General features: G+C 48.3%; 1 protein-coding gene across 3 annotated transcripts; it reads left to right on the forward strand.

The window, feature by feature from the left end:
• The first annotated feature begins 13,433 nt into the window (after positions 1-13,433).
• LOC122173018 (trichohyalin-like) lies at positions 13,434-52,840 on the forward strand. Of its 3 annotated transcripts, XM_065579402.1 has the most exons (5): positions 13,434-13,538; positions 31,012-31,330; positions 38,028-38,425; positions 47,034-49,556; positions 52,546-52,840. In XM_065579402.1, exons 2-4 carry the CDS (start codon positions 31,171-31,173, stop codon positions 49,491-49,493), a joined length of 3,018 nt encoding a protein of 1,005 aa, XP_065435474.1. In that variant the 5' UTR covers positions 13,434-13,538; positions 31,012-31,170; the 3' UTR covers positions 49,494-49,556; positions 52,546-52,840. The 3 variants fall into 3 exon arrangements, with proteins under 3 accessions (XP_065435474.1, XP_065435476.1, XP_065435475.1); XM_065579404.1 differs by lacking the exon at positions 38,028-38,425; XM_065579403.1 differs by lacking the exon at positions 31,012-31,330 and having other exon boundaries at positions 13,438-13,538.
• The last annotated feature ends 18,595 nt before the right edge of the window (positions 52,841-71,435 follow it).

The raw sequence follows: 71,435 nt of genomic DNA on the forward strand, positions 1-71,435 counted from the left end.
CCCACAAATCACGGGCTCGATCCCTCCCCTCCAACGAGGAGGAAGAGGAGGCCCCCCGAAAGATGCTGTGGGGGGCTGATGCCGCTACATCTTGCACCGCACCCCCAGAAGGAGCCCAGCAAGAGGCGCTGACCATGGAAGCCGTGGCAGCAGAGAGGGGCTGTACCGCCCCCTCATAGAGCCCCCCCAAGGAGGCCTCTGCAGGAGTTCCCCTGGCCCCTTTGCCACCTGTGCCTTCCGCCGCTGCTGATGCCAGGACAATTGTTGCCCCGGTTACTGATGGGGAGGACTCTGGGCCACGGGACTGATTTTCCCTCCATTTTTGAGGAGATTGAGGCCCCGGGTCTGACCCTGGTCACCCGGGGGAGGACAACCCCCCACCAGTGAGCCTCTATCTGGGCGGTGGCTTAGTTCCACCAGCCCCTCCTCCTCCCTGCCGCTCACCCCAAGCTGTCGCCCCCGCTGTAGTCCTTGGGGTGCCCCTGGCCCTCCCTATCTGCCTGGTCATGGATGGCACCCTGTCCCAGGCCACCGAGCCCCTCAGGGCAATGGCTAATGCCGAGCAGCTGGGCCCCGAGCCCGTGGGCACATTCTCCACCACTCGAACAGAGCTGATAGACTCCCCTCTCGTAGGGGGGCCACTGAAGACTCCACCATGCCTGACACCATGGCTGCAGTTATCACAACTCTCGTGCCCAGCGTCAGCGAAGGCCCCCCCTCCTGCCCCATCCCCTTGAACCCCAATCCCAGTTGTGAAGAGCCACACCCTGACAGCTCATCTGCTGGGGACCATGAACCCATCTCTGTCCCCGCTCCGGCCCCATCCCTGCCCCAATCCTGTTCCTGTCCACTCTCCTGCCCCAGCCTCAGTCCCCGCTCCCACTCCCACGTCAATCCCTGGCTCTGATCCTGCTCCTGCCCCTGATCCCACACCTGACCCCAAAGCACCACCTGCCCCTCTCCCCTCCACCTCCCATGCTATTGTCACCCCCAAGGTTGTCTCATTTCCGCTGCCTGTGAATGTTTTTTTGTCTCCCCTTCCCAATACTGTGGGAACTGCACTATTCCCTCCGCTGCCCCCCTCCCATGCCAGGGATGGGGATGGGCTGCCCGGCGCAGCCACGACAGGGCTCGGCACCTTGTTTGACTGTCTCCGTAGGCCACGAGGTTCTCTCAGGGTCCCCACTGGAGGAGGGCAGCGGGTTTGCTGTTGCATCCCCCTCTGTGCTGAGGGATGAGCTGTGCCACTTCCTAACAGACACCCGTGGCTCGAAGGGCAAGGTGCAGCTCGCCCTCCAGCGCTGGGGGGATTTCCATTGCATCCTCTGGGCCGTGAACAGGGTCAGCTCTAGGCACGAGCAAAACAAGCTGGTGCTTGGGGCGGCACATTTCTAGGGGTGTCATTCTGGCGGCGGCCATGCCGCCCTTAAAAATGTGCCCCGGTCGCCCTAGCTCACCTCCGCTGCTGCTGCTCGTGCGCCACCATGCGCGAAACAGCTGATTTGCGCACCGCTGCTCGCCCTCTCTCCCAGGTTCTCAAACGTTTGAGAGCCTGGGAGTGAGGGGGAGATCCCGAGCGGCTGCGGCACACGAAACAGCTGATTCACGCGCCGCTGCTCCCCCTCCCTCCCAGGTTTGAGAGCCTGGGAGGGAGGGGGAGACCCCGAGCGGCCGCGGCGCACTCGCTGCTTCTCCCCTTCCTCCCTCCCTCCTAGGCTTGAGAGCCTGGGGGGAGGAGGCAGGGCTGGATATTTGGGGAAGGGGCGGAGTTGAGGCGGGGTGGGGTAAGAAAAAAATGGGGGGGTGGCCAAAATTGTTTTTGCTTGGGGCAGCAAAAATCCTAGAGCCCGCCCTTGCCGTAAAGGCCCTTTTTGGGGAGGGAAGAGGGACCAGGAGACAGGACATAACAGCCTACCAGCGGGCCTGCAAGTTCCAAGACTCCCTATTGACCTTTGGGGTCGAAAATAGGTTGTTGCGGGTCCCACTGGAGGCTGCTGATCACCCTGCCCGTGAGGATCCACCCCAGCCCTCCCTATGAAAGTTACCATCTTTGCTACATTAAACACCCGCGGCTGTAGGGTGGGTCTCTGCAGGAGCCAGGTGCTCTCCTTCCTTCAGAAGCGGGGGTACTCTGTGATCTTCCTGCAGGAGACCCACATGGCCACAGCCATTGAGGTTAGCTGGCGGCTGGAGTGGGGGGACAGAGTTTGTTTCAGCCACCTCAGCACCCATTCGGCTGGAGTGGCCACCCTGTTCTCCCCCGAGCTATGGCCCGAGGTGCAGGGGGTCACAAAGGTCATACCCGGCCACCTGCTGCACGTCCGGGCCCGCGGAGAGGGGCTGGCATTGAACTTGGTCAATGTCTATTTCCCAAACGCAGGCCCAGACTGGGTGCGTTTCTTTCAGCAGGCGGCCTTCCTCGGCACCCTGGATCCTCACTAGTGCCTCACTAGGGTCTTCAACACCACCCTCGAGGACTGGGACTGCACAGGAGTTGAGAGTTCCACAGCTGCTGTGGGCGTCCTCAGGGAGATCGTGGACCATCACTCCCTGATGGACGTCTGGCGCAACCACCACCTGGATGACAATACCACCTTCACTTATATCCGTATGGAGGTCAATCGGTCGCATCTCTCTCAGTTGGACCGTATTTATTTATCACGCTTCCATCTGGCACAGGCCCACATCGGCATCCGGCCGGCCCCATTCTCGGATCACCACTTGGTGACCGTGACGGCCTCTCTGAGCTGAGAGAGGCTGGGGCCAGCCTATTGGCATTTCAGTAACAGCTTGCTGGAGGATGTGGGCTTCGTGGCATCCTTCCGGGAGTTCTGGCTGGCCAGGCGGGGGGCAGCGGCATGCCTTTCCCTCGGCAATGTGATGGTGGGATGTGGGGAAGGTATGCGCTTGGCTCTTCTGCCGAGACTACACCTGGGGTGCCAGCCGGCAGAGGGATGCGGTGATAGGGCAGTTGGAGCCAGAGGTCTTAGAGCTAGAGAGGCATCTGGCCTCTTCCCCCAAGGATCCACCCCTCTGCACAGCATACTGGGAGAAGCGGGAGGAGCTCTGGGCTCTGGAGGGAAAAAAAGCACGTCACCTGCCTCCTGGTGGAGTATGGCACCCCCTTCATGGATCCAGAGGAGATGCGTGGAAGGGCCAGGGTCTTCTATGCCAGCCTTTTCTCCCCAGATCTGACTGATGCTGAAGCCTGCAGGGTACTGTGAACCGAACTCCCGACAGTCAGTGTGGGTGACTGAGATTGGCTGGAGCTGCCTCTCTCTCAGGCCAAGTTCTTGGAAGCCCTCCATCTCATGCCCATCAACAAATCCCCAGGCATGAATGGGCTGACCATGGAGTTCTACCACGTGTTCTGGGATGTCCTCATCACTGTCACTGTCTGGGCTGAGTCCTTGAAAAGTGGGGTCCTCCCTCTCTCATGAAGGCGAGCCATGCTCGCCTTATTGCCAAAGAAGGGGGACCTCCGCCACCTATAGAACTTGCATCCTGTCTCGCTCCTCAGCACGGACTACAAGGTTGTAGCAAAGGCCATCTCGCTGCAGCTCGGATCCATGCTGGCGGACGTGGTCCATCCCAACCAGATTTACACTGTCCCAGGCCAGACCATCTTTGATAACCTGGACTTGGTCCAGGACTTCTTGGAGCTCGGGCATAGGGATGGTCTATCGTTCACCTTCCTGTCCCTATACAAGGAGAAGGCATTCAACAGGATGGACCACTGGTATCTCCTGGGCACTCTGCGGGTATTCGGCTTCAGGCCCCAGTTTGTGGGCGTTCTCCAGGTCCTGTATGCTGATGTGGAGTGTTTGGTCAGGCTCAACTGCACCCTGACCGAGCCGGTCAGCTTCGGGCGGGGAATACGGCAGGGGTGCCCCTTCTTGGGCCAGGTGTATGCTCTGGCAATCGAACCCTTCCTCTGTCTCCTCCACCGGAGTTTGATGCAGTTGGTGTGCTGAGAGCCGGAGCTGTGGCTGGTCCTGTCAGTGTACGCCGACGACGTACTCCTCATGGTTCAGGACCCAGGCGACCTGGTGCGGGTGGAGGCCTGCCAGGCTGTTTACTCGGCAGCCTCCTCCACCAAGGTCAACTGAGTCAAGAGCTCTGGCCTGGTAGTCTGGGATGGATGGCAGGCGAGCTCCCTCCCACCCATGCTTCAAGCCATCCGGTGGAGTGCTGATCTGCTGCCCTATTTTGGTATCTATCTATCCACCACGCATCCTTCTCTGCTGGAGAACTGGCAGAATTTGGAGGCCAGGGTGATCGAGCGGCTGTGGAAATGGACAGGACGGCTCCGGTGTCTCTCCCTGCGAGGGAGGGTGCTGGTGCTGAACCAGCTAGTTCTGTCCATGCTCTGTCACTGGCTCAACACCTTGAGCCCGGCCCCAGAGATCCTGGCCAGGCTCCAGAGGACAGCCCTGGAGTTTTTCTGGCCAGGACTGCACTGGGTCTCTGCAGGGGTCCTTAGTCTTCCCCTGGAGGAGGGAGGACAGGGGCCTGGTCTGCCTTCATAGCCAGGTCCATGTCTTCCACCTCCAGGCCCTGCAGAGAATCCTTTATGGTGCAGGTAGTCCAGCGTGGAGTGTACTGGTGCACGCCTTCCTCTGCCACCTCTGAGGGATACAATTCAATTGGCAGCTCTTTTTTCTTCACCCGAGGGGTCTTCTGCGAGACCTCTCAAAGCTGCCGGTCTTCTACAAGGACCTCCTCTGGATCTGAAAGCTCTTTTTGGTGATCAGGTCCACTGTGGCCACCGAGGGGGCGGACCTCCTTGCAGAGCCCCTGCTACACAATCCCTATTTACGTGTGCAGGTGGCGGAGTCTCCCTCGGTGCGCCGGAGGTTGGTCCTGGCAGAAATCACTAGGGTCAGAGACCTCCTGGACTACGACAGGAGGGACTGGGTGGATCCCCTTGTGCTCAGTTGGCGCATGGGACTCTCCACCCTTCTGACCTCCTTGCACGTAGTCCAGGAGGTGGGGGGCTGCTTTGTCGCCCTTTTCTCTCATCTCCCTGTGAGAGGGTGTTCCCCGCCCACCCCTCACCCCAGGCCCTCGGACCTTTTTATCAGGCCCCTGTTCTGTGAGCCTCCCCTCTCCAGCCTCCCCGTTCCCATGCTTAGAGCTGGCTGTGCACCCTGCAGCCGGTTCTGTTCCGAACCATGCCCAGGGACCAACTGTACATGCTCATGCTCCTCACGTTGCATTTCCTCACCCTTGTGTCCCACCCCGACAGCAAATGGCAGGACTGCTTACAACCTGTAGAGGGTGAGGAGCCCTGGTAGGCCAGCCTCTATTCCATCTTGGTCCCACGGCCTGCCAGGGACATTGGTTGGTGGCTCCTTCATGGAGCCATGAGCACAGACATGTATCTGGCACGGTTTACCCCCATACCCGAGGCCTGCCCCTTCTGCGGCGTGACGGAGAACCTGGAGCATGCCTATCTTGAATGTGCCAGGTTGCAGCCCCTATTCTTGTTGAGGTTCTGGCTGCACTTTTCCCTGCAACTGTTCATTTTCACACACCCTATCCATGGCCCCATGAAATCGCGAGACCTCCTCGTCAACCTCGTCCTGGGTCTGGCCAAAGTCACCAGGAGGAGGATGCTGGACAAAGGGGTGCTCTGCGACTGTGGGGCCTATTTCTGGTCCTCCCTCTGGGCAGAGTTCCACTGGGCAGCATCCACTGGCTTTCTAGACACCTTTGTCTTCTGCTCAGTGTCCGCATCCGGTACCCTTGTTTTGAACCTCTGAGCCCCACTCCCAACCCTGTTTTCTCATTAGTTGTCCCAAGCAATCAGTTGGATCCAGGGTCCAGTGGTCCCTCCTGCTAGGCTGGGTGAGGGGCCTTTAGAAGTGGGTGGGCTTGAACCTGCCCACATCCCAGGATTTCCAATAAGGTCTCACTACACGACATATTTTCAAAATATTTTTTGTTACTGAACCACAGTCAAACCCACAGACTGTCAGTCGATCCTGCCCTCCAAAGGTACTCAGGTGCTTTGGAAAATCCCACCCTTAAATGACAGTGTTTTTTTATTTCAACTGGCAAGAGGAGGAGGGGTCCGTGGCTCAGAATTTGGGCCTTCTAACCAGCCAGTCTTTCCCTCTCTTGTGAATTTATGAAGGTCTTTTGAAGCAGTGTCCCCACCTGGAAATTTTAGGAGGTTTGCAGGGGTGAGAGCCCCATGGTCTGCTATCCACCCACCAACCTCCCTGAGATCCAGATTCCCCTCTGCAGCAGTATAATTTGTGACAAGCACTGGAAGGGAACCTCAGTCCTATTGATTAACAGGAGTATATCTCCCTTCCTTGAGACCTTAGGATGGAATATCGAAGTCATCTGTTCAGAAGGCAAAATTCTACTTTTAATTATGGGCAGTAATATCACTTTGGGACTATATGGTTCCCTCAATAGACAGCAAATCCCCAAGTAAAATCAATGGAAGGTCTGTGCTAAAGACCAAGGGTAGAATGTGACATTTAATCTATGGAAGAATGAGAATGAATATTGTAGCGAGGATTGCATTGCAGTTTCTGTTAAAACACAGTTTTTTCCAAAATGCCCTAAAATGCCCATGGATAAGTAAGTAGCCTTGAAAATTGTTGTGACGTATCAGAGGCAGGAGTAGAGTTAGTGGTGCAAATGTAGGGTTATTTTGTCAAGCGATTCCCAAGATACTGGCTCCTCCACCACAAATGTCCTAATTTTAAACTGCTTGTTCTTATAATGGTTTTTAGCCCACAATGAGGAAAGAAAACTAAGGGCAGTTTTCACATAAAATGTATACCGCTTATATCACTGGTCTGCCATGAGCTTATCCAGCATCCAGTACACAGGTCCAATGTCAAATCCAAATAATTCAAACATTATTAGCCCTTCTGTCAGATTCTGAGTACTACCCATGACTGATGCAAGATACAAACTAGCTCACATACCAGCGCTCTGGTAACGGGGTTCCCCACCACCACCAGTGCACCTCCATGTGTCTAAGTCTGGGAAAAACAACAAAGAGTCTGGTGGCACCTTAAAGACTAACAGATTTATTTGGGCATAAGCTTTCATGAGTAAAAACCTCACTTCGGAAGTAGCTCTCACTGCATCAGGTACCTCCTTCCGCCTTTGTTCACTCTGCCGTCTTTCTTCTACTAACTTGGCCCTCTGGCCAAGTCGCTATTTAGTCCATCCCTCCTGGGGTTACTCAGTCCAACAGGACCACTGTCCAGATGCCTTCTCTGGATGTCATTCAGCCCCAGTGGCTGGCAGGGGAACCTGGCCCTGCCCACTACACCAGGTTCCAGCCCAAGAACCCTATAACCAACAATCCAGGCCCTCAGATCCCCTCCCTGTCACTGTTTCCCTGGGATTCTTGCTACCCAGCCTCTCTATCTTCTCTTGCCTGGGGCTGAGTTTACCATTGGAACTTCCTGTTCTACCCATGGCTACTTCACCCCCTCCTAGCCGCTTCTTGAACTCCTTACTCCAGAGCAGGATCTCAGGGCTTACTTCCCCCCAGACTCCCTCCTTGTCCCTGCACCTTCCCTCATCCCAGGGAGTGGCTGAAGCCTTCTTCCCCTGCAGCCCCCTTCTGCTTTCAGCCTCCTGGCTTTGTAGCCCTGTCCCTCCCAGCCCTTCTCCAGCTGGGCTTCACTCTTAACTAACCTGCCCCGCCCTCTTGTAGGCCCTCATTAACCCTATCAGGGCTGGTGTGGGGTGCTCTCCTTTAAAGGCAGGGGGAGGCTGATGCAAAATTTCCATGTGAAAAAAAAATTCAGAGTTTTCTAAAAATCACAAAAAGTGTGAGGTTGGCTTGAAAATGGCTATGCCACATTATTACTGGGGTAGAATTTATAGTACAAATTTGGGGTCATTGGTCAAGGGATTTCTGAGGTACATTTCCCCCAAACTGAGCTGCGTTTAAATTTTTCCGACTTTTATAACATTTTTACACACAAAGATATGAAAACACTTGGGTACTCCTAATAAAGCATATCTGGACACCTGCAATCAGCTAGTCAATGGAACCAAGGCCTAGTTTTGAACTCCGCTATTCCAAAAAAAATTGGATTTTCATTCTGGTTCTACAGTGTGATGTGCCTGGCTCTGGTTTGCAGCATTTGTTACTACACCAGCTGCCTTAGAGAGAAACAAAGGTTTCAGTGCCATGGCTTACAGAGTTCACACCTCTGTGAGGTATTGTTTCCTCAGGAGACGCACGCTGAGAACTGGGCTGTGCCTCCGATTCAAACACAAAATCCCTTCATTTATGTTTTGCTTCAGTAACTGAGGCAACTGCCAGGTTGGCTGGGCAGACCCGGAGTTTGCTTGCCTCAGCTGTTGTACACAGGAGGTTTCTCCAGTGTGGACTTAGGTTAGAACTGAAATGCAGTTCTTGTCATAATGTCCCAGCACCTTCTTACTCGTGGACTATCTTGCCATCTCTGCTACTGACTGTTGTCTGGCCAGAAGTCACCTACCACAGCATTTCATACCACACCAGCCTTGCCAGGCCCCAAAGCTGAAAAATCATGAGCCAAACCCCAAAGAATCAAGAAATTGGGCCCAAAATCATGAGATTTGTTTTTTTAAGGATTATACGGTGTTGTGGGATTTCTTTTCTAATGTGAACTCCCTGCCCACTCCTGTGCATGTGACAATGCCAGGCTGCCTCCTCCCCCACATTTGTAGGGAGTCAGATGCCCCTGGACACTGCTTCAGGAACTCTCACTGCAGGACCCAACTGAGCTCAAATTACACATATCTGTGTAAAGGGCTGCAGTCAGTGCTTAATTTGTGCTGGGGCTTGCCAGGGCTGAGACCGGCACCTCTAGGCTTGCTGCATCAGTTATGAAAGTAAAAAAATCTTTCATCCACATAAGAGATTGAAGCAGCAGCAGCACAACACTCCACCTCCACTCACATGTCACTTAGCTGCTAAAGGAACATCCCTGGTCCGTTGCGATGCTGCTTGTATGATGCCTGAGCCCAGGCACCTCTTTCATTACAAATTAGGCATTGGCTACAGATGGGTGGAGATTCCAGCTTCTCCCACCCCCACATTCCCATAGATTAGTGCTGTACCCTCCAGCCCCACCTCTGCTCAGTCCCAGCACAGCAACATATAGGACAGGGCAGGGGGAGCAGGAGCACGGACTGACCCATTGCTCACAGGAATGGTGGGGAGGATGTGGGAGAATTTGAAGAACTAGCTAATGACACAAAAACTAACAATTTTTTTAAGTACATCAAACACTGGAAGCCCTCCAAGCAGTCAGTGGTTTCACTGGATAATTGAGCTGCTAAAGGGGCACTCCAGGAAGACACGGCCATTGAAGTAAAGCTGAATGAATTTTTTGCATCAATCTTTACTGCAGAAGATATGAGGAAGTTTTGTACACCTGAGCCATTCTGTTTAGATTACAAATCTGGGGAACTGTCCCAGGTTGAGGTGTCAAAAGTGGAGGTTTTGGAACAATATGATAAATTAAACAGTAATACTCACCAGGACCAGATGGTATTCACCCAAGAGTTCTGAAGGAACTCAACTATGAAATTCTAGAACTATTAACAGCGGTATGTAACTATCACTTAAATCAGCTTCTGTACCAGATGACTGGAGGATAGCTAATGTGATACCATTAAAAAAAAAAAAAAAAGGATCCAGAGATGATCCTGGCAATTACAGGCCAGTAAGTCTACTTCAGTACCAATCAAATTGGTTGAAACTATAGTAAAGAACAGAATTATCAGACGCATAGATGAACACAATTTGTTTGGAAAGAGTCAACATGTTTTTTGTAAAGGGAAATCATGCCTCACCAATCTATTAGAAAGGCCAAGGCACAAGACAAGATCAAACTAGACAGAGACATAAAGGGTAACAAGAAAATATTCTACAAATACATTAGAAGCAAGAGGAAGACCAAGGACAGGGTAGGCCCATTACTCAATGGGGGGAGGGGGACAATAACAGAAAATGTGGAAATGGCAGAGGTGCTTAATGACTTCTTTGTTTTGGTTTTCAACAAGAAATTTGGTGGTGATTGGACCTCCAACATATTGAATGCCAGTGAAAATGATATGGGATCAGAGGCTAAAATAGGGAAAGAACAAGTTAAAACTTATATAAATTAGATGTCTTCAAGTCACCAGGACCTGATGAAATGCATCCTAGAATACCCAAGGAGCTGACTGAGGAGATATCTGAGCTATTAGCGATTATCTTTGAAAAGTCATGGAAGACAGGAGAGATTCTAGAAGACTGGAAAAGGGCAAATATAATGCCATTCTATAAAAAGGGAAATAAGGACAACCCAGGGAATTACAAACCAGTCATCTTAACTTCTGTACCTGCAAAGATAATAGAGCAAATAATTAAGCAATCAATTTGCAAACATATAGAAGATAATAAGGTGATAAGTAACAGTCAGCATGGATTTGTCCAGAACAAATCATGTCAAACCACCCTGGTTGCTTTTTTTGACAGGGTAACAAACCTTGTGGATGGGGAAAAGCAGTAGACGTGGTATATCTTGACTTTAGTAAAGCTTTTGATACTGTCTCACATGACCTTATCATAAACAAATTAGGGAAATACAGCCTAGATGGAGTTACTATACGGTGGTGCATAACTGGTTGGAAATCCATTCCCAGAGAGTAATCAGTGGTTCACAGTCAAGTTGGAAGGGCATATCAAGTGCAGTCTAAGAGGGTTCAGTTCTGGGTCTGGTTCTGTTCAATATCTTCATCAATGATTTAGATAATGGCATAGAGAGTAGACTTGTAAAGTTTGCAGATGATACCAAGCTGGGAGGGGTGGCAAGTGCAAGTGCTTTGGAGGATAGCACTAAAATTCAAAATGATCTGGACAAACTGAAGTAAATAGGATGAAATTCAATAAGGACAAATGCAAAGTACTCCGTTTAGGAAGGAACAATCAGTTGCACACATTCAAAATGGGAAATGACTGTCGGAAGGAGTATTATGGAAAGGGATCTAGTGGTCATAGTGGACACAAGCTAAATATGTGTCAACAGTGTAACACTGTAGCAAAAAAAGGAAACATAAAAAGTGTTGTAAGCAAGACATGAGAAATAATTCTTCCGCTCTACTCTGCACTGATTGGGCCTCAACTGGAGTATTGTGTCCAGTTCTGGGCGCCACATTTCGGGAAATATGTGAACAAATAGGAGAGAGTCCAGAGAAGAACAACAAAAATGATTAAAGGTCTAGCAAACATGATCTATGGGGGAAGACTGAAAAAATTGGGTTTGTTTAGTCTGGAAAATAAAAGACTGAGATGGGACATGAACAGTTTTCAAGTACATAAAATGTTGTTACAAAGAGGAGGGAGAATAATTGTTCTTCTTAACCTCTGAGGATATGACAAGAACAATGGGCTTAAATTGCAAGAAGGGTGGTTTAGGTTGGACATTAGGAAAAACTTCCTAACTGTCAGGGTGGTTAAGCACTGGAATAAATTGCCTAGGGAACAGTGCAATCTCCATCACTGGTGATTTTTAAGAGCAGGTTAGATAAACACCTGTCAGGGATGGTCTAGATAATATTTAGTCCTGCCATAAGTGCAGGGGACTGGACTAGATAACCTAACAAGGTCCCTTCCAGTCCTATGATTCTATGATTCCATGAGAATTCTTTGAGGGATTCAACAAACATGGGAACAAGGGTGATCCAGTGGATATAGTATACTTGGACTTTCAGAAAGACTTTGACAAGGTCCCTTACCAAAGGCTCTTAAGCAAAGTAAGCAGTCATTGGATAAGAGGGAAGGTTCAGCTCAGTAACTGGTTAAAAATAGCTCAGTAACTGGTTAAAAGATAGTAAACAAAGGGTAGGAATAAATGGTCAGTTTTCAGAATGGAGAAGTAAATAGTGGTGTCTGCCAGGGATCTGTACTAGGACATGTACTGTTCAACATATTCATAAATGATCTGGAAAAAGGAGTAAACAGTGAGATGACAAAGTTTGCAGATGATACAAAATTACTCAAGATTATTAAGTCTAAAGCAGACAGCAAAGTATTACAACGGTATCTTATAAAACTGGGTGATGGCAACAAAATGGCAGATGAACTTCAGTATTGATTAATGCAAATGATGCACATTATAAAACATAATCCCAATTATACATACAAAACAATGGTGTCTAAATTAGCTGTTGCCACTCAAGAAAGTGATCTTGGAGTCATTGTGGAAAGTTCTCTGAAAATATCTGCTAGATGTGCAGCAGCAGTCAAAAAAGCCAACAGAATATTAGGAACCACTAGGAAAGGGATATGTGCAGTTCTGGTTTCCCCATCTCAGAAAAGATATATTAGAATTCGAAAAGATACAGAGAAGGGCAACAAAAATGACTGGGGGTTGGAACAACTTCCATATGAGGGGAGACTAAAAAGCCTGGAACTGTTAATCTTGGAAAAGACACAACTAAGGGTGGATATGATAGAGGTCTATCAATTGTGACTGATTTGGAGAAAGTGAATAAGGAGGTGTTATTTCCCCTTCACATAGCACAAGAACCACAGTTAACCGAATGAAATTAGTAGGCAGCAGGTTTAAATCAAACATAAGGCAGTATTTCTTCACACAACACACAGTAAACCTGTGGAACTTGTTGTCAGGGGATGTTTTGAATCCCAAAAGTATAACTGGATTCAAAGAAGATTTAGATGAGTTTATGGAGGATAGGTCCATCAATGACTATTAGCCATAGTGGTCATTGGTGAAACCCCATGCTTTGGGTGTCCCTAAGCCTCTGACTGCCAGATGCTGGGACTGAACAATAAGATGGATCACTGGCTGACCCATTCCTGACAGATGTTTTGATGCAGACTGAACATCTAGATCAAATACATGTACTGCAGAGAGAATCTGTCACAGGTGACCTATCTATGGGCATTTCTACACTGAAGCTGGAGGTGTAATTTCCAGCTTGGGTAGATTTGTTCACACACTAGCTCAATCTAAAGTAGCATGCAAATAACTACTTGATCTGGAAATTACACCTTCAGCTCCAGTGTAGATGGGCCCTGAAAGCCAACAAGACCCAAGGCCTTTGGAGATGCTGGCTGTGCTCAGGGAGTGGCTTTGGGGTGGCTGGGTTGGTTGCTGGGTGTCAGAATAAATGACATTTTCAAGGGCCAATGGGAGTTTGAGCTGCCAGCTAGAGCAATTGCAGGGCAGTGGATGTGCTTCCTGCTGTCCAGTCATCAACCTTCCTTTACAAATTACCATCTCCGGCTCATGTCTCAGGGGAAAGATTTGCTCTGATGCAGTTGCTGAATCCTTGTCAGTCAATTCTTCTCCTACTGGTTGCATTCCTCTCAGAGATTAGCATATTTTTGATGCCTCATGAGTAATTCAGCCCTGAGCGTTAAGAATCCTTTGTGGTCTCTTGTTCCCAGGCAGAGCAGGTACTGGAGCAGTTCATGGACAGTAAGAAGGCAGAAGCTGCCACCATTGTCACGGCTCACAAAATGCTGACAGATTTACAAAAGCGCCTGGCAGGTAAGTTTCTGTGAAAGGATTTTAAGCGGATTCCTTTCCGTATTTCAATAATTTCAAGAAAAAAACATGTATTCATATGATAGAGTTAAGGATGAGAATCCATGGCCACCCAGGGCTTCATAGCTGTCCCTATGGTGAACACCACGACCACTTGGAACTCTCCCATTACAGGGTATGGGTTTTGGGGACTATGGGGTATTCTCAGTCACTCCTGCTGAAACTTCCACTTTGTATAAATTGTCACGTTGTCTGTCTGGAGTGGCTCACCACTGTGAGTGCCAATCTCAGGTCAGACTGTCAGAAAACAGGGCAGAGACCCCACAATGATGATGTGTTCTAGAATTAGATTGCACCAAGCCAGTAACAAATGTGCACTCCTGGATCACTATACCAGTCTTACCATGGAGTCATAGACAGTCCCCTTAGACTCTCCAGTCTATCGTGCCACCTAGACAACTGCATTTAGTGATAATGGCCACATAAACCAAAAATCACACCAAATCTTGTTTCGCCCAGTCCCAAAAACCAGTCACTTACCCCAGATCAATTGGTACTCCAGACCTTGCACCACAGACAATGCTGGCAGCCAATTCCATAGTAAATTAACTAAAGATTTATTAGCTAAGAAAAGGATATGAGAGTTATTGAGAGCTTAAAGTAGGTCAAATATATTCACATGTGAGTCACAGTTTGTAATTCCAAGTAGTAACAGTGATATAATGAACTGCCATTTTCCCAAAAGTCAGGGAACCCAGATGTCTCTGGGGATCTCCGCTTTGCAGCTGGTACTCCTCCCTGTCACAGTTCAAATAGTCCAGAGATGAAGGATCTTTCTTTGAATCCATATTTGTAGTCTGTTCACACTGTTGAGCAGGGGATTGGTCTAGAAGACCTACTGAGGTCTCTTCCAACCCTAATATTCTATGATTCTGTGATTCTAAAGCTAGCTGACAGCACCTCTACCCATGTGGGCCTTCCTTTGTTGCCTATGAATGAGGAATGCAATTTGAGTCTGTGATCTCCAATCATCAACATACTGGCCACCTGCTTTGAAACGAGCTCTTTTCCATTAAAGTCCTTAAGTCCTTCGTTAGTATTTCACAAGATTTCTTTGATGGGTAATTTAGTTACATTTACATACACAAATATAAATGTTTGTCATTGCTTTATAACAGGACAAAGATAAGTGAAAACAATGTAAGTAATGACCCATTGGCTTTCATGAAGTTTAAACACCAAACACTCTTATACAATTATTTTGATTTCTATTAATATGCAATTGAATTGGCCTGCGGGCCTAACTTGACCTGGTACTTGGGTTGTCAGTGTCACATAAATAATTACATGTTTATAGGAACAGTGACATGCACCTGACTCTGCCACATCCCATGTGAGTGCCTCAGCCACCAGGCTATAGATTTCAACTCTCTCTGTTATTTGCTCTCTCAGCCCAAATGAATGTTTAATTATGTGATACAAAGTGGAACAGCGTTCACAGGACAGCTTGAGAGCATTGCATCCTAGGATGTCCCCTGGCCAAGGCAACCCACTGGGATGCAGGAGACCTGAGTTGGAGTCCCAGCTCCCCAGCAGGCAGAGCAGGGTTTGGAGCCCAGGTCTCCCATATGCCCAATGAGTGTCTAGATGAGGTTGGGGGGTCTCTGTCTTGCTCTGGTTTCTCCAGAGAAAGGGTTGACCGGGCCAAGGCACTCCAGGGGAGGGTTAATGGCTCAGAATCCTGAGCAGAGGGAGGTGCCATAGAATTATAGAATCATAGAAGATGAGGGTTGGAAGAGACCTCGGAGGTATCTAGTCCAACCCCCTGCTCAAAGCAGGACCAAAACCAACTAAATCATCCCAGCTAGGGATTTGTCAACCCAGGCCTTAAAAACCTCTAAGGATGGAGATTCCATCACCTCCCTAGGTAACCCATTCCAGTGCTTCATAACCCTCCTAGTGAAATAGTGTTTCCTAATATCCAACCTAGACCTCCCCCACTGCAATTTGAGACCATTGCTTCTTATTCTGTCATCTGCCACCACTGAGAACAGCCGAGCTCCATCCTCTCTGGAACTCCCCTTCAGGTAGTTGAAGGCTACTATCAAATCCCCATTCACTCTTCTCTTCTGCAGACTAAACAATCCCAGTTCCCTCAGACTCTCCTCGTAAATCATGTGCTCCAGCCTCCTAATCATTTTCATTGCCCTCCGCTGGTCTCTTTCCAATTTGTCCACATTCCTTCTGTAGTGGGGGGACCAAAACTGGATGCAGTACTCCAGGTGTGGCTCACCAGTGCCGAATAGAGGGGAATAATCACTTCCCTCGATCTGCTGGCAATGCTTCTACCAATACAGCCAAATATGCCATTGGCCTTCTTGGCAACAAGAGCATGCTGCTGACTCATATCCAGCTTCTCATCCACTGTAATCCCCAGGTCCTTTTCTGCAGAACTGCTGCTTAGCCAGTCGGTCCCCAGCCTGTAGAGGTGCATGGGATTCTTCCTTCCTCCTGCCCATCAGCTCAGTGTGTGAGGCCAAGGTCAATGGGAGTTAGGTGCCTAACCACCTATGTGGATCTGGCTCTAAGTCCCCCCTGCCCCGTGTTCTGCATTTTCTTTTGGCTAGTTTAGGCAGCCCCTGCTGGCTTCTGTGAATTCCCTGCTTAGGCACCTGTTTTTCCCCATGATTTGGATAGGGAGCCTGGACACCTAACTCAGGGGTGAAGATTCCACTCGCTGGCAGGTCACCTAGGAGTTAAGTGTGTGCAATGCCTAAGACCCTGTAATGGGGCATCCTCTGCTTCTGCTCACTGGTACCACAGTTATCTGCTCAGACTCTGCCAGTTAGGCAGCCACATTTTGGGGATAATTTATGCTCCCTCCACCTACCCTCTCATGCAGCAGTGCTGTTAGCAGCATCCCTTGTGCCTTCAGCCCTTCCCCTGGGCCGGAGAGAAGAGGCACTCTCCCTTTTCTGAGAGTCTGGGCTAAGCTAACCCTGATCATCCCCCACATATACTACCTGTGTCCTTTTTATCAGTCATCAGCTGATGGTGTAATTGGTTCTTTAGCTCACACAGCTTCCCAGCCTGATTAGATAATTAGATTCCATTCCCCCAATCAGTCCTCTGGGGAACTCATCAGTGCCAGAGTGATCAGAGTGCCCACTCCCAGAACTCAATAGGTGATCTATCTCCTAGCACTCTGTCACATTGTGGCCCGTTGTGAGTCTAGCCCTGTGACACAGCTGAACTCCTCTGATTACATCCAATACAGGCCAGCTGGCCCCATCAGACTCAGTGAATTTATAGATAGATTTGGAAGGGTTGGATTTCTATTGGTGAATGTCATTAACCATTGATTTAACTGTACGCACACAGACCAACATAAATATACTTCCATTGATAAACATTGAAATTTACAGATAGGCAGAGTAAGAAAAATGCTGTTTGAGAACTTATTAGAATTAAATTCCAGAGATGCAGACTAGCGAACGAATAGTAAAAACAGGTCTGATTTCTTGATTGATGGATATTTACTTTGTATATTTTGACATGTGATGTTGACAATTTGTGTGTTAGTGGTTTATAAAGCTTCAGCTTTTTGAATCTCAGCATCTACTGTCATTAAATAATTGTTTGAACCCCCCATAATTTCACTCAAATATAAAAATTTTAATTGCTAAAAATCTTTAGAAGGCCTAAAAATAAAGGTCACTATTATCTGTTGAAATTATATTTAAAAAGTTCTGCTAAGTCTATTTACAGCAAAGATTTACGGTTTTTATGCACAACTCCATGGGTTGCTGCCACTTTCTGGAGTGCAATACAGAACAGTGAGGGATTGTTTCACTGCCTTCCCTGCAACCTTGGACACCCCACAGTGCTTTGCTGTTGTAGCTCCCAACCTGGGTTGCTTGCAAGCAGCCTACCAGCATGCAGGTCAGACCCTGAGTGTCTGTGTGCTGGACAGGCCTGGAGCAGCAGTTCTGATCCCAGCAGCCTGTCTACAGCCCCACTCTAGCTTCCACCAGCCTTTGTTACACTCAGCAGGGTGACCTCAACACACTCCCAGTCCCAAATTTCCCCCCAGACTGTGTGTTCTGCAATTTCCAGTCCTCTTCTGGGCAGTTCAGAGAAATAATATGGTTCATTTGCTCTTTTAAGGAGACAGAACACACCAGTTTACCGCATTAACTGGAATTGACATCCCCTTGAATTCAAACACAGCTCTGTTGGTTTAGATCCTAGTAAAAGAAATTTATTAACAAAAGAAGATAGGGTTTTAAGTGAGTTCAGATATAAGAGACAAAGTTAGAAATGGTGCCCAGCAACTAAAAATGAAAACATGCATCTAAAGATCTAAAACTTAATCTAGAAAATTTTGGTTCAAGGCTTTTTTCAGGATGGCCTTTCTCACCCGCAGTGTGCCAGCAAGATAGTGACTGACCCTCTCTTTGGTCAGGGTCTCTTCTAGAGATCCAAAGGTGCTGGTGTCTTTATCGTCTTAGGTGTGTAACCCTTCTGCCAGGTGGAGTCAGCAGCAACAAGGGCCGGGTTCAATATCTAGCAGTTCCTTTTCAACAATACAGCACAGAACTAGCTCGAGCCCCCATCCAGTAGCCTGGGAAGATTACACACCACTCCCTGAGTTCATCTCAGAGGCAATACTTACCCTTTCGCAAGCACAGAGTGTAGAAAATAAACTTTTAATAAAAGGAGTAATATGGGAAAATGCCTCAAGCAAGTTTCATAAACATAAAACTATGAACCAAACACCCAGCCAGAGTACATTGGGCAGTGTTCTCTGCCTCAAGTTCTTGAGTCCAGCAACCAAAAGTTCCTTTAATGTGCTCCTCTCTTCTCCCTCCACTGCACCCCACTCACAGTTGTTGTCCAGTGAAGACCTAGGGTTCAGAGGTGCATCTGCGTGAGTTCATCTCCCACCCTGGTGAGGTGGGGCAGAGGAAAGGCACCTTGCTTGCTCTGCCATCTGGTCACTTGTTCTGGTGCTGCATGGCTCCACCAGCCATCCTGCTTGCCACCTGCTCCTTCACCAGCCACCCTGCTGGCCACTCCGCTCTGATGACTGCCCTCCCCAGCTGCTCGCTGCTCTGCTGGCTGCCTGCCTGCTGATGCACACTGTCACATTCTGCTGTGATCTCTGTGGATCAGTCTCTTGAGGTTCTACCCAGCTTTCAGGGATTTCCAGGTCTTAGTGGGGGATCCTCACTGCTGCAGTAGGCTGGGCAGAAACACTGTCCTACAGCAAATGATTTCAGTTGTAGTGATCACTTAACAAAACAAAACAACTTCTACTAGAGCCTTAATTATCCCTGGTTTTGGAAGGTAAGAAGAGGCACATTAAGCCATACCCACAAAGCTTGAGCTGAGCAGAGCCCCATCTCCAGGTAGGAACACCTTTCTCCATCCCCTCCTACTTTCACAAGGGTCTGGCAGCCTGCTTAGCTAGTTCAGTTTAGTTGAGGGTGACCCCCACAATCAGACCAGGCTAAGTACAGTTTTGCTACCCTTTAGTCATACTATAAGGATAACAACTTTTCATTATCCCTACATTCAGTATTAAGTGATTTGTAACCCATATTAGACAAAATCAATCACTTGAGCAACACAGCTCTGTCTGCTGGATACCTAGGCAGAGTGGATGTGTTCATGTAAATACAGTCTGGTCCTGAAGCCTTTTCCCCTCCCCAGCTCATCACTAGCTGTCAGGGGGAAGCTCCTTCAGACCCTGTTTACAGGTGCTAGAGATAACTTGGGTTTCTCTGCCCTTCCTTACATCATCCAGTGAACCTTTGAAATCAATTCTTTTGAAGGTTACCCCTCAAAGTAAAGTTTATTCAAGCAGTGAGGAGGGCGATATGAAGTATTTTGGTGAAGGAGGCTCCATGTTCTTTCTTTCCCCACTTGTGTTTGCTGAAATGTAAATTGTTCTGTTTCCTGTCATCTCCTCCCTCTGCTGCCTTGATGATCCTGTATACTACTTATGTGTAAACTGAGATAAACAAATGTTCCTCCGTTGAGGACAGGCCTGTTTAATAACTTCTGCTTAGGCAGGGCTGTCTGGTTTTGAACATGTGCTAATAACATCATACAGGGGGAATTCATAACTTTACATATATTGTTGCTACCCCAATTTCCCCATGATATTATTGCCCAGTGAGTTACTAGTTTTCAAATGATACCTCACAAGGTCTATTTTGTAAAAATTATTAAAATAGTGTGTAGGCGGTGAATACAGGGATGCTTTTGGTCACAGCAGCAGTACTCTTAGGAGTTAGGAACTGTAATGCCTAAGTCCCCTTTGTGAATCTAGGCCTAGGACACACAGCTGAATGGTTCTGGTTCATTCCAGTAAAGATCAGCAGATTGACCCCTTCACAATCAGTTAATTTGTAGTACAGGTTCAGGGGTTTATGCACAGTCCTGCCTTAGGGCCATACATGGGGTGGGGCAAACAGGTCAGCCACCTAGGGTGCAAAGCTGCAAGAGTGGAAAAATGGGGTGGAAAAATTATTGAAAAAATGGCTGAGAGCACAAATATGCTTGCTTGCTGCAGGCACTAAAATGCTTAGTTTTAGCTCTGCCCATCTGGGTGAAAATTTCCAGTGACACAAAAATTTGGTGGAATGGTAAATAAGGGTAGAGACAGATCAGGTCCCTACATAAAAGCCTTGGACCCCTTGGTGAGAAAGGCTCATTTGAAAATTATACATTTTAATACAGGGAAATGCAAGTTCTACAGTTAGGACCAGAGAATGTAAATCACACTTATAGGGTGGGGGCTGTTTCCTGTAAAGCAGTGACTCTGAAAAGGACTTTGCAGTCATGGGGAAAACCAACTGAACATGAGCTCCCAGTGCTAAGAGGGCTAAATGTAGTCCTTGAATGTTTCAACAGGGGCATATACAGTAGGAGGAGGGTGGTGGTGTTACTTCTGTACAGGGCTTTGTTAATACGGTGGATATACACAGGGTACCAAGCCTTGTGGATGAGGGGTAAGTGATAGATGTGGTATATCTTGATGTTAGCAAGGCTTTTGATACTATCTTGCCTGACCTTCTCATAAACAAATTAGGGAAATACAGCCTAGATGGAGTTACTATAAGGTGGTGTATAACTGGTTGGAAATCCATTCCCAGAGAGTAATCAGTGGTTCACAGTCAAGTTGGAAGGGCATATCAAGTGCAGTCTGAGAGGGAACAGTTCTGAGTCTGGTTCTGTTCAATATCTTCATCGATGATTTAGATAATGGCATAGAGACCAGACTTGTAAAGTTTGCAGATGATACCAAGCTGGGAGGGGTTGCAAGTGCTTTGGAGGATAGGATTAAAATTCAAAATGATCTGGACAAACTGCAGACATGGTCTGAAGTAAATAGGATGAAATTCAATAAGGACAAATGCAAAGTACTCCACTTAGGAAGAAACAATCAGATGCACACATACAAAATGGGAAATAGAACAGGAGTACTTGTGGCACCTTAGAGACTAACAAATTTATTAGAGCATAAGCTTTCGTGGACTACAGCCCACTTCTTCGGACCTTGAGCGGATCACTGCAGACTACGTGGCTCTGAGAAGAAGGATAAAGGAATTTGAGGCAATAGTGGTGTTTTTGTCCATCCTCCCTGTGCAAGGAAAAGGCCTGGGTAGAGACCATCGAATCGTGGAAGTCAATGAATGGCTACGCAGGTGGTGTCGGAGAGAAGGCTTTGGATTCTTCGACCATGGGATGGTGTTCCAAGAACGAGGAGTGCTAGGCAGAGACGGGATCCACCTAACGAAGAGAGGGAAGAGCATCTTCACAAGCAGGCTGGCTAAAGTAGTGAGGAAGGCTTTAAACTAGGTTCACCGGGGAAGGAGACCAAAGACCTGAGGTAACTGGGGAAATGGGATCCTGGGAGGAAGCACGAGCAGGAGAGCGCAAGAATGGAGGATTCCTGTCTCATACTGAGAAAAAGGGACAATCGACGAGTTATCTTAAGTGCCTATACACAAATGCAAGAAGCCTGGGAAACAAGCAGGGAGAACTGGAAGTCCTGGCACAGTCAAGGAACTATGATGTCATTGGAATAACAGAGAATTGGTGGGATAACTCACATGACTGGAGTACTGTCATGGATGGATATAAACTGTTCAGGAAGGACAGGCAGGGCGGAAAAGGTGGGGGAGTTGCATTGTATGTAAGAGAGGAGTATGACTGCTCAGATCTCAAGCATGAAATTGCAGAAAAACTGGAGAGTCTCTGGATTAAGTTTAGAAGTGTGAGCAACAAGGGTGATGTCATGGTGGGAGTCTGCTATAAACCACCAGACCAGGGGGATGAAGTGGACAAGGCTTTCTTCTGGCAACTAACAGAAGTTACTAGATTGCAGGTTCTCATGGGAGACTTTAATCACCCTGATATCTGCTGGGAGAGCAATACAGCGGTGCACAGACAATCCAGGAAGTTTTTGGAAAGTGTAGGGGACAAGTGCTGGTGCAAGTGCTGGAGGAACCAACTAGGGGTAGAGCTTTTCTTGACCTGCTGCTCACAAACCGGGAAGAATTAGTAGGGGAAGCAAAAGTGGATGGGAACCTGGGAGGCAGTGACCATGAGATGGTCGAGTTCAGGATCCTGACACAAGGAAGAAAGGAGAGCAGCAGAATACGGAACCTGGACTTCAGAAAAGCACACTTTGACTCCCCCAGGGAACAGATGGGCAGGATCCCCTGGGAGAATAACATGAGGTGCAAAGGAGTCCAGGAGAGCTGGCTGTATTTTAAAGAATCCTTATTGCAGTTGCAGGAATAAACCGTCCCGATGTGTAGAAAGAATAGTAAATATGGCAGGTGAACAGCTTGGCTTAACAGTGAAATCCTTGCTGATCTTAAACACAAAAAAGAAGCTTACAAGAAGTGGAAGATTGGACAAATGACCAGGGAGGAGTATAAAAATATTGCTCAGGCATGCAGGAGTGAAATCAGGAAGGCCAAATCGCACTTCGAGTTGCAGCTAGCAAGAGATGTTAAGAGTAACAAGAAGGGTTTCTTCAAGTATGTTAGCAACAAGAAGAAAGTCAAGGAAAGTGTGGGCCCCTTACTGAATGAGGGAGGCAACCTAGTGACAGAGGATGTGGAAAAAGCTAATGTACTCAATGTTTTTTTTGCCTCTGTCTTCACGAACAAGGTCAGCTCCCAGACTGCTCCACTGGGCAGCACAGTATGGAGAGGAGGTGACCAGCCCTCTGTGGAGAAAGAAGTGGTTTGGGACTATTTAGAAAAGCTGGATGAGCACAAATCCATGGGGCCAGATGCACTGCATCTGAGGGTGTTAAAGGAGTTGGCTGATGTGATTGCTGAGCTATTGGCCATTATCTTTGAAAAGTCATGGCGATCGGGGGAGGTCCCGGATGACTGGAAAAAGGCTAATGTAGTGCCCATCTTTAAAAAAGGGAAGAAGGAGGATCCGGGGAACTACAGGCCAGTCCGCCTCACCTCAGTCCCTGGGAAAATCATGGAGCAGGTCCTCAAGGAATCAATTCTGAAGCACTTAGAGGAGAGGAAAGTGATCAGGAACAGTCAGCATGGATTCACCAAGGGCAAATCGTGCCTGACTAACCTAATTGCCTTCTATGAGGAGATAACTGGGTCTGTGGATGAGGGGAAAGCAGTGGACATGTTATTCCTTGACTTCGGCAAAGCTTTTGATACAGTCTCCCACAGTATTCTTGCCGCCAAGTTAAAGAAGTATGGGCTGGATGAATGGACTATAAGGTGGATAGAAAGCTGGCAAGATCATTGGGCTCAACGGGTAGTGATCAATGGCTCCATGTCTGGTTGGCAGCCGGTTTCAAGCAGAGTGCCCCAAGGGTCGGTCCTGGGGCCGGTTTTGTTCAATAACTTCATCAATGATCTGGAGGATGGCATGGACTGCACTCTCAGCAAGTTTGAAGATGACACTAAACTGGGAGGAGTGGTAGATATGCTGGAGGGTAGGGATCAGATACAGAGGGACCTAGACAAATTAAAGGATTGGGCCAAAAGAAACCTGATGAGGTTCAACAAGGACAAGTGCAGAGTCCTGCACTTAGGACGGAAGAATCCCATGCACTGTTACAGACTAGGGACTGAGTGGCTAGGCAGCAGTTCTGCAGAAAAGGACCTAGGGGTTACAGTGGACGAGAAGCTGGATATGAGTCAACAGTGTGCTCTTGTTGCCAAGAAGGCTAACGGCATTTTGGGCTGTATAAGTAGTGGCATTGCCAGCAGATCGAGGGACATTATCGTTCCCCTCTATTCGACATTGGTGAGGCCTCATCTGGAGTACTGTCTCCAATTTTGGACCCCACACTACAAGAAGGATGTGGAAAAATTGGAAAGAGTCCAGCGGAGGGCAACAAAAAATGATTAGGGGTCTGGAGCACATGACTTATGAGGAGAGGCTGAGGGAACTGGGATTGTTTAGTCTACAGAAGAGAAGAATGAGGGGGGATTTGATAGCTGCTTTCAACTACCTGAAAGGGGGTTCCAAAGATGATGGATCTAGACTGTTCTCAGTCGTAGCAGATGACAGAACAAGGAGTAATGGTCTCAAGTTGCAGTGTGGGAGGTCTAGGTTGGATATTAGGAAACACTATTTCACTAGGAGCTTGGTGAAGCACTGGAATTGGTTACCTAGGGAGGTGGTGAAATCTCCTTCCTTGGAGGTTTTTAAGGTCAGGCTTGACGAAGCCCTGGCTGGGATGATTTAGTTAGGGATTGGTCCTGTTTTGAGCAGGGGGCTGGACTAGATGACCTCCTGAGGTCCCTTCCAACCCTGAGATTCTATGATTCTATGATTCTATGATTCTGAGTTATGACTCCCACACACTGGTTTTAGACAAAGCAAAAACAAGTTTATTAACTACAAAGTGATTATAAGGGATAGCAAAAAGATCAAAGCAGATTACCTAGAAAATAAACAAAACACGCAAACTAAACTTAATATATTACATAGAGTGGATATGAATATCAGATTCTCACTCTAAGTGAGGATACAAGTAGGCTGCAGATTCCTAAGGGGCAAGCTGCACTTGCTTACAGCTTGGAATCCCCACGTGTTCCATTCACAGGCTAAAAATCCCTTTAACATGGGTTCAGCACTTCCCCCAGTTGAATCGTTTTTCCTTAGGGTACATCTACACTACAGCGGGGAGTCGATTTAAGATACGCAAATTCAGCTACGTGAATAGCGTAGCTAAATTCGACGTATTGCAGCCGACTTACCCCGTTGTGAGGACGGCGGCAAAATCGACTTCTGCCGCTTTTTGTCGGCGGCGCTTACTACCACCTCCACTGGTGGAGTTAGAGCGCCGATTCGGGGATCGATTGTCGCGTCCCGAGGGGACGCGATAAATCGATCCCCGAGAGGTCGATTTCTACCCACCGATTCAGGCGGGTAGTATAGACCAGACCTTAGATGTTTGCAGGAGTCTCTCTAGGTGGGGTGTCATTGAAGAACCACAATGATATCACTCCCCTGCCTTAAATAGCTTTTACATATGGCAAGAATCCTTTGTTTCAAAGCTTGGTTCTCATGCCAGTCAGTGGAAAAACATTGATATCCCAAGATGGAGACCAGCACCAGGTGACCTGGTCACATGTCCCTGTAGTGTCACAGCAGCCATGAGTTGGAGGCGCTCTACAATATCCTTAGGAAGGCCCCCAGGTGGGAGATGAAATTCTTCTAAAGCCTATTTTTTTCTCTTAATGGCTCACTAACCTGAATGGGCCCTTCCCAGTCATCCATCTATACTAAGAGTCTTTTGCCTAGTGGGTGTTTCCCAGGTGTAAACACATTTATAATACAGATACATTGTCAATATTCCTAATTTCAGATAAAAAAATGATAGATGCATACAAATAGGATATTCATATTCAGTAAATAACATTCCCATGACACCTCACATGACTTATCTTGCATTCAATATGTTATAATTATGTCATAATCATATTCTGATATCATTGTGAAGAATATGGGGTACAGTGTCACAACATGTACACACTAGCATGGGGCAGGATACAGCAAGAAGAAACTTCTTACATGTGAATGGCTTCTACAGTGCCAGTTAATAGCTTGCTGGGATGTGAGGAGGAACTGGAAATGTTGGCAGGGGGATTACCTGACTTCCTCAGGGAACTGATGGGCAGGATCCCCTGGGAGGCTAATATGAGGGAGAAAGGAGTCCAGGAGAGCTGGCTGTATTTTAAAGAAATCTTATAAAGGGCATGGGGACAAACCATCCCGATGTGCAGAAAGAATAGCAAATATGACAAATGACCAGCTTGGCTTAACAGAGAAAGCTTTGGTGAGCATAAACACAAAAAGAAAGCTCACAAGAAGTGGAAACTTGGAAAGATGACTAGGGAGGAGTATAAAAATATTGCTTGAGCATGCCTGGATGTAATCAGGAAGGCCAAAACACAATTGGAGTTGCAGTTAGCAAGGGATGTGAATGACAACAAGAAGGGTTTGTACAGGTATGTTAGCAACAAGAAGAAAGCCAGGGAAAATGTGGGACCCTTACTGAATAGAGGAGGCAACCTAGTGATAGATGATGTAGAAAAAGCTGAACTACTCAATGCTTTTTTTGCCTCGGTCTTCACAGACAAGGTCAGCTCCCAGACTGCTGCACTGGGCAGCACAGTATGGGGAGGAGGTGAGCAACCCTCAGTGGTGAAAGAACAAGTTAAGAACTATTTAGAAAAGCTGGGCACGCACAAGTCGATGGAAACAGATGCAATGCATCCAAGGGTGCTGAGGGACTTGGCTAATGTGATTGCAGAGCCATTGGCCATTATCTTTGAAAACTCGTGGCTCTCGGGGCAGGTCCCAGATGATTGGAAAAAGGCAAATATAGTGCCCATCTTTAAAAAAGGGAAGAAGGAGAATCTGGGGAACTACAGACCGGTCAGCCTCATCTCAGTCCCTGGAAAAATCATGGAGCAGGTCCTCAAGGAATCTGTTTTGAAGCACTTGGAGGAGAGGAAGATGATCAGGAACAGTCAGCATGGATTCACCAGGAAAGTGATGCCTGACCAGCCTGATTGCCTTCTATGATGAGATAACTGGCTCTGTGGATATGGGGAAAGCAGTGGACATGATATACCTTGACTTTCACAAAGCTTTTGATACGGTCTCCCAGAGTATTCTTGCCAGCAAGTTAGAATAATAGAATCATAGACTTTAAAGTCAGAAGGGGCCATTATGATCATCTAGTTTGACCTCCTGCACAACGCAGTCCACAGAATCTTACCCACCCACCCCTGTATCAAACCCCTAACCTATGTCTGAGCCATTGAAGTCCTCAAATTGTGGTTTAAAGACTTCAAGGCACAGAGAATCCTCCAGCAAGTGACCCGTGCCCCACACTGCAGTGGAAGGTGAAAACCCCCCAGGGCCTCTGCCAATCTGCCCTGGAGGAAAATTCCTTCCTGATCCCAAATATGGCGATCAGCTAAACCCTGAGCATGTGGGCAAGACTCATCAGCCAGACACCCAGGAAAAAATTCTCTGTAGTAACTCAGATCTCCCCGCTCCCTCCCCCGCATCTAACATCCCATTACACGCCATTGGGTATATTTACCGCTAATAGTCAAAGATCAATTAATTGCCAAAATTAGGCTAGCCCATCATATGATCCCCTCCATAAACTTATCAAGCTTAGTCTTGAAGCCAGATATGTCTTTTGCCCCCATCTCTCCCTTTGGAAGTCTGTTCCAGAACTTCACTCCTCTGATGGTTAGAAACCTTTGTCTAATTTCAAGTCTAAACTTCCTGATGGACAGTTTATATCCATTAAAGTTAAGACGTATGGATTGGATGAATGAACTATAAGGTGGCTAGAAAGCTGGCTAGATCATCAGGCTCAACAGGTAGTGATCAATGGCTCAATGTCTAGTTGACAGCCGGTATCAAGTGCAGTGCCCCAGGGGTCGGTCCTGGAGCCAGTTTTGTTTATCATCTTCATTAATGATCTGGATGATGGTATGGATTGCACCCTCAGCAAGTTCGCGGAGAGGTAGATACGCTGGAGGGTAGGGATCGTATACAGAGGGACCTAGATAAATTGGAGGATTGGGCCAAAAGAAATCTGATGAGGTTCAACAAGGACAAGTGCAGAGTCCTACACATGGAAGAATCCCATGCACTGCTACAGACTGGGGACCAACTGGCTGAGTGGCAGTTCTGCAGAAAAGGATCTGGAGATTACAGTGGACGAGAAGCTGGATATGAGTCAATAGTGTGCCCTTGTTGCCAAGAAGGCTAACAATATATTGGGCTGCATTATTAGGAGTATTGCCAGCAGATTGGGGGAAGTTATTATTCCCCTCTGTTCAGCATTTATGAGGCCACATCTGCAGTATTGCATCCAGTTTGGGTTCCCCCCACTACAGAAGGGATGTGAGCATATTGGAGAGTCCAGCAGAGGGCAACAAAAATTATTAGGGGGCTGGGGCACATGCCTTATGAGGATAGGCTGAGGGAACTGGGATTGTTTAGTCTGCAGAAGAGAAGTGTGAGGGGGGATTTGATATCAGCCTTCAATACCTGAAGGGGGGTTCCAAAGAGGATGCAGCTAGGCTGTTCTCGGTGGTGGCAGATGACAGAACAAGGGGCAATGGTCTCAAGTTGCAGTGCGGGAGGTCTAGGTTGGATATTAGGAAAAACTATTTCACTAGGTGGGTGGTGAAGCACTATAATGGGTTACCTAGGGAGCTGGTGGAATCTCCATCCTTAGAGGTTTTTAAGGCCTGGCTTGACAAAATCCTGGCTGGGATGATTTAGTTGAGGTTGGTCCTGCTTTAAGCAGGGAGTTGGAGTAGATGACCTCCTGAGGTCCCTTCCAACCCTAATCTTCTATGATTCTATCTGTTGCGGGGAATGGTGGAGCAGAGGTGGAGATGGAGAAAGACACAACCATCTTTTCTCACATGTTTAAAGTTACTGTAACCACCACGTGATAAAACTGTCAAGCTTTGGGGACGTAGACCATGGATGAGATTTTTCTCACTAGCCTTCTTAACAAGTACACACTGGACACATTTCACAGTACTACCATTATCCCCATTGCATGTTAATTAAATGCACAGGAAGGGGAAGGAGAACTGATGACTCGTATAGCAACTGTGTGGCCTAGTGGAGAGACCAGTGGACTGGGACTATTGGGTGACCTTGGACTAGTCATCTCACTGCTCTGTGCCTCAGTTTACCAGCTGTAAAATGGGGATAATGATGTAAAGTTCTTTGAGAGCTATTGATGAACAACACTATATGAAAGCTAGGCCATTTGATTATTACCTAGCCCCAGCACTATATCAGCTGCAAACCTAGGTCAGAAATACAACTGCCTAAATGACCACTGACTCCTCTACAAACATTTCTCTTTCTGTTCAAAAGGATAGGAAATTAGATGGCAAAAAACGGCAGCAGCGTTCAGGTTGCCTGGTGATAGCTCAGGCTCTTCCAGAACACTGAGGTCAGCAAAATTGAGATTTCTGAAAAAAAAAAAAAATAAGGAAATACAGAGTTAAGGTAAATGCCCACAAAGCCTTAGCTATCCCCTCTTGGAACGATTCCTCAATATACCCATGACATATGCACTCCCACTCTGCCTTGTCACTGTAATGGACAGGCACTGCCTTTACCTGCCATGTGCTTAAAGACTAAGCCTGATCCCGCTACAGAATACTGCACTCGTAAGTTTTAACAATCACTTCATACCTTTTTCCAGCCCCTTCACACATGCACACAGGACATGATTTAAACCTAAACTTTCCCTTACCCATTGTTAAACCAACAGGCTGTTCTCATATCCCACCTCACTGCTGACAATACCCATGGGAAGAACCTCCCAGTGCCCTGCTACTGACACAAACTACACAATGAAATGAGTCAGACAGGAAGCTCAAGGTCCACATGCACCTCTCTCCTTTGATAACACACATGGGGGTACTCAGAGACAGATCTCCTCACATCACAATCACAGCTCTTGCAAACTACTCGGACTTATTCCTTCATCATTGAATACAACTACAGCCAACACAGTGACTACAGCTGGAGTATATGTCGATAATTTCTAGTCGCTATTGCCAGCTCCAGTGGGGCAGAGTTAAAGTTGTATGGGTGTTTACCTTAACTCTGCACTTTCTGATTTTCAGAAGTTTGTGTTTTTGTGAACTCAAACTTTTGGAAAGGCACAAGCTATCGCTGGGCAACCTTATCTCTGCATTGTTAATACCTGTTAGTAAATATTAACCATTATGGTCCTCTTTTCCTTTTTGTATATTAAATTAATTCATTATTCTCCCAAATCTTTATAGAATTAACAAAAAGTGTGTTTGAATCTAAGGTCGGAGTGTTGGTTTATAACCTGAAAGTGACCTATATTCAGGAATTTCATATGATTAAATACTGTACTGTACTTCATTATGGTTGGAGCCTCCAAGTCTGTGGGAAAGCAGATGTCCAGGAAAGGGACCCCCTCAAACTACTAAAAGTGTCTACAAAATATAAGCAGGTCTGGGTGATTAGTAAGGAACAACTGTTATTGCAAATATTCTCTGTAATGATGAAATGGGGATCCATTAAAAGATGTTTTTGACCCAGTGGTTTTGCTGTTGGTGTCCTGTGCATATGGAGTATTTCTTCGCAGAACTGCAGATGTAGGATCTCTAGTGGGTTCTATCCCAGTTCGTGTAGTGAGTTGTCAGAGTTTGGCTCCAGATTTCCCTCCTGTATAGTAGAATAGGTTTGCTTCTGCTGCAAAACAGGCTCAGCAGTAGTTTTACAGGAGGGGTGTATCTATTTAAAATCAATCAGTACTGGACGCCTTTCTGGAAGCTATGGTGCAGCCAAACACAGGATATCTGACTTAATACAGGAGTAAGTGGGTGAAATTCTCTGACCTGTGTTATACAGGAGATCAGACTAGATTATATAATGGTCTCTTCTGGCCTTAAACTTTATTAATCTATTTAGTGTTTTCTTTCTGGGAGTAGAAGGCCATAGAGCATTTTCTTGTGCGCTATGATAGCCAGACTAAAACTACCCGATGCCTTTATTAGACAGACAAGGTGGTTGAGGTAATATGTTTTATTGAACCAACCAATTGACCTAAATTACGTCAACCTACAGGCACCACAGTAATTAAATCAATTCCGCATGTCCACACTACACTTCTTGTGTCAGCAGTGTGTGTCCTCATTAGCACACTTGCATCGATGCAGAGAGCAGTGCGTCATGGGTAGCTATCCCACTGTGCAGCTTACCACCATCTAGTGCAGAGCCTTTTTGAAAGGGTTTGCAAAGTCTCATGGATGCAAACGAGTAGGGGTGACTGGGAGCATGATTTCAGTCTCCCATGATGCAGTGTTCTCTGTCCCATAATTTTATCTGCATCCCATAACATTTCGTGTCCCTTTTTCAATAGACCCACAAACCATCTGTGAGAAGCATGGATCCTACACAGCTCTGCACCATTGTGATAAGCGCTGTGAACACAATGCACCTGATTCTGCAGTATTTCCAGAGCTGCAAGAGGAGCCTTGTGGAATATAACGAGTCCTTACAGGCTAGCTTTCTGTGAGCTATGGAAAGAAACAATTCAAGGTTGTTGTTGGCAGTCACAGAACAGCTGCAGATGGTGGACCCTTTCTCCTGGAATGGAAGGAGTAGGTGTAGGGAGGTCCCAGAATGCAGTTCTCTATGGGCAGCTGAGGGAGGCGAGCAAGGGACTGTTGAACCTGAAGGTCAGCAACCGTCTCCAGCGTGTCTGTTTCCCACTTGAGAAGCGCTATCACTCTTGCTGCACATCCCTCTCCTTTTCCTGTGCCGTTCTCCTCTCTACTCTATCCCTGTTCATGCTGTCCGTGAGGGTGATACTCCAGCCCTCTGCTCGGTATCCACAACACCAGAGGCTTGCAGGATCTCTTGGAACATGTCATCCTGTGAACTCTTCCTTCTCCTCCGTATTTGGCTGAGCTGCTCCACAGGTGTTGATGGAGAGACCCTCAGGGCCACATTTCCAGCTGCAAAATATACAATGCACAGAGGTGCTATTGTGAGTGTATTCACTCCACTTGATCCACATCAGTTACAATCACTGTATTCTCACTTCTCCTTGGGATTCAAAGAGCACAGCAGCAGTCCCAGCCATGGTGAGTGAGACCAAGCAGGACAGGGGTGAGCTGGCATAATAAATGTGGGGGCGGGAGCTAAGGGGCATGAGTGTATCCAGGTAGGGCAATTGTACTGAATACTGGCACCATTTTCCACAGGCCATGGTGAGTTTAGCTGATATCTCACTCCTGAGGGTAACGGAGGCTGAAAGGGAACAGCTCCCGCACATGTCTGGCTGCAGACTGGGTCCATATGATGCTAGCTTGTGTGCTGCAATGGTGCCTGCTGAAGTAATTGCTGATTGGTGTGGAAAAGCATCTTACCTCAGCAGAACAAATAAGGCAGCCCCCACCCTAGAAACCTTTGGCAGAGGATTGCAGACTACCTCCAGGAAAGTTTCCTCGAGATCTCTATGGAGGATTCACAGGACATCCCAGAGCACATAAACAAACTGTTCTGCAGATCCCCCCCTGCCTAACTGTACAGGGGAATGAGAGCAGTTAGCAACTCTACCTCTCTCTGTTAGTTCACTCTCTCTTGTAGCATGATTAAAAAAGAATAAGTGAACATATATCTCCCCGCAATATCACAGCAAACTGCATACTTACTAGAGGTTCCTTCCCCTGCATCAGGCTCACTTGTGCTGGATTGTAGCAACTGGCTTGGGAGTCAAAAAGAAATCCTGTCCTACTATGCCATTGGATCACCCAGTCACCAGTCTCCCATTCTCCACTTCCTCCTCTTCCTCATTCAGCACCTTGTCCTTTGGATTCACTGAGGTGGCCTGTGACTCTGCCTCCTCTGAAGTATCCACAGGGCTCTTGGGAATGCTAGTCACACCAAGGATGGCATGCAGCTCCTTGTAAAACTGGCATGTCTGAGGCTCCACACCAGAGTGATTGTTAGCCTGCCTTACCTTCTGGTACATCTGCCACAGCTTCTTGACTTTCACATGGCACTACTGTGGGTCCCTCATGTAGCCCTTCTCCCCCATTCCCCGAGTGATCTGCTCATAGATCTCAACATATCTACAGCTGGATTGGAGCTGTGCCTGCACAGCTTCTTCTCCCCACAGACCCAGGAGATCCACCACCTCCTGTGTACTCCAGACAGGAGTGTGCTTGCAGCGTGCAGCCAACATGGTCAGCTGGGCAGTTACTATGTGAATTCTCCATGCCGAACAAACAGGATATGAGCTTTAAAAAAATCATGAGCCTTTAAAATGGGAAGGGCATGTTCCTGTGTACTTGGCTGCCAGGCAGCGGTGTTCAAAACGGTGACCAGAGTGGTCACGGTGGGGTGTTGTGGGACACCTCCTGGAGGCCACTAGAGTCAACGTAAGTAATACAGTTTCTACTCTGATGCTGAATTGACCTAACTACATTGACCTAAGAACTACCTCTCTTGTGGAGGTGGAGTTATTAAGTCAGCATAGCGGGTAAGTCACATTTTAGCGAATGACACTTTAGTGTAGATGCTTACAGAGTTAGCTGTGGTTAGACATAAGCTGCCTTGTACAGAGGTTAGATGTAAGCTGCCTTGTATCGACCTAATGCTGTAGTGTAGACCAGGCCTCAGTTTCCTTATTAAGACCATGATTTTTAGTGTCTAGCAAAGTTATGTATTTAAGCTCCCAGGCTTGTCTTTTGATGGTGTTGTGCAGGTTTCCTTTTTAAACAAGACCTGAGAGGTCAGGTATGGAGTGTTCACCCAGAGGTGATAGGGTGTTTTTGTCTTTTATCATTTTCCTGTGTGAGTTTATTCAAGAGTGTAGTGATTGTCTGGTTTCATCCACATAGTTGTTACTGGGGCATTAGGTGCACTGGATGAGGTGCACCACTTGTTGTGAGAGGCCTGTGATGGACCCATGGATCTTGATAGGTGTGTTGTGGTGGGTGTTGATCATTGTACCAGTGGAGCTGTGTCTGCTTTGAGTTGGTCTGTGGTGGGCATGCTTCTGACAATGAGTATGGCAAATTTAGGGGGTTGTTTGAAAGCCAGAAGTGGGGGGTTGGGAAATATTTCTTTGAGGATGTGGTTCCCATTGAGTATGGGTTGTAATTGTTTAATGATACCTTGTAGAGTCCAGTGTGATGTGGTAAGTGACAACTAAGGGTGTGCCTTTATTATGAGGCCCAGGAATATAGCATAGGATATGTGTAGTGTCCATGACTGAAATAAAACGTTGCGTATAGTTGGTTGTTTGGGGGGGATTCTGAAATGTCATAGGGGTTTTTAGGTTTTCCAGGTTGATCTATAAGCTCTGTGTATTGCAACAGGTTTCTAGAAGGTGCATGTTTCTGTGGAGATTTTTGTGCATAGATGAGAGTATGACCAGCTCATTAGCACACAGCAATCATTTAATCTCCAAGTCATTTAGTCAGAATTCCACATGGGAAGACCTGAGCAAGAAGTTAGGAAGAAGCTGTTTCCCTGCAGATTGATTGCAAATGCAGTGGCTGAGGTGTTGATTGGTTGCAGCTGTGTCTGTGTCTGTGTGAGAGACATGGAAAGCTGTGCAAAGCCAGATTAAACAGCCAGGAAGCAAAGACCAATCCAGCAGACAGCCAGAGAAGCAGTGGTGAGCAAGGCCATGAGCGGGAGCAGAGACAGAGCTCCTTGGGGCACATGACGGGTTGGAAGGCAGGCTTAGAAACGGTGAGCTAGGGTGACCAGATAGGAAGGGGGAAAATTGGGATGGGGGGAAATAACGTCCTATAGAAGACAAAGCCCCAAATATTGGGATAGTCCCAATAAAATTGGGACATCTGGTCACCCTACTGTGAGCAAGGAGATTTTGTCCACACACAGCATGTTTCATCCCGGGCTGCAGGGGCTCAGCAAGATTCTCTCTGTAGTTACTCCTCCCAGCTGCTGTTGGTCTTATAATAGAAAGCTGCTGGGGCTGTTGCAGCACCAGGCTGAAGAAGAGACGCGAGGGAGACTCCCCTCCCTGGGCTCTTAGGGTTTGTCCACACTGCACACGAAGCCTGGGTCTGCAGGACATGGACTGGTTGACTTGTGTTTCCAAGTTCAAACTTGAGCATCTACTTTGCAATGGAAACCTGGGCCTCACAACCGTGCTGGCATGTGCATATTACACTAGACCCGAGTTAGAACTGCAGCTTCTGTGGGCATGTGCTACTGTATCCCAGGGTTCCTAGCGCCCTTTCTGTCAGAAATAAGGCCCTGTAGCTGCCCCTCTTCAGTCTCCTGGCAGCCTAAGGATCACAGCAGGGCTGCATCAGCGAAATCACCTGACGGAACGCTCTTCCTGATTGACTGAGGAAGCCACCAGCCTTGCTCTTAAGCCCAGCAGCAGTTTCTTGACTGCTCAAAACATTCACTCATAGCTGCAATAGTGCCTGTGCTTGCTTGTTCCCAGCCCTGCTCCTGTCTTGCTCCAGATCCGCTCCTGGCTTGTGCCAGGCTTGTTCCAGCCATGCTCCTGCTCTGAACCCAGCCCTCCCTCTGCCTTTCCTCATTCCAGATACCCCAGTTCTGACCCTAGCGTCTGATTCTTAACTTCTGACTTGGGCTTTGACCCTTGACTCTGGCATCTGGCCTCTGACCCTGGGCTCCGATTCCTGGCTATCAACACTGGCTCTAAGCACTAAGCCTGACATCTCCTCTTACCACTAGGCCTGTTGCCTGCTCCAACCACTAGGCACAGCTGCCCATGTCCTGATCTGACAGTTTGAGCAGCCGAAAAAGTAACCAACGGGCAACAAGAGTTGACTAGGGGTCCAGCCCATAACTAGAATGGATCCATCCCAGGCCAATATTCCCCTGCCACAGCTAGTGTGTGCCTAACAGACGCTGCTGGGACACATCACTGCCCTGCAGGCACAGAATGTGGTGCTGCAAGGGCAGGCAGCTCCCTCTCTGAAGACTGATGCAAAGAATTCATTTAGCTTTTCTCCAGTGGCCTTGTCTTCCTTGACTGCTCCTCTAACACCCTGGTCATCCAGTGGACTTACTGCCTGTTTGGCAGACTTCCTACTTCGGTTGTACATAAAATTTCTTAGTGTTAGTTTTTGTGTCTTTAGCAGGTTGCTTCTCAAATTATCTCACAGCCTGCCTTATTGTCCTTTTACACTTAACCTGCCAGAGTTTGTGCTGCTCCCTATTATCCTCACTAGGATTTGACTTCAAAATTGTAAAAGATACCTTTTTGCCTCTAACAACCTCTGTTACTCTGCTGTTCAGCCATGCTGTCATTCGTTTGGTCCTCTTATTGTCTTTTCTCATGTGGCTATACATTTAATCAGAGCCACTATTATGGTGTTTTTAAATAGTTCCCATGCTGCTTGCAGGCATTCAACCTTGTGACAGCTCCTTTTAATGTCCATCTAACAAGCATCCTCATTTTCTGTAGGTCCTCCTTTTAAAGTGAAATGTTACTCTGATTGATTTTTTTTGTATTATCCTATATTTAATTATGTTATGGTCAGTATTACCAAATGGTTCTGCTAGAGTTATTTCATAGACCAGATCCTGTATTCCACTTAGAAGTAGCCTGTGAGTCAGCGTAAGGGGGGTGTTAGGGCTGGGAAGTGGTTCTTAAGTTGTGCCCGTGTGGTATTCTTTCTGTGAAGTTGGCAAAGTGTGAATGTCTGCCAGGATCTGGAACCTCCTGAATCCTATACTGCCAAGAGCCGGTGTGAGTACATGCTATGTGTGTATTGACGCATTTCTCATAGAAGGCAGAGGAAAGGTGCAGTGGGCATGCTTTTTCTTTCTTTTTTTTTTTCCTTTTTGTCCTGTAATAGTGTTTGCTGGAAACCCCTGGGTGAGCATGAATGGGTTGTAAAAGGAGGTGAAGAGCTTGTACTTTTCAGCAGCTGTGGGATTGGCAGAGTAAAGGTATATGTGTTAACAGGACATATTGGGGCATTGCTGAAAGAGGGCAGAGTTAAGGTTGTGTGGGCAAGCTTAACTGTGCATTTCATGGGTTTCAGAAGTTTCAGATTACTCAAATCAGCATTCTGCAAGGGGATGACCTACCTTACCTCAGCTCTGTGTGCATGTAGTTCTTTGCCACTGAATAACATCTATGCTGGCCTCTGAGCTACCATTGGTGCTCCAGGCTGACTCCCAAAATTCCCATCAGCCACAGAGCTGCTGGATCAGGGTAGGGCTTAAGCCTCAGGTTTGAAATCATTGCCCTTATGTAACCCAGAGGTTCAGACGCCAGCCCAGGCTCCCTCGCTGAGGGAGATAAACTGAGTGCCTAGCAACTCACTGTGCATGGACCTGCCCTATGAGATGTACCTCTGGGGCCTTATAAAAGCATCTATTGAACACCCCTCACTGGGCAGGAGCCAGGTATTCTAGTTGCCTTTCAGTCTCTGGGGTTCATCTCTGCTCCTCAGAGACAGTTTCCCCTTCATTTCTCTGCTGTGGCTAAGAAAACGCAGACTGCTCCTGGGAGGTAACTAGGCACCCAGGTTTATTGGGATAGTCCCAGGCCCAAAGAAGAGCTTGTGATGCTAGAGAGCTTGTCTCTCTCACCAACAGAAGTTGGTTCAATAAAAGACACTGCTTCACCCACCTTTTCTTTCTGATATCCTGGGATCAGCACAGCAACAAGAACACTGCAGACTGGTAATTCTGTTAGCTGTATTCTCCTCTTCTCCCATCTGACATCCCACCCTCCTCCCTGCTGCAACCACGTTATTATTTATTAACATGAATACTGTTTTCCCCCTTTATGGCTCTGCAAGTCTGTATATTAGGAAGGAGACGGCTCTGGCTGGGACTGATATAGTCAGAGGTGGGAGCTTGGTTTGTTTTGCCTCCCTGCTTCCAGCAGATGGCTCCATGACACTGTCTGTTCATTAAACTACTCCTGTAGGATGGGAGAAAAGAGACATATGACAAACAGAATTACCAGTAAGTAATTTCCCTTTCATCTCTCTTCTTCTTTCTGGTGAAACAGAGTTTTTGAGTTCTAGTGAACACATCTGTTATGAGTGTTATACTTCTCCTACCCTGGTCTGATTCACTTCCAATTTAGTAGAAAAATTCAGTGTTGGTCCAAACTTACCTTGACACTTTTCAGACCAACCTGACTTTCTTTGTGGGAACTGAAAATGGGGCACAATCAGGCTTATAACAGAAACCCACTTAACTGTGGAGCAGGTAGTGCCATTTTATTACAGTGGAGACCCACTGGCAGCCTTCTGTGGAGAGGCTACTGCCACTTTATAATCAGCCCCAATACACGTCTGAGAGGCTTGGCACTGTCTGCCACATGGAGACTCCACAGTAGGAGGGGGATGATGCCATCATCTTTTTAAATTTTGTTTTCCCTTTTACAAAAAGCTGAGCAGGCAAGAGCGGAGTGGCTGGGGCAGCAGAACAAGGCAGAGGAGGAGAGAAGGCGGCAGCTGGAGCAGGAGATGAGAGACGTGGAACGCAGCCACCAGGAGAACATTAGACAGGTGGAAGCCAAGATGGAGGAGGAGACCGCCAAGATGAGGCAGGAGACGGACAGAACCGTGGAGTGCAAGCTGAAGGAGCAGGAGAAGCTGTTGCAGCAGGGCTTCATAGAGCAAGCCGGGCTGATGAAAGAGGAGATAGACGGGCTGCAGAAGCAGGGAAAGGAGCAGGAGAAGAAGCTGCAGCAGGAATTCAGAGAGAAAGCCAGGCTGATGAAAGAGGAGATGGACGTGTTGCAGAAGCGGGGAAAAGAGAGAGAGGAGAAGCTGCAGCAGCAATTGGTGAGATTCAGTGGGGTTGGAGGACAGTTGGGGTAATGCACAGTGTATGTTTCCCCCATGGAGCAGCAGTGACAGCTGCTGCCCCATTTGGGTAAAGCACAGAGTAGATACACTGCATTACCCTAGCTGGCTATGGGTTATTTTCTTTCTCGGGGCAGGTCTACTCTTAAAATGCTGCAGCTGCACAATTAAAGCTGCCCTGTAGCCTGCTTCAGTGAAGACACTACCTTCTTCTGTAGTTAATCCTCCTCCTGTCAACTTAGCACTGTCTATCCCAGGGACTAGTTTGATATAACTATGTCGCTCAGGGGTGTGAGTGTAAGTTTCTCGTGTAGTCCTGGCCTCAGTTTTACATTTTGTTTGTCAATTGGAGTCAGGCCAGTCAGATTATCCCCTGTCCCAAATGCAATGGAAGGTAGATTTTGGAGGGATGGGGGAATTCTGTTTTTATCCAGCCCCATGTCCATGCTGGCCTCCTGAGGTCTTGAGGGAGAAGTCTTTAGGAGATGAAAAGGGAACAGGGAGGAGAGAGGATTTTCCCTTCCTTCCTATCTATCTAACTGGTATCATACTGCCGCCCATCACTGTAGTATCTGAACACCTTCCATGTAAAATCAACAGAGTGAAAAACAATTGATTCATGCCGTCTGTCACATAACGGATATGAACTGGCTACAGCGCTCCCACCCCAGGGAGAAACAAAAGCTGCATTGTTTTTAAGACACTCTATTGCAATGGTCCCCAATGTGGTGTACGCGGGTGCCATGGTGCCCGCTGGGGCATTTATGTGCGCCCGTCTAGTGACACGGTGTGAAAGATAGCACCCAGCAGGGAGAGAAGCCGTGGCCCAGCACCTGCCGGGGACAGAGAACACCAGGGCTGCAGGCTGCGGGCACTGGTGTACTCTGTCCCCAGCAGGCACGGGGGCGCCGCTTCTCTCCAGCTTCTCTCCGCGTTGCCCAGAACTGCCAAAAACAAACAAACAAACAAACAAAAAACAGCCGCTCAGACTGCCTCCCAAACTTCCAAAGCAGGGGGAAAAAAATTGCTCAGACTCTGCCACCCCAAGAATGGACAGAATGCCACCCCTTAGCATGTGCCTCCCCAGGCACATGCTTGCTCTGCTGGTGCCTGGGGCCAGCCTTGTATGTGAGTATTCTTCTGCTGTACTGATACTGCTGTTTTCTCGTGCTTTGCGATTTATTATTTTTTTAACATGTTGCCCCAAAACGAGTGGTTCAAATAAAAGATAACGTACGTATTATTTCAACGCAGAGTGGGAAGAATCCTATTGTTTTATTGAAAATAAAGGGAAATGGTTTGCTTATTGTGCGGGGGTGCTGTTGCAGTGCCAAAAAAACATAATGTCGAAAGCCATTTCCAAACTAATCATGGCTCTTTTGACATTAGTCATCCACTTAAATCTGAGTTGAGAAAGAATAAAATTAATCAACTCAAATCAAACCTATCTGCCCAACAATCTGTTTTCACTAGACAAGTGGTAAAGTCTAAAAGTGCTACTATTGCTTCTTTTAAAATTGCTCATCTGCTCGCAAAGAAGAAAAAACCGTTTCAAGATGGTAAATTGTTGAAGGAAGCATTTTTGACTGGTGCTGATTGCCTGTTTCAAGGATTTCCTAACAAGCATGAGATTTTGTTGGCAGTGCAAGACTTGCAGTTATCAGACACCGCAGGTACGAGGAGGATACATGCAATTTCAAGTGACATGCAAATCAGCTAAAGGATGACTTGGAAATATGTGACTGGTTTTCACTGTAGTTCGATGAGTTGACAGATATATCAGATACAGCGCAGTTGGCAGTTACGGTGAGGATGGTATTTAGTGACTTCACCGTAAAAGAAGAGTTACTAAAAGTATTGCCTATGAAAGAGTGAACAAAGGGTGAGGACATCTATAATTTATTCAAATTATATGCAACATCAGTTAGTATGCCACTACGCAAGCTGTCTGCGATCATCACTGATGGAGCACCAGCAATGATGGTCAGTGCCAATGGATTCATTGCACTCTGCAAGAAGAATGAATCCTTTCTGAACTTTATGCCTTATCATTGCATTATCCACCAAGAAGCTTTGTGCGTCAAAGTTCTTTCTTTTCAACATGTCATGAATGTCGTTATTAAAATAATTAACTCTATTCAAGCAAAACCTTTGCAACACCGACTTTTTAAGGCCCTGTTGGAAGATGTTGATGATAAACAATCTGATCTTATCTTGCACACAGAAGTACAATGGCTGAACAAAGGTAAAGTTCTTGCACATTTTTAAGCCTAATTGAAGAGATCAAAGAATTTCTGAAGTCCACAAATCTGAACTTCGAGCAACTAGAAGACTCCAGCTGGTTAATGGACTTGGCTTTTCTTGCCAATATCACTGACAAATTGAACATTTTAAATCTTGAGCTCCAGGGAAAAGACAAACATGTGGCTCAAATGATAGGTTCTGTAAAATCATTAAAGCAAAACTGATCTTGAGGATGTCACATATGAAGACGAAGTCTCTCGTACATTTCCCAAGTATGAAGAAAATGGTATGTGACAGTGATTTTAGCCCATCACCAGTTGTTATCCACATTCAAACACTTCTGGAACAATTTGAAAAGAGATTTCAACAGTTCACCATCATTGAGCCTGTAGTTGCCTTTCTTGTGAATCCTTTTACTTGCCAAATAAAGGTAACAGAAATGGCTACATCAATTGCGAGTATCATTCAAGTAAGAACAGAAGAAGTGGAACTGGAGATTTTGGACCTTCAAAATGATATTGTTCTAAAATCCTGCGCAACAGATGAAAACTTTTGGAATCTGGTTGACCGAAAAAAGTTTCCTGCCTTAAAAAATGTAGCATACAAAATAAAATCTTATTTTGGTTCCACTTATCTACGCGAAGTTCTGTTTTCAGCAATGAACATCATAAAATCAAAATACAGATCTCGGCTTACAGATGCCCATCTTGACGATTGCTTATAAATGGGAATATCATCCTACTCTCCCAACTACGAAAAATTGGCTGAAGAAACTCAGTGCCAAAAATCACACTGACTTTATTAGAAAAACCACGTGAATTAATGATACCTATTTTCCATTAAGTGCTGATGAGCGCATATGATTAACTTGTGTTTAACTTTTTAAATATTTGTTTGTTTGTTTATTGAAATCCAGATACAAGTAAAAATACAAAGAATATTTTTTAATTAACCATAACTGGCTATCTATGTTAAAGTAAGAATAATAAATATATTTGGACCAGCAGTTCAACAATGTTTTACTTTTTAAAAATAAATAAGATGAAAACTGTTTATGATATTTATTTTGTAAAAACACCTTAATTTTTCTTACAGGTAGATAAAAAAGAGCAAATTCACATGGTAAGGTGAAAGAGTAATTGCAGAATAATTTAATTAATACCTTTTACATGTAAAATTACATTTTTATCTTATGGATTCATATATTATGTAATATTAAATATGATAGTTTTCATATTATTTAATGTACAAATGCAAAATAAGCCTTGAAAAATTGTTGGCACCCGCCACACTCTTCTGAAAACATGAATGTGCTATTGTCCACAAAAAGGTTGGGGACCACTGCTCTAATGCACTGCCAGGTGTGTCTGTTACACATGGTGCCATGCAGTGGCTGACCTGTATAATACAGTTCAGCACTGAGGTATAAAGTATGCATCAATCACAGCCAGAACTCTGGCATAATCATCTTTGTGATTGTCTTCAGTAAAGGTAAACGATTTAAAGATATGCTCTGTCTGCTTCCCCATAGCACAAATGAAAGAGCATATCTGAATGTGTGCAGTTTCCTTGTGGAGTTTGGTTGCAAAGCAAAATCTTGCAAAATGCTGCTTCCAGTCTGTTGTTGGGATTCCCTCCAAGACCTTTTCCACTTGGTTTATCCAGAACACTTCATCCAGTCCCGGGAGAATGCTTTATCCAGTTCTCTGGAATCCAAGAAATCAGTTCAACTTGACTTGTCACTGAGGCTTCTTTATTGGCATACAATCAAACTATACCTGAGCTGACCGGGCTTAATTGTAGGGGGTGGGTACAAGGTACACCACACAGCTAACATACATAATCATGAATCAGGTTACATACACACTTACACTTAATACTATTGGATAAAACATCGTATCACACACTTTATAATTAATCTACTAATTTTCGTAACCTGAAACTGTCCATGAGCTGCAAAATGTGCTAGTGAGCAAAGCTGCAATCTTATCACACATTATTCTCCTTACTATTTCTTTATCTACTAACTACACATTATTTACAAGGCCACTTCTGAGTTTGTGCTTTGTCCACTGCTAACCTGCTTCCTTACGTCTGTTTTCTTTCATTGCTCCTGCAAACAGAGGTAACATATGGGGGGCATAAGAACATAAGAACGGCCATACTGGGTCAGACCAAAGATCCATCTAGCCCAGTATCCTGTCTTCCGACAGTGGCCAGTGCCAGGTGCCCCAGAGGGAATGAACAGAACAGGTAATCATCAAGTGATCCACCCTCTGTCGCCCATTCCCAGCTTCTGGCAAACAGAGGCTAGGGACACCATCCCCGCCCATCCTGGCTAATAGCTATTGATGGACCTATTCTTCATGAATGTATCTAGTTCTTTTTTAACCCTGTTATAGTCTTGGCCTTCACAACATCCTCTGGCAAGGAGTTCCGCAGGTTGACTGTGCTTTGCGTGAAAAAATACTTCCTTTCGTTTGTTTTAAACCTGCTACCTATTAATTTCATTTGGTGGCCCCAGTTCTTGTATTGTGAGAAGGAGTAAATAACACTTCCTTATTTAGTTTCTCCACATCAGTCATGATTTTTTAGACCTCTATCATATCCCCCCTTCGTTGTCTCTTTTCCAACCTGAAAAGTCCCAGTTTTATTAATCTCTCCTCATATGGAAGCTGTTCCATAGCCCTAATAATTTTTGTTGCCCTTTTCTGAACCTTTTCCAATTCCAATATATCTTTTTTGAGATGGGGCGACCGCATCTGCATGCAGTATTCAAGATGTGGGCTTTATATAGAGGCAATATGATATTTTCTGTCTTATTATCTATCCTTTTCTTAATGATTCCCAACATTCTGTTCACCTTTTTGACTGCCACTGCACACTGAGTGGATGTTTTCAGAGAACTCTCCACAATGACGCCAAGATCTCTTTCTTGAGTAGAAACAGCTAATTTCGACCCCATCATTCTGTATGTATAGTTGGGATTATGTTTTCTAATGTGCATTATTTGCATCTATCAACATTGATAAATGTTGCACAAGGGGTCATGCGCCCCCACCCAGATTTAACTGCTTGACTTGTACGGAGAAGGCTCACATGGACTGAGCATGCTCAGTAACATCTGCTAAAGCCACTGTTTTCACTCTGCCCTTACTTGTGTCCCCACCCACTTTTGGCAGGTATGGGTCATCTCTGCCTTCAAGACCTACATCTTTCCATTCTGAAGGACTGTCAGAGCTGAAATTCTGTGGGGCACTGAAGAGTGGCATGTTGATGAGATCCTGCAATCTTTGTTTTTTTTTTCTCTTTGCAACTTTTGTTGCTATTTTTCTTTTGATTCTGTTCTCCTCTGGCATTACCTAAGCTGCCTTCACTTCTGACACCATGTCAAGTACTGGATATGGCCTGGTTACGGAGCCTCCACCCCAGAGAGATACAAGAGATGTGTTCTCTTTAAGACACTTTAATTCACTGCCAGGTCGGGATGTTGTGGGCTCAGTTGAGGTATTTTACACAGAGCACCACCTAGTGTCTAAACAGTATAATACAGTTTAGCATTACTTTACACTGTCCAATTCTCCAATCATGGCCTATCCAGATTTACAGAAACCATTCACCTTGCATATGGTTACCTCAAAAGAGAGCCTGAGAGCAGTCCTGTACCAGCATCTAGATGGGAAGCCCCAGACAATTGCCTGTGGAGCCAGAACGTTGACACCTGCAGATAACTACCACTTATACTCTGGGAAAGTCTCTTGCTCTGAAGTGGGCCTTAACATAAAGGTTCAGAGATTACCTCTTCTATGAACCTTCTTTTACAGTCTGTAGTGATAATAACCCACTAACATATGTGATGACGATAGCTAAGCTAAATGTTTCTCATCATTGATGGTTTCAGAGCTCTCAAGGTTTCAACTTCACCATGAAATGTCATCCTGGGAAAGTGAATGTTGATGCCAACTATTAATCCAGGGAACCTTTACTATGGAAGAATACGTAAGAGAATGCAAACCAGAGTAGGATCCTGCGAGCTTTTCAGATATTGTTCAAGCTGTGAAAACCCAAAATGAGGGTCCTGGAGTGGATTTCAGCAATTTCGGCAAATATATCTACTCTGTAAACAAATTAATACAGCATATTGAATCCCATAGCAGATACAATATGTCCTGAGGAGCTAAAATCAATTCAAGCAAGTGATTCTGCAAAAAGCTCCTAAGGAAAAATATTTGGATTCCCAGAATAAACGAAGTTCTCCTTGAAAACTGAGTCTTGTGAATAAGGTTCTTCTTCCAGTGACTGTTGCATATACATTCTACTGCAGGTGTATGTGCACCCAGGGCACTGACTTCAGAGACTAGCCAGCAGTACGAGCAGGCAGCACCTGTGCCCCTCTCTCCTTGTGTTCTCTGCCAACTCCCTCTCAGTTCCTTCTCACTGCCCATGGTGACCGTTGTGTCCCCCCTGACTTTCCCTTCATTTAGCCAGTCTTCCATCGTTTTAGGGTATACAGTGAGTTAGTGTTCAATAATTTAATTTGTTAGTAATTACAGTTTGATAGTTTTCTGGGAGATTTTACTTTGATAAATTCCCCAGGATTTGACAACATTCCACGTTCAGGGCTGTTTTCCATGTCACAGACAGGCACGACAGTTGTTTGATCTGTCCAGGTGAGGGACATGTGAGAGACAATGCTCCATTTGCATCTCCATTTTATCCTTCTGTGTCTGCTCCTGTATGGGATTTAAATCTAGTCTCCTCCAAACTCATGGGCTCCCCTTTTGAGCCTATGGCTACTTCATTATCACTATTGTCTTATGAAAATGGCCTTTGTAGTGGTAATCACTTCTGCAAGAAGAGTTTCTGAACTTCAGGCTCTCTTGGCTGACCCTCCTTTCACAATCTTCCCTAAGGACAAGATTTCTCTTAGGGCACACCCTAAGTTTATCATAGAATCATAGGGTTGGAAGGGACCTCAGGAGGTCATCTAGTCCAACCCCCTGCTCAAAGCAGGACCAACCCCAACTAAATCCCCAAATGGCCCCCTCAAGGATTGAACTCACAACCCTGGGTTTAGCAGGCCAATGCTCAAACCACTGAGCTATTCCTCCCCCAATAAGGTAATGCCTAAGGTAATGTCAGCCTTCCATCTAACCAACAATTCATCTCCCAGTGTTTTTCCCCAAATCCCACTCCCCCTTGGGTCTAAAGCTGAGGAAACACTTCAGCCTTTGGATGTTTTTAGACCCCTGTCATTCTACTTGGACCTCACCAGATCCTTCAGGACCTCTCCCAAGCATTATGTAGCCTATGCTGAGCGAATCAAAGGTCAATCAGTGTCATCTCAGTGACTCTCAGACTGGATTTCTGACTACATGAAGCTCTGCTGCAATCTTGCGAAAGTCTCTCCTCCACAGAGAATAATGGCTCACTCCACCAGGGCTTGCTCCACTTCATCAGCTTCTCTGAGCAATATTCCAATAGCTGATATACGCAAGGCAGTGACGTGGTCATCTGTGCATACCTTGTCCACTTGTTACGTTGTCACTCAAGCCTCTCGTGGCAATTCAAGTTAGTGTTACAATCTCTTTTTAAATAATCCAAAGTCCCTCCACCTATACGGGAACTACTGTTGAATCACCTATCATCGAATGTATATGTGCACAATCACTCCAAGTAGAAAAACATGTTACTTACCTGTACTGTAACTTGTTCTTTGAGATGTCGTGTGCATGTACACATTCTATGACCCTCCCACTTTTCCCACTACTTTGGACATTGCCTACAGCAGTGTGATGGAATAGAGAGGGAGGCGGTGGACACACACCATTTTTGTCTCATTTGGGCAAGAGGAGAGATGGGGTGCATGCACTGCCTATTGGTACTGCTGGCAAAGGTCTCCAACTCGAGTGCATTGGGTGTGCACACACCTGCAATGGAATGTATATGTGCACACCACGTCTTGCAGAACAGTTGTTACTGTATAGGTAACTAACCATTTTTTGTAACAACTGATGACATGGTATATATTGTACAATCACTCACAGCAGAGATATGTTTGTGGAAGAATATAATTTAGAGGGCATCCCTCATAAGGGATGATATTATGAATATAGGAATTTACAGATGTGCCTTGGAATCTGGGGTTGAGAACACAGTGTACCTGTGCACAGCAGTTCACCACAGAAGGTCTCTAGTTTCTTTTATTCCTTTCTCATTCACTGGTTTATTGTTTAATGAACTGAAAGATCATTACATGGTGGCAGAAGCATTGAACGAGAAGGAGACTGCTGTCATCTTGAAGTTAACTCCTCTGTTTACAACTGTGTTTACATCTCACCAGAAAGAGAGAGAAGAAAAGGAGAAGCAGCGCCAGCGAGAGAGAGAAGAAAAGGAGAAGCAGCGCCAGCACAAGGAGCGCCAGCGAGAGAGGGAAGAAAATGAGAAGCAGCGCCAGCACGAGAGAGAAGAAAGGGAGAAGCAGCGCCAGCGAGAAAGAGAAGAAAAGAAGAAGCAGCGCCAGCGAGAGAGAGAAGAAAAGGAGAAGCAGCGCCAGCATGAGAGAGAAGAAAAGGAGAAGCAGCGCCAGCGAGACAGAGAAGAAAAGAAGAAACAGCGCCAGCGAGAGAGAGAAGAAAAGGAGAAGCAGCGCCAGCATGAGAGAGAAGAAAAGGAGAAGCAGCGCAAGCATGAGAGAGAAGAAAAGGAGAAGGAGCGCCAACGAGAGATAGAAGAAAAGGGGAAGCAGCGCCAGCACGAGGAGTGCCAGCGAGAGAGAGAAGAAAAGGAGAAGCAGCGCCAGCATGAGGAGCGCCAGCGAGAGATAGAAGAAAAGGAGAAGCAGTGCCAGCATAAGGAGCGCCAGCGAGAGAGAGAAGAAAAGGAGAAGCAGCACCAGCGAGAGATAGAAGAAAAGGAGAAGCAGCGCCAGCATGAGGAGCGCCAACGAGAGAGAGAAGAAAAGGAGAAGCAGCGCCAGCGAGAGAGAGAAGAAAAGGAGAAGCAGCACCAGCGAGAGATAGAAGAAAAGGAGAAGCAGCTCCAGCGAGAGACAGAAGAAAAGGAGAAGCAGCGCCAGCGAGAGATAGAAGAAAAGGAGAAGCAGCGCCAGCATGAGGAACGCCAGCGAGAGAGAGAAGAAAAGGAGAAGCAGCGCCAACGAGAGATAGAAGAAAAAGAGAAGCAGCTCCAGCGAGAGAGAGAAGAAAAGGAGAAGCAGCGCCAGCGAGAGATAGAAGAAAAGGAGAAGCAGCGCCAGCATGAGGAGCGCCAGCGAGAGAGAGAAGAAAAGGAGAAGCAGCGCCAGCATGAGGAGCGCCAACGAGAGAGAGAAGAAAAGAAGAAGCAACGCCAGAGAGAGAGAGAAGAAAAGGAGAAGCAGCTCCAGCATGAGGAGCGCCAGCGAGAGAGAGAAGAAAAGGAGAAGCAGCGCCAGCATGAGGAGCGCCAACGAGAGATAGAAGAAAAAGAGAAGCAGCTCCAGCGACAGAGAGAAGAAAAGGAGAAGCAGCGCCAGCACGAGAGAGAAGAAAAGGAGAAGCAGCGCCAGCATGAGGAGCTCCAGCGAGAGACAGAAGAAAAGGAGAAGCAGCGCCAGCGAGAGAGGGAAGAAAAGGAGAAGCAGCACCAGCATGAGGAGCGCCAGCGAGAGAGAGAAGAAAAGGAGAAGCAGGGCCAGCATGAGGAGCGCCAGCGAGACAGAGAAGAAAAGGAGAAGCAGCTCCAGCGAGAGAGAGAAGAAAAGGAGCAGCAACGCCAGCGAGAGATAGAAGAAAAAGAGGAGCAGCGCCAGCATGAGGAGCGCCAGCGAGACAGAGAAGAAAAGGAGAAGCAGCTCCAGCGAGAGAGAGAAGAAAAGGAGAAGCAGCACCAGCGAGAGAGAGAAGAAAAGGAGAAGCAGCGCCAGCGAGAGAGAGAAGAAAAGGAGAAGCAGGGCCAGCATGAGGAGCGCCAGCGAGACAGAGAAGAAAAGGAGAAGCAGCTCCAGCGAGAGAGAGAAGAAAAGGAGAAGCAGCGCCAGCACGAGGAGCACCAGCGAGACAGAGAAGAAAAGGAGAAGCAGCTCCAGCGAGAGAGAGAAGAAAAGGAGAAGCAGCGCCAGCACGAGAGAGAAGAAAAGGAGAAGCAGCGCCAGCATGAGGAGCTCCAGCGAGAGACAGAAGAAAAGGAGAAGCAGCGCCAGCGAGAGAGAGAAGAAAAGGAGAAGCAGCGCCAGCATGAGGAGCGCCAGCGAGAGATAGAAGAAAAGGAGAAGCAGCGCCAGCATGAGGAGCACCAGCGAGAGATAGAAGAAAAGGAGAAGCAGCGACAGCACGAGGAGCGCCAGCGAGAGATAGAAGAAAAGGAGAAGCAGCGCCAGCATGAGGAGCGCCAGCGAGAGATAGAAGAAAAAGAGAAGCAGCTCCAGCGAGAGAGAGAAGAAAAGGAGAAGCAGTGCCAGGGAGAGATAGAAGAAAAGGAGAAGCAGCTCCAGCACGAGGAGCACCAGCACAAGAGAGAAGAACAGGAGAAGCAGCGCCAGCATGAGAGAGAAGAACAGGAGAAGCAGCGCCAGCACGAGAGAGAAGAACAGGAGAAGCAGCGCCAGCACGAGAGAGAAGAAAAGGAGAAGCAGCGCGAGCATGAGAGAGAAGAAAAGGAGAAGGCGCGCCAGCACGAGAGAGAAGAAAAAGAGAAGCAGCGCCAGCACAAGCGAGAAGAAAAGGAGAAGCAGCGCCAGCACGAGGAGCACCAGCGAAAGAGAGAAGAAAAGGGGAAGCAGCGCCAGCGAGAGATAGAAGAAAAGCAGAAGGAATGCCAGTGACAGCAGGAGGCCGAAGATAAGGAAAGGGCACATCAACAGCAGATTGAGCTGGAGAAACTGAAGGTAGGTAAACCCACTCCTTAGGTACTTGTCCCAGTGGGTGGCAAAGATTCCAAATTTCTTCCTCACTTTAGGTAGGTGGGGGGCCTGGCTATGTTTCTAAATGCTTTTGAGATGGGGTGTGAATTGAATGAGGTGGGAAAAGGGGATATGGCATGGTACCTGGCTCCACAACTGTCTGCGAAAAAGGCCTGGGACATTTTTAGCCTTATGGGAAGGGAGGGTTGCAGATATTATAAGTGATGTGAACAAGGTTTGTCGCTAAAGTTTAAAGTGACGCCTGAAGCATCTAGAGAAGGAAAACAGGAACATAACGTGTGCTGTGGTTTCAACCCAAATTAGGGATTATTTAAGGAGATGGAGATAGAGGGTTTCCATGGTCCATGAGGCCTATGAATTAATGTGTTTAGAACAATTCTCTAAATGCTTCACCCCACCCAGACCTGAAATCCAGGAAATAGACAAAAATCCCAAAGATGCAGGCATAGCTGGGACATGGGCCAACCATTATGCAGATAGTCGGCGTGGATTTGATAGAAAACCTAATAGGAAGTGAATGGGATCAGGGGGCAGGGAGCAGGCCCAAGCCTAGACCCACACTAGTGAAACCACCTCCCAGAAGCCCTGAGATGGGTGGGAGAAAGTGATGTGCCATATGTGACCAGCAGGGTCACTTTGCCCAGGTTTGCCCACTCTGCCCACGCAGGGCTGGGAAAACCAGCTGCATCTCAGCCCCCAGTTAGCTCCAGGCCTGTAAGGGACCATGTGAGACAAACTGCAAATGGGACAGCTGACAGTTAGGAGGGGGTGGATGTCTCTGCCAGTACCAATGACAATCCAGTTACCTCCCTGGGGTGTGCAACCAAATACCTGAGGAGACGGAGGGTGAGACAGCTGCTGGGGAACTGTCCGTGAATAGATAATCGTCCAGACAACAGGTTTCTCCTTAAGGTGTAGCTTCAAAAGAATAGGTCTGGAGGTGCATAAGTTGCTTTCCACACCTCTTGAGTATTTCCTAGGAAACCCCTTTTAACTAGGGGCTCTGGAACAGGGGGGACCAGGGGGCCATGGCGAGCGACAAGGGAGAGGGGACGGAGAGGAGTGAGCAGGGGGTGGAGTCTCAGGGGAAGAAACAGAGCGAGGGTGGGACCTCACAGGGAAAGGGGTGGGGCTATGGTTCGGGCACTGGTGGCCCCCGCCCCGCACTTCTAGGGAGCTTCCTGCACTACTGACCCCAAGGTTTATATTAGTTATGTCTCCTAGAGGAGTTCCCTACAATCCTGCAGTGACACATAAACATTTGCATTTTAATACAATGATGTCCTAAAATACTGAAAATTCATTCTGTGAGGTGTGTCCAGGAAATTGCCATTTCTGTCACAATAGGGTTTGAAGCACAGCTCCATGTACACCGTAGTGATGATGCAGATTCTTCCCCACATTTGTGGTAATGTATTTGAAAAGCAACAGAGAGTCCTGTGGCACCTTTGAGACTAACGGACATATTGGAGCATAAGCTTTTGTGGGTGAATACCCACTTTGTCAGACGCATGTAATGGAAATTTCCAGAGGCAGGTATAAATATGTATAAATAATTCTTGCCTGCATATTTATACCTGCCTCTGGAAATTTCCATTACATGCATCTGACGAAGTGGGTATTCACCCATTAAAGCTTATGCTCCAATACATCTGTTAGTCTTAAAGGTGCCACAGGACTCTGTTGCTTTTTACAGATCCAGACTAACACAGCTACCCCTCTGGTATTTGAAAAGGTTAAGCAGCAGGGCCTTTGCCCTGCAAAGTTCCTTCTCAAGGGTTAGTAAGCAGACATTACATATCAAGACTTTGACGGGGTATTGGAGCGTATCTAAGCATACCTTGCCTCTTCCAGGATAACCCTGAAATCATGAGCCCATGGTTCACAGCCTGAAGTATCACTCCTTAGTGTTTGAGTAGAGGGAACAGGTTCAGGGTCATCAATTACTCTGCCCAGTGAGAGCTGAAATCCTAAATAGTTAAACCCATTAGAGGACCCACCATAGAGGAGAGTTAGACACAGTGTAAGTGTCCAGAGGCACTGGTGCAGAGCTGGCCAAATTTACATGGAAACCTGATAATCTATCACAGTCTTCTCAAAGGTGTCTAAGCACGGAGTGTGGCTAGCTAAGGTGAGTCATTAGCAAATACAACAAGGAGTCTGGTGGCACCTTAAAGACTAACAGATTAATTTGGGCATAAGCTTTCGTGAGTAAAAACCTCAATTGCCCAAATTAATCTGTTAGTCTTTAAGGTGCCACCAGACTCCTTGTTGTTTTTGTAGATACAGACTAACACGGCTACCCCCTGATACTTGACATTAGCAAATACAGCCATCTTGTGTTCTCTAGAACCCTGCTCAGAGCTGTGAACAGCCAGAACGGTTTGATTTCCTGTGGCCTGTGGCCCATATTGTAAGATATGGCCTTTGAGCTGGGTTTCAATATTTGACTGTCCAATTCGGGCCTGATTTTCAGATGTGTTGACCCTCTACCCCACCCCCCTTTCATTTCAGTTAGACTTGTGGCTACTGTGAATCTCTGAAAACAAAACTTCTCATTCTATATATACTGTCGGAGACATCCAAAATAAGGGACCACTTGGCTCCTTTCAAACACAGGTACCCTCAGTGAGTTGCAGGCTAGCTAGAGAGATGCAATAGGTTGGTCACTAAAATCTCTCAAGTACCAAGCTTCAGAAGGGCCTTGCAGAGGGGCTCACCATTCAAGGGTCTATCAGCACCAAAGGCCAGAAAAATGCCACCCTCCCATGTGAGGCCTGAGTGACAAAAAACATCCTCCTAATCTGTGTCTGTCTGGTCTGCCCCAGCTGCCCCCGTCTGAGCCGTGTCTGTCCGCACAGACCTGGTCAGGGAGAGCTGCTGGGGCTTTGTCGCCTGTGGGATGTACCAGAGTCTATGATTAACAGCGCTCTGGATTTTTGCTCTGTTTCAGCAACAGCGCTCTTGCTCACCGTTCTGAGCCTGGCCGGATTCCGCGCTGAGGGGACTGAAGAAACATTCAGATGATTCAGGGGGAATGATGGTCACCTAAATTTTACAAAATCCACTGCTGAAGCCAGTCCGGGCCTAGTGACTGGCTTTGGGGGCTCTGCTCTTTGCTGTCTTTGCTCATCTGCTGTGACACCCACCTCTGCCCTGTTAGAGTTCAATATACAAGGTAGTTTTCCTGTTGCATCTGCTGTGTGGTGGGGTCTGCTGTTGGAGATTAAAGCTTTCTGTAGCACTGAGTTAGTGCCTCTGCAGTTTATTCTCCTCAATTCTCCATCCCTAACATGCTCTAACAGCCGACACCAGCTGCAGCACTCACAGGCTGGTGGCATCAAGCTGGTGTCTGGCCTGGCTTGTTCCCAACTTCAAGGCAGTGGCGCTGAGCAATGGGCCCGGCTGCTTGAGTTCTGGGGATCAGGCTGGGAGTCTCCTCACTCTCTGGCTTGCCCCTCGCCGGTTGCTCGCTGCTCATGACTCTGGAGAGCTTTTACATTCGTATTGAAGCCCAATCTATGAATCATGTATTAATTTTATTGATTACTTAAGAATTCCCTGTTATCACTTTGAGGGTTGAGAGGTTCTTGTTCCAGGATCAATGTTCCTTCTAATTTTTTCCATCCATGTGCAGAATAAATTTTGTTATGTGCACCGAGGCAGTGGTGAGCTGGAGCCGGTTTGCGCGAACCAGTTGTTAAATTTAGAAGCTGGTTTTAGAACTGGTTGTTAAAGGGGTGGGCAAACTCCGGCCCATGGGACCATCCTGTCCGGCCCACCTGAGTTCCGGGCTGGGGAGGAACAGTGCACTTGTCTCTTTAAGAAAGGCACTCAGCTATTCACCATTCAGACCTCGACCACAGCAGCTCTGAGTCCTCCTGAGCCAGACTGTCCCCTCTGCCCTGTTCCGAGGAGATGGGGTACAGGGAGAGGGGGACACCCTGACATCAGCACCCTCCTTTCCCCTCCACCCCCTGCACTGCTCTGCACAGCCAGCAGGGTCCTGGGAGCAGCTGCAGGACGGAACAACGTGCGGGGAGAGAAACCTGAACACATGCTGCTGGCTGTACGTGCTCTGCTAATCAGCTGGGCGGTACTTGAATCTCTCCTTTGTGGCCGCCCAAGCGCGCAGCTTACAGGGAACACAGCTAGAATCAGGCCCATTACACCGATGTGCACAGTTGCACCACACAAACTTTAGGAACACTTCTGTATTTGCAATAGTTTATTAATACATTCAGCAAAGTCAGAAACACTCTAACCCAGCATGATAGATAGAGATAATACAGAATGTACATCTGAACATCCATATACTCACACCATCCCTTGCAGAACAACCTGAAACGTTAGCCATTATATTCCTTATCACCATCACCATCACCTGTAGCCATCATCTGGGTACCTGCCCAGGGCTACATCTCTTTCCTTCTGCCCACAGGCTGGGATACAACTTTTATAACATGTTAAGCTGACGCTACTAAGTCTAATGCATATTCACTAGGAATTTCTCCCCCTTCCTTATTTGTATTTCCTCATCCTACTAATGTTGGGGTGCCCTTCTCCAATAGGTTAGTATATTAATGATCTCAATCTATTTTCATATATGTCAATTTGTTGCCATGGAACTCTTGTGGTTAGACATCTGCGGATGTTCTATTCAAAGCTGGTGTTAGCTCATGTTCCAGTGGTTGGCTGGTGACATGGAAAAATTCCCCCCTACACACACTATTTTTAATGCCCCAAAATTTTGGTACAGGTAAATGGCCTAACAGTCACTGTTAAGTTCAAAGACCTCAAGCCTTATGCTAACTGCTGAAGCCAGCATCTTATAGGATAAGGTCTATAGGATTCTTGCATTACTATGGAATAAAATAAATGCTAAAGCTAGCTCTATGGGCTACAGTATCCAGTCACAACTGCTCAGCATGGAGTGATTTGTCAGCCCTCATGACACACGGAATCACTACATCTCTGGTTCTGTGCCACGCAGACTTCCAGGGGACCTGGGCTGGGGGGAACTTCCCTGTTGCCAGTTCTCACAAAGTGCTGCTGTGGGTATGCAGGGGCTCCAGGGACAGATGGGCACACGAGGGGTTTCGAAGCTGGGTGTGTCCTCTGCAACTGAGCAGCCCGGGGGGGCATGGTTTGGGGGGGACACCCAAACATTTTCAGAAGGGTCCAGTGGCTGCTTCAGGGGCTCAGGAGTGAACTGTCTCAAAGGCACAAGTGAGTCAGGGTGGGCGTCTGAGGGGTCAAGCAGTAGCCCCTCATAGGCTGCTCTGTAGCCCATGCACCCTCAGACAGCACAGCATGAGACACCCCCCCCCCGTATGCACCTCAGGGCTCTGGGCGGGTGGGAGACAGGATTATGTGAGGGTTGGAAGACCCATGGCATGGAAGGAGAATGAGAGCCAGGACTGGGAATGGGGCCAGGAAGGGTAGGGATGGGGAGGAGGTGGGGAGGGTTGCGGGGCACCCGTATCAGGATTACAGGAAGGGGGGCTGAGGGTAGGTAGGGCTACAGCACTGGAGAGAAGCTGTAGGACAGCACTGACCATGCTGGGGCTCTCTGTCATGGGGAGACTGGCAAAGGGAGGGCAAGGGTCCAGAGGAGGAGATGCCCTTGTGACATTCTCCTCTGGTGTTATCTGTACCGCTGATCTGCTAGGTCACTCCAATTCTTGATTCTGGGAGCCAGCCTTACCCTGCTCTGCTGTGAGAACCCCCACTCCTGGGCTGTTCACGCACAGCCTCTGGCCTAAAGCTGCTCCTTGGATTGTGCAACCGAATCCACTAGCCAATATCTCCGGTCTCAGACACAACCCTAGGAACCTCCGTCTTGCAGTGTCCAGTTATGCCTGCTGGACACTGCAAGCTTATATGAGTTCGTCAGTTTAACAAAGAAATTGATATGTACCAGGCTTGTTTTCCCAATGGGAGTCTCTGACATGCTTCAAACCAAACACACTGTTTCAGGTAGAATAAAGAAACAGATTTATTAACTACAACAATAGATTTTAAGTGATTATAAGTCAAAGCAGAACAAGTCGGATTTGGTCAAATGAAATAAAAGCAAAACACATTCTAAGCAGAACTTAACACTTTCATGGCCCTTACAAACTTAGATGCTTCTCACCTGCCCTTCAGCCAGGCTCTCCCCTTAGATCAGCGCTTCAGTCACTTTGTGGTGATGTCTGTAAATGGAGGTGGAAGAGAGAGGAAGAGCATGGAAAAGGTCTCTCCCTTTTATCATGTTCTTTCTTCCCTCTTGGCTTTACTCACTCCCCCTTCCCCCCCTTCAGAGTCAGGTGAGCATTACCTCATTGCAGTCCCAAATTGACCAAAGGAAGGAGGGGGGAGACTCACTTGAGAGTCCAACAGATCCTTTATTGCTACCTACGCCAGTGTCCTTTGTTCCTGTGAGGCTGGGCTGGGTTTGTCTCATCCATGCCCTCTTGAGGTGTGAGCTGCCCCTCTGCTCTTGGAGAGTTTTTGTTTGGGCTTGCTTTAAGCCATGAGGATACATTTTTAGCCTCATAACTATATACATGAAATTACAACCTATAACATCACCATAACAACAATGCTCAATGCATCATGAGCCTTCCAAAGACACCTGACATGACAAACTTTGCATTGGATACCACACAATCATATTATAAGGATGAACTTGGGAGTGTAGAGTATTCGCCCAAGGTACAGAATGTCACAGCCCTCTCCCTCCTTACAGGGACTCTGAACCTCAGGGGACCATCCTCGACCTCACCTAGGCCCAGTCACACAGAGGGGGAAGCTGAGCCCCAAAGCTGCCAGCCCCTCTTTTAGCGGAAGGAGCTAGAGAGGCTGGGCCAGAGGACCAGGCTCCATCCATCCACATGGGCTCCCGCTCAGCCTTGCACAAAGCATCCCTGCCACTGGAGACTCTCCTAGCCCAATGGAGACACCGTCAGCACCAGCCAGAGCCCTGCCCCTGTGTCCAGGGGGCTTCCTAAATGCCATGAATAGACCCAGATCTAGGGGCTCCCCTTGGAGCAGGCAGCACAAAGCTCTACAGGAATTCTGTGGCAGGAGGAGCTCTTCATCTGCCCTGGGCAGACTCACAGAGTTTAAGGCCAGAATGGGTAATACACAGAGCGAGTTTCCCATGGAGCAGCAGTGAGAACCAGTGGCCAGTTAGTAATGTACAGAGGCCTGGGAACCCTGGCATATGAGGGCTGGGGGGCATTATGGCCCATGCAGGGCAGGCCAGCACCAGGGAACCCAGGAATCTGAGTGATAACAAAAGGAAAATGTCAAAAACAAGAGAATTTAAAACTGAAAATAAAGGAATAAAGTTTTAAAATACAAATATGTTACAAGACATTTTTAGAGAAAACATTTTATGCATTTTTTTAAATGGAGGTATTTATTAAGTATCATTTTAACTAAAATAATTTTATTCATTTAGGTTATTTTTAAATAAAATCTGAAAAATAACAGTTTCTTTTTTAAACTAAAGAATAGAACATATATTTTTTTAAAGAAAACAAACAAGACAAAGTGAGAGAGGTTTGTAGAAAAGCCAGGGAAAGCCTCTTAGCCTGTTACAGAAAAAAAAAAAAATAAAGGGTGAGAGAGGAAAAAAGTTTTAAAGCCCAAGAAAGCCTGTTTAACTGAGCACATGGCAGAGAGGAGAGAAGTGCAGATTACCCCAGTGCTACCTCTAGTCAAACGCAGAGGAGAAAAGCCAGGATATACACCTTTACACACTTACAAACCACCTTCACCAAACAAGGACACTCCACCAGAGAAAGAGATCACATCATGGAATGAACCACTCAAATACCCTGAGAGAAGCTGCTTCTATACAGAAAACAAAAACCCCTCCGACTGCACACCCCTAGTTGTCACCTGCTACCCCACACTGGAACCCAGACAGGGGCTCATCAAACGGGGCAGCCAGGGGACTCTACACACTGCCCCCACCCAAATCACTGCCCCCACAGTTCCCATTGGCCAAGACCAGCAGCCAATGGGAGCTGCGGGGATGGTGCCCGTGGACAGGGCTGCACGCAGAGCCCCTGGCCACACCTTCACGTAGGAGCCGGAGGGGGGACATATCACTGCTTCCAGGAGCTGCTTGAGATAAGCACCATCTATAGCCTGCACCCCTGAGCTCAGCCTGTGCCCCAACCCCCTACCCAGCCCTGATCCCCCACCCTCCCTCCAAACCCCTAGAGCCCAGCCCGGAACACCCTGCCACACCCTGAACCCCTGATTTCTGGTCCCACCCCAGAACGCACCCCACCGAGCTCAGAGCCTGTACCTCCTCCCACACCCCAACCCCCTGCCTCAGCCCGAAGCCCCTGCCATACTCCGAACCCCTCGGCTCCACCCCCCCCAGCCTTTATACCCCTTCTCCACCCCAAACTCCTCATCTGAGGCCCCACTCCAGAGCCCATACTCCCAGCTGGAGCCCTTACCCCTCTCGCATCCCAACACGCTGCCTCAGCCTGGAGCCCCCTCCCGCACTCTCAGGGGCGGCCCATCCATATAGGCGAACTAGGCGGTCACCCAGGGTGCCAAGTTAAATGGGGCGCCAAGTTTGAGGAAAAAAATTTTTAAAAATAAAATGAAGAAAAGAAAAAAGATGAAAAAAATACAAATAAAATAACCAGTGTCCCTTTGTCCATTCACACACCCTCTTTGGTGGGGGGGGGTTAAACAACAGCCCCACACCCTCGAGTCCGATCCTCACAGTCCAGGACCTGGTGTGGTTCTGACCGGCCGCTCCCTGCGGCCTGTGGCTGTGCGTGGGGCAGCACAGCAAACAAAGGGGGGGAAAAGGGGGGGGGGACTCAGGCCCACCCACTACTCTGAGTCCCGGTCCAGAGGTCCTCGGGTGACAGTCTCGCTGTCTTCCTTCTCCTTCCTCCTCTGACTATCCCTCTGGACCGCTTCCCCAACAGCCCTTCGCTACACTAGGCCTCCTCCTCCCAGGCCTGCCGCCTAGCAGGCTATGGAGTAGGGCCTTCTCCCACTCTCGCAGGCTGGCCTGCACTGCGCTGTCCGTGGTGCTGGCCTCCCAGCTCTGGAGACAGACCTTCCCCTCTGAAGGCCTGGGACAGACTGACTGCTCCTGCTCTGGGCAGTCTTTTATATGGCTGAGCCGGGCCCTGATTGGCTGGCTCCAATCTGCCTTCTGATTGGTTCTCTGTAAGCCCTTCCCTGATTGGCCGTGCGTCTACGCAGGTGCCTAGGCCTGCCAAAGTCCAGTCTCTCTGGGTGTGGGGTAGTCGCCCCACCACACACCCTCCCCCTTAAGAACCCTCCCGGGGTGGGGGGGTATCCTAACCGGCCTAATGGCCTAGAGCTCGGAAAGCCGCCTTTGTCCCACAGTGGCTCGGCTTATCGGCTCGAAGTCTAGGAACTTAGCCCTTGTCACTGGGCCCTATGGCCTACTGGCCCCAAAGTCCCGGGAATTAGTCTATGCCACCGGGCAACCCGGCTTATCCACCGTCTCAGCGGGGGGGTCCCACCGAAACACGCTGAGGCTTACCGGGCCCGATGTACCAGTCTGTCGATTCCCTTAAACTGCCTCCTCTCCATTCAGCTGCTGGAGTGTCCCATGGGTCTCCTGATTCTCCACGGGTCTCGTGGTCCACCGCCTCTGCTGGTCCCTCCAACAGTGAGGCTCCCTCTCGACCTGGAGAAGTCACAGTCCTCGGCGGTTCCAGGAGTGCGGGCTGGTCCTCCACCGGGGCTTCCCGCAAGGGTTCTTCTCCTACGGCTGCCTGCCTAGGCTGGGGTATGCTCCCTCCTCTCGCACTCTCCGTGGATTTGGGGCACACCCCGTACGAACGTGACGGATCCTCTGCAGTCAGGGCCAAGTGTCTAGGACCTCGGCAGTTGGATTGGGGCTTGGCTGCCCCCTCACAAACCACCCCCTGCACTAAGGATCCCCCTCCTTGGTCCATTTCTTCGCCCTCCTCCCCTAGCCTGGAAAAGAAATCGGCGTTAGTTTGGGCCTTACCCGGGCGGTGGAGCACCTGGAAGTCGTAAGGCTGGAGGGCGAGGTACCACCGCATAATTCTGGCGTTCGTGTCTTTCATGCTGTGGATCCATCGCAAAGGGGCGTGATCTGTGATTAATTTAAAACTATTCCCTAGCAGGTAGTAACGTAGGGCGTCGATAGCCCACCGTACCGCCAGGGCCTCTTTCTCTATCGTTGAGAAATGTCTTTCCCGGGGGAACAGCTTCCGACTTAGATACAGTATGGGATGTCCCTCCCCGTCTACTTCCTGGGAGAGTACTGCGCCCAGGCCAACTTCCGAAGCGTCTGTTTGTAGTATAAACTCTTTCGCGAAGTCGGGGTGTCGTAGTACTGGTTCTTGAGTAAGCCGTTCCTTGAGTGTGTTAAAGGCTCGCTCGCATTGTGTAGTCCACTGTACCTGTCGGGGTTGGGAGTTTTTCGTTAGGTCTGACAAGGGGGCGGCTATAGACGCGAAGTCTGGCACAAAGCGACGATAGTACCCAGCTAGTCCTAAAAACTGACGTACCTGTTTCTTTGTCGTGGGAGTGGGTACGTCCCTGAGGGCTTGTACTTTGCTAAATCAGGGGTGTTAGTTTCCCCCCTCCTACCGTGTACCCCAGGTAGGTCACTTCTTCTTGGCCTAAGTGACATTTCGCCGGGTTAGCTGTTAGGCCGGCAGCTCTGAGAGCTTGTAACACCGCCGCCAGGTGTTGTAAATGGGTCTCCCAGTCGAGGCTGTAAACCACAGTATCATCTATGTACGCCACTGCGTATTGGTCGTGGGGTTGGAGGACCTTGTTCATCAAGCGTTGAAACATGGCCGCCACCCCATGTAACCCGAACGGCATGGTTATGAACTGGAAGAGGCCGAAAGGCGTGGGGAAGGCCGTCTTCGCCCGGGAGTTTGGCGTCAGTGGGATCTGCCAATACCCTTTAGTCAAATCTAAGGTTGACAGATACCTGGCTCCCCCGAGGCGCTCTAACAGTTCATCCACTCTCGGCATCGGACAGGCATCGAAACGAGAGATAGCGTTGACCTTTCTGAAGTTGATGCAAAACCGGGTCGTCCCATCTGGTTTCGGTACTAAGACGATAGGGCTTCGCCACTCGCTCGTCGATTCCTCTACCACTCCCATCTCCAACATCGTCTCCACCTCCCACCGGACGGTGTCCCACATTTTCTTGGGTAACGGTCGATGGTTGTCCGTCACCCTCTTCCCGGGGTCTGTGGCAATATGATGACTCATTAGGGTCGTCCGGCCCGGGTGGGCCGATAAAACATCTGAAAACTCCTCCACCATCTGTTGCAGTTGTCCTCTCTGTCTGGGGTCGAGGCCTGACCCCACCACAGCCGGTCCGGGGTCGGGAAGATCTCCTGCTAGGGGTCCAAGTTCCGACTCGGGTGGACGGGCTGATGAACATGGCTTCCCGGGTCTTCCGGGCCTTTAGGAGATTAACATGGTAAATACGGGTCTCTTTGCGTCGACCAGGTAGTCTGACCTCGTAATCGACTGGCCCCACTCGTCGGATCACTTCATAGGGACCCTGCCATTTGGCTAGGAGCTTCGACTCTGCAGAGGGCAGTAAAAGCAGCACCCGGTCGCCTGGGGTGAACTTCCTTCTTCTAGTCCCTCGATTATAGAGGCGCTCCTGGCATGCCTGGGCCCGTTCCAGGTTTTCAAGGGCGAAGGCCCCTAACGTTTGGAGTCGCTCCCGGAGTTGTAGCACATATTGGGTGGTCCCAAAGACACGTGTTTCCCACTCCTCCTTCAGGAGGTCCACTATGCCCCTGGGCTGCCTGCCGTATAAGAGTTTGAAAGGTGAGAACCCCGTTGAGGCCTGTGGTACCTCTCTTATTGCAAACAGCAGGGCCGGCAACAAGGTGTCCCAATGCGAGGGGTCCTCCTCCACAAACTTCCGCAACATGGCTTTTAGTGTCCCATTGAACCGCTCTACCAGGCCATTGGTCTGCGGATGGTACACCGATGTCCGGAAGGTCCGGATATGGAGGAGGCGACATAGCTCGGAGGACACATTGGTGCCCTGGTCTGTCAATATTTCCCCGGGTATCCCCACCCGGGCGAAAATCTTTACCAATTCACCCGCGATGGTCGGTGCCGTCGCTGTCTTTAGGGGAACAGCTTCGGGGTAGCGCGTTGCGTAGTCCACGACTACTAGTATAAAGCGGTTCCCTGTCTTACTTCGCTCAAGGGGGCCGACAAGGTCCATCCCGATCCGTTCAAAGGGTACCCCCATGACTGGCATGGGTACCAGGGGTTCAGGGGCTACCCCTTTCGGTCCGGCTAGCTGGCATTCTGGCACGAGGCGCAAAAGTCTGCCACTTCCCAGTGGATGCCTGGCCAGAAAAACCGGCGTGCCACCCTCTGTAGGGTCTTCTCGTGTCCCAGGTGTCCAGCCCAAGGGTTCGCGGGGGCTAAGTGGAGGAGGCCGGCTCGCAGTCTCCGGGGGACCAACAGCTGACGGAACGTCTCCCGGGTCTGGGGTTCCTGCGCTATTCGGTACAGGCGATCCTGCCATACCTCAAAGCGGGGACCCTGCGGAATCCGTAGCGTCCCGTCCCCCTCAATGGCAGGGTTGGTAGCTCGTTCCCAGGCTCGGCTTAGGGTTGGGTCTTCCCGTTGCTCCCGTAAGAAATCCCCGTCACGCTCTAACTCTGCCTGGGCGTCCTCCACCGAACGGGGCCTGTCTCCAGGACAATTCATGGGGGTCTCCGCCGTCGAGGAGGTCCCCTCGCCGGGGTCACCCCTTGTCCTGCACCCGAGCAGCCCCGTTCCCGGTGTTATAGTCCTGTCTGGTTGGGGCTTGGGCGGCTGATATCTCAGGAGGACCTCTCCAAAGCCGGGCCAATCACGTCCCAACACCACCGGGTAGGCCAGCCTAGGGGCTACTCCTACCCGGAGACCCTCTTCTCGGCAGCCTACTCCCATCTTGACCCAGGCTGTGGGATACTGGCGGATGTCTCCATGCACACACTGTAGGTAGATCGGGGGCCCCGAAAGATTGAGATTCGGGACCAGCCCCTCTCGTATGAGGGTCTGACTACACCCCGAATCTACGAGGGCGTTGGTGGGGTTCCCTTCAACCCGGACCGGGACTATCAACTTTCTTACCCCTCTCTTCCATGCCCGTTGTCCGGCCATCCAGGCCTGCCCGTAGCTGCAGCCCATAAAAGGGCAATCTCGCCGGAAATGTCCTTCTTGACCGCAGCCCCAGCACCTCTCTCAGGTCTCGGCCGGGCTTGGGCCTCCCCCTGGGGGGCCTGTTCGCTCCGGGGGGCTGTAGCTCCCTCCGGGTCATCATCGGTAATAACTTGGGTCGGGGTTCAGGGTTGGGAGGCCTCGGATGCCCATGGCTGTTGCCTGCCAGTGGTTCAGAGGCTCCCGCCCCACGAGAGTTCCCCTTCTCTGTGCCGCCCTTGCGACCAAGGCTCCCAGCCGCTCGAGGTGGCGCCTCCGCCCCCTCGGCCGATAAGTAATCCTCCATTAAGGTCATTGCTGCGGAGAGGGTGGCCGGTCGATGCCGTCGCACCCAGGCCCTTCCTCCCAGGGGTAGGATCTGGGTGAACTGCTCTAAGGCTACCATCTCCGCCACCTGGGGTCCCGTCAGGCCCTCTGGGTTCAACCACCTCCAGCAGTGGTCCCGGATGCGTTGGGCCACGGTGTGGGGTCGGGCCCCCGGAGGATATTGTTCCTTGCAGAGACATTGTCGGTAGGTCTCTGGGCTAATGCCGGTATGGTCTAGGATGGCCGCCTTCACTCGGGTGTACTCGAGCGCTTCCCTGGGGTCGAGGCTCCGATATGCGGCCTGAGCCTGCCCCGTCAAATATGGGGCTAGTAACGTGGCCCAATGTTCTGAGGGCCACCGGGCAGCAGTCGCCACCCATTCAAACGTCACCAGGTAGGCCTCTGCATCATCCTCAGGCCCCATCTTGGTGAGGCGTATTGGTAGTGCCCCCGAGGTATCCCCCAGTCCGGTTCCCATGGGGGCGGTAGGGGTGCCTCCTGCCGGGCGCAATAGTGCGGCCATCTGTTGCACCAAATGTTCCTGCTGCACCCGCTGCTGGGTGGCCAGCTCCCGGAGGAGCTGCTGCTGATGTTCTTGGTGCTGTGTCATCAGCAGTTGCTGTTGCGTCGTCATTTGTTGCAACATTTGCACCTGCTGCTGGTGCTGCTGGGCCGACTGTTCCTGCTGCTTTTCCAGCAACCATTTTAACAGTTTCTCAGCCTCCATGTTGGGGTTCAGCGGGTTACTCCCGATTCAACCCCCGCACTCTGGACCCCTTCGGTAGGTCCGGGTCTGCACCCACAATCTAGGTTGACCGCGTGTCTGCGCAAGGCACTGCTCTGGGCAATAGTCCGCAGTCTTGTCGCTGGCCCCTCGTATCAGGGGCGGACCGCTATGCCCGCATTCTCCACCACGTGTGACAGGGTCGGTAGCTCACCGCTGTGGCGCCTCCTCCTGGTCGCCTCGGGGAATTAGTTCACGCCAGTAGAGCGCCCTCTTTGGGTGGCGTCCCGCCTGTCGTCTCGCCTTTGTGGGGTGCACGGACTTGCGTTGCTCACGACGTCGGCGTCCTCTTCCGGAGCACTGCCCTCCGACAGTGTCCCTTTGTCCATTCACACACCCCCTTCGGTGGGGGGGGTTAAACAACAGCCCCACACCCTCGAGTCCGATCCTCACAGTCCAGGACCTGGTGTGGTTCTGACCGGCCGCTCCCTGCGGCCTGTGGCTGTGCGTGGGGCAGCACAGCAAACAAAGGGGGGGAAAAGGGGGGGGGGACTCAGGCCCACCCACTACTCTGAGTCCCGGTCCAGAGGCCCTCGGGTGACAGTCTCGCTGTCTTCCTTCTCCTTCCTCCTCTGACTATCCCTCTGGACCGCTTCCCCAACAGCCCTTCGCTACACTAGGCCTCCTCCTCCCAGGCCTGCCGCCTAGCAGGCTATGGAGTAGGGCCTTCTCCCACTCTCGCAGGCTGGCCTGCACTGCGCTGTCCGTGGTGCTGGCCTCCCAGCTCTGGAGACAGACCTTCCCCTCTGAAGGCCTGGGACAGACTGACTGCTCCTGCTCTGGGCAGTCTTTTATATGGCTGAGCCGGGCCCTGATTGGCTGGCTCCAATCTGCCTTCTGATTGGTTCTCTGTAAGCCCTTCCCTGATTGGCCGCGCGTCTACGCAGGTGCCTAGGCCTGCCAAAGTCCAGTCTCTCTGGGTGTGGGGTAGTCGCCCCACCACAGTGCCAAAGAATAAACAATAATGTCTTTCAGCATTATAAATCCAAAATGTGAGTATCTTTAAGTGTTATTAAACCTTAGCTTTATTATCGGGCTGTATAATTATGGACTTTTCTTTGTTATAACTGGTTCACATGTAATAAATAAGGTCCACAAAAGAAAAGTAACAGTGTTAACACTTAATAGACTACAAAAGTGATGACATCACACTCCAAGCGGGTAACGGTGAGGAAGGGGATTACTTTCCAAACAACCAGTGTCGGGTTATAACGTCGAAAAAGGTCATTTTGTTTCAGTGTAAACACTGTAACTAACTGTTTTAATAGGTAAGTGAGTGTATGTTACTAATCATTGAACCTTTAAGCAGTGAAAAAACATGTTGGGATGGCTGCAATGTGGTTTAAATCACCAACCAAGTGGTGTGTCAGCCATCCTTAACGCGATAATGCTTGCAGTCAGGAGCCCAGTACATAACAATATTCAAGTGCCCCATGGCAGAAAGAGGAAAAAGAAAACCCTCAGGAGCTGAGTATCATAAATGAAAGGTTGAGAAGGTAAAGGATCAAGCAAAACAGCAGGGATCCTTCCTGAAATGTCTTCTCTTTAATCCAAATAAAGATGGAAACAGTTCACAGCATCCAGATGAAGGAATTTTTCTTGGAGAGGAGGTTAGCTCATATCCACATGAAAGCAGTTTGGAACATGAAGAGGAATCATAGAATATCAGGGTTGGAAGGGACCTCAAGAGGTCATCTAGTCCAACCACCTGCTCAAAGCAGGACCAATTCCCAACTAAATCATCCCAGCCAGGGCTTTGTCAAGCCGGGCCTTAAAAACCTCCAAGGAAGGAGACTCCACCACCTTGCTAGGTAACGCATTCCAGTGCTTCACCACCCTACTAGTGAAATAGTGTTTCCTAATATCCAACCTGGACCTCCCCCACTGCAACTTGAGACCATTGCTCCTTGTTCTGTCATCTGCCACCACTGAGAACAGCCGAGCTCCATCCTCTTTGGAACCCCCCTTCAGGTAGTTGAAGGCTGCTATCAAATCCCCCCTCATTCTTTCTTCTGGAGAATAAACAATCCCAGTTCCGTCAGCCTCTCCTCATAAGTCATGTGCTCCAGACCCCTAATCATTTTTGTTGCCCTCCGTTGGACTCTTTCCAATTTTTCCACATCCTTCTTGTAGTGTGGGGCCCAAAACTGGACACAGTATTCCAGATGAGGCCTCACCAATGTCGAATAAAGGGGAACGATCACGTTCCTCGATCTGCTGGCAATGCCACTACTTATACAGCCCAAAATGCCGTTAGCCTTCTTGGCAACAAGAGCACACTGTTGACTCATATCCAGCTTCTCGTCCACTGTGACCCCTAGGTCCTTTTCTGCAGAACTGCTACCTAGCCAGTCGGTCCCTAGTCTGTAGCAGTGCATGGGATTCTTCCGTCCTAAGTGCAGGACTCTGCACTTCTCCTTGTTGAACCTCATCAGGTTTTTCTTGGAGCAATCCTCTAATTTGTTTAGGTCCCTCTGTATCCAATCCCTACCCTCTAGTGTATCTACCACGCCTCCTAGTTTAGTGTCATCTGCAAACTTGCTGAGAGTGCAGTCCACACCATCCTCCAGATCATTAATAAAGATATTAAATAAAACCGGCCCCAGGACCAACCCTTGGGGAACTCTGCTTGAAACCGGCTGCCAACTAGACATGGAGCCATTGATCACTACCCGTTGAGCCCGACGATCTAGCCAGCTTTCTATCCACCTTATAGTCCATTCATCCAGCCCATACTTCTTTAACTTGGCTGCAAGAATACTGTGGGAGACCGTATCAAAAGCTTTGCTAAAGTCAAGGAATAACACATCCACTGCTTTTCCCTCATCCACAGAGCCAGTTATCTCATCATAGAAGGCAATTAGGTTAGTCAGGCACGACTTCCCCTTCGTGAATCCATGCTGACTGTTCCTGATCACTTTCCTCTCCTCTAAATTTTTCATAATTGATTCCTTGAGGACCTGCTCCATGATTTTCCCAGGGACTGAGGTGAGGCTGACTGGCCTGTAGTTCCCCAGATCCTCCTTCTTACCTTTTTTAAAGATGGGCACTACATTAGCCTTTTTCCAGTCATCTGGAACCTCCCCTAATCGCCATGAGTTTTCAAAAATAATGGCTAATGGCTCTGCAATCTCACCCGCCAACTCCTTTAGCACCCTCGGGTGCAGGGCATCCGGCCCATGGACTTGTGCACGTCCAGTTTTTCTAAATAGTCCCGAACCACTTCTTTCTCCACAGAGGGCTGGTCACCTTCTCCCCATATTGTGCTGCCCAGTGCAGCAATCTGGGAGCTGACCTTGTTCATGAAGACAGAGGCAAAAAAATCATTGAATACATTAGCTTTTTCCACATCCTCGGTCACTAGGTTGCCTCCCTCATTCAGTAAGTGGCCCACACTTTCCTTGATTTTCTTCTTGTTGCTAACATACCTGAAGAAACCCTTCTTGTTACTCTTAACATCTCTTGCTAACCGCAACTCCAAGTGTGATTTGGCCTTCCTGATTTCACTCCTGCATGCCTGAGCAATATTTTTATACTCCTCCCTGGTCATTTGTCCAATCTTCCACTTCTCTTAAGCTTCTTTTTTGCGTTTAAGGTCAGCAAGGATTTCACTGTTTAGCCAAGCTGGTCGCCTGCCATATTTACTATTCTTTCTACACATCGGGATGGTTTGTTCCTGCAACCGCAATAAAGATTCTTTAAAATACAGCCAGCTCTCCTGGACCCCTTTGCCCCTCATGTTATTCTCCCAGGGGATCCTGCCCATCTGTTCCCTGAGGGAGTCAAAGTCTGCTTTTCTGAAGTCCAGGGTCCCTATTCTGATGCTCTCCTTTCTTCCTTGTGTCAGGATCCTGAACTCGACCATCTCATGGTCACTGCCTCCCAGGTTACCATCCACTTTTGTTTCCCCTACTAATTCTTCCCTGTTTGTGAGCAGCAGGTCAAGAAAAGCTCTGCCCCTAGTTGGTTCCTCCAGCACTTGCACCAGGAAATTGTCTCCTACACTTTCCAAAAACTTCCTGGATTGTCTGTGCACCGCTGTATTGCTCTCCCAGCAGATATCAGGGTGATTAAGGTCTCCCATGAGAACCAGGGCCTGCGATCTAGCAACTTCTGCTAGTTGCCAGAAGAAAGCCTCATCTACTGGTCTGGTGGTCTATAGCAGACTCCAACCACGACATCACCCTTGTTGCTCACACTTCTCAAGTTTATCCAGAGACTCTCAGGTTTTTCTGCAGTTTCATACCGGAGCTCTGAGCAGTCATACTCCTCTCTTACATACAACGCAACTCCCCCAACTTTTCTGCCCTGCCTGTCCTTCCTGAACAGTTTATATCCATCCATGACAGTACTCCAGTCATGTGAGTTATCCCACCAAGTCTCTGTTATTCCAATCGCATTATAGTTCCCTGACTGTGCCAGGACTTCCAGTTCTCCCTGCTTGTTTCCCAGGCTTCTTGCATTTGTGTATAGGCACTTAAGATAACTCATCGATCGTCCCTCTTTCTCAGTATGAGACAGGAGTCCTTCCCTCTTGCACTCTTCTGCTTGTGCTTCCTCCCAGGATCCCATTTCCCCACGTACCTTAGGGCTTTGGTCTCCTTCCCCCGGTGAATCTAGTTTAAAGCCCTCCTCACTAAGTTAGCCAGCCTGCTGGCCAAGATGCTCTTCCCTCTCTTCGTTAGGTGGAGCCCCCTCTCTGCCTAGCACTCCTCCTTCTTGGAATACCATCCCATGGTCGAAGAATTCAATGCCTTCTCTCCGACATCACCTGCGTAGCCATTCGTTGACTTCCACGATTCGACGGTCTCTACCCCGGCCTTTTCCTTGCACAGGGAGGATGGACGAGAACACCACTTGCGCCTCAAACTCCTTTATCCTTCTTCCCAGAGCCACGTAGTCTGCAGTGATCCGCTCAATGTCATTCTTGGCAGTATCATTGGTGCCTACGTGGAGAAGCAGGAAGGGGTAGTGATCCGAGGGCTTGATGAGTCTCGGCAGTCTCTCCGTCACATCGTGTATCCTAGCTCCTGGCAAGGAGCAGACCTCTCGGTTTTCCTGGTCAGGGCGGCAGATAGATGACTCAGTCCCCCTGAGGAGGGAGTCCCCGACCACCACCACCCTCCTCCTCCTCTTGGGAGTGATGGTCGTGGAACCCCCATCCCTAGGACAGTGCATCTCATGCTTTCCAATCGGAGTTTCCTTCTGCTCCCTTCCCTCGGATGGGTCATCTAGTCCACTCTCCGCATTAGTACCTGTAGAGAGAACATGGAAACGATTGCTCACCTGTATCTCCATTGCTGGTGCATGGACGCTCCTCTTTCTCCTTCTGGCAACTATCTCAAAAAGGATGAGGGTAGCTCACATCCACAAAAAAGGATGAGGGTAGCTCACATCCACAAAAAAGCAGTTTGGAAACTCAAGATGATGGAAACTTTCTTCTAGATGAAGGCAGCTCACAGCATCAGATTGATATGGAAGCGAAGAAAATTTATTCACCTTCAGATTGTAGTGGGGTGGTCACCCGTTCCTGCCCTGAAGGGCTTAAAACAGCCCTGGGAGAGGGCTGTGGCAGGGGAAGGCTAGGCTGATTGGGGAATCAGCCACAGCTGGGGCCATGCCCCAATCAGGCCACAGCTGGTCTTATAAAAGGCTGTGAGCCAGGAGCTCAGTCAGACACTCTCTCCAGCTTCTTGGAGAGAGGAGGACCTGGCTGCCTGGGAAGCTGAGGAGGGTATCTAGAGTGGAGCAATGCTGGGGAAGGGCAGAGGGAGCTGGGGATCTCCAACTTAGCAAAGCCCCAGGCTGCAGGCTGAGTTAAGGGCCCACAAAAGGGTACTAGGGCTGTAGAGGAGCAGCCCAGATCTAGGCAGAGGCAGCAGGTCCAAACCCCCCTTTGCCAGTGATGAATGGCATGTACACTGCAGTCCACCCCAGTGAGTGGGGGCTAGATGGTGACTGGCAGTAGCCATAGACTGAGGCGAGGTGGGGGGATAGAGGGTTGGGGGGTTCCCCTGGGAGGGGAGACCCAGAGAGTGCGGTGTACTGCTCTGGGCAGAATCCCGAGGGAAGGGGCACCGGGGTATGGGAGGGACACTGGCCTGCAGAGGGAGTGCTCCAAAGGCTGGAAAAGCTAATTCCCTGGACAACCAGCGGGAGGTGCCGCGGAGGTGAGTCTCGCATCGCTACACAGAGACACATGCAAAAATTGAAGTAAATGAAGTAGAAGGAAGAAAGGATGAGAAAGTTACAAACAAGTTACAGTATGGGAACCCAGCTTCATGACCCAGATGTGATGAGAGTGTGTGGCAAATTCTTGTGGAACATGGATCCAAACAAGTTCATGAATTTCCCTTCCCTAAGGATGGAAATAAAAGAAAATTCTCTGCTCAGCATTACAAGAGGAAACTCATTAATGGGAAAGAAATTCATCGAAACTGGTTACAATATGCGGTATTGAAGGACTCTGTGTTTTGCTTTTGCTGCAAGTTGTTTAGAAATCAAGCAATTGGTACATCACTTACTGAAAATGGTTCGAAGGACTGGAAAAGCATATCTTCAATTCTCCCTTCACATGAAAGAATACAGAACATTTGGAATGTTTTCAAAATTGGAAAGAACTTGAATTATGATTGAAAAAAGGAAAAACTATTGCTGAAGAAAATTTACCTGTGATCAAGGAAAAAGAAGAATATTGGCAACAAATATTAGAGCATCTCATTGCTTTAGTGAGAGTTCTCGGTGGGCAAAATTTAGCATTCCGCAGCCGTGGTAGGAATGAAATGAAAAATGGAAACTTTTTACAATTTGTTGAATACCCAGCTTTGTTTGATCCAGTCATGAAGGAGCATCTACGTAAAATAACTAATCATGAAACACAGGTTCATTACTTAGGAAAAAATATGCAGAATGAACTGATTCAAATCCTAGCAAACTCCATTAAAAAGAAAATTGTAGAAGCTGCCCATTCTGCAAAATACTTTTCAATAATACTGGACTGTACACCAGATGTGAGCAGGACCAGCTCCAGGTACCAGCGGAGGAAGCACATGCCCGGGGTAGCACATGCTAATTTGCAGCATTCCGTCCATTCTTGGGGTGGCACAGTCTGACAGTCCGGGCGTTTTTTTTTTTGCTTCAGCAATTTGGGCAGCAGTCTGAGTGACTTTTGTTGTTGTTGTTGTTGGTTCGGCAGTTGAGGCGGCAGTCCGAGCAGTTTTTTTTTTTTTTTTTGCTTCAGCAGTTCGGGTGGTTGTTTTTTGTTTGTTTTTTTGCTTGGGGTGGCAAAAATGGTAGAGCCAGCACTGGATCTGAGTCATTTTGAACAAATGATGATCATCATTTGTTTTGTGGATATGGAAAAGTCAGCAGATTAAGAAAATGTTGAAGTGCTCATAAAGGAACATTTTTTGGGTTTCGTATGACTGAAGGAGATGACTGGAGCATTTATGACTGAAACTATTCTACAAGAGCTTGAAACTATGTCATTATCTGTTGAAAACTTACGTGGCCAAGGCTAT

The sequence above is a fragment of the Chrysemys picta genome, unplaced genomic scaffold (genome assembly GCF_011386835.1).
Source record: "Chrysemys picta bellii isolate R12L10 unplaced genomic scaffold, ASM1138683v2 scaf273, whole genome shotgun sequence".
Lineage (NCBI taxonomy): Eukaryota > Metazoa > Chordata > Testudines > Emydidae > Chrysemys > Chrysemys picta.

What these genes read in the sequence shown, in the direction of transcription:
- LOC122173018 (XM_065579402.1), top strand. Translation starts at nt 31,171, where the DNA reads ATGGAAAGAAACAATTCAAGGTTGTTGTTGGCAGTCACAGAACAGCTG. An exon ending in AGGGACTGTTGAACCTGAAG is followed by an intron (nt 31,331 to 38,027) that starts GTCAGCAACCGT and finishes TTTTACAAAAAG; the next exon opens with CTGAGCAGGCAAGAGCGGAG. An exon ending in AGAAGCTGCAGCAGCAATTG is followed by an intron (nt 38,426 to 47,033) that starts GTGAGATTCAGT and finishes ACATCTCACCAG; the next exon opens with AAAGAGAGAGAAGAAAAGGA.